The sequence below is a fragment of the Tiliqua scincoides genome, chromosome 8 (assembly GCF_035046505.1).
Source record: "Tiliqua scincoides isolate rTilSci1 chromosome 8, rTilSci1.hap2, whole genome shotgun sequence".
Classification (NCBI taxonomy): Eukaryota; Metazoa; Chordata; class Lepidosauria; order Squamata; family Scincidae; genus Tiliqua; species Tiliqua scincoides.
In genome coordinates, this window is record NC_089828.1 from 43400017 (window position 1) to 43456478 (window position 56462).

Genomic DNA, 56462 nt, shown 5'->3' on the forward strand with positions numbered 1-56462 from the left:
ACCCACAAATTGGCTTCTGTGTCGTGGGGCAGTATTGAGGCTCGCAACCCACCCTGTTGGCCCTGGTGCGCACCTGAATGCACCACGGAAGCACTTCCCAGACTGTGCAAAATGTTTCTGCTAGGCAGTTAGATGTGCGCCAGGGTCAATGGAGCAGCTTGTGGGAGCACCCAATACCACCCCACAGTGCTTTCCCGACAAGCGGGAAATATTTTTGAAAGAACATAAGAACAGCCCCACTGGATCAGGCCATAGGCCCATCTAGTCCAGCTTCCTGTATCTCACAGCAGCCCACCAAATGCCCCAGGGAGCACACCAGATAACAAGAGACCTCATCCTGGTGCCCTCCCTTGCATCTGGCATTCTGACATAACCCATTTCTAAAATCAGGAGGTTGCGCATACACATCATGGCTTGTACCCCATAATGGATTTTTCCTCCAGAAACTTGTCCAATCCCCTTTTAAAGGCGTCCAGGCTAGACGCCATCACCACATCCTGTGGCAAGGAGTTCCACAGACCAACCACACGCTGAGTAAAGAAATATTTTCTTTTGTCTGTTCTAATAGACAGGGGACTGTCTTTTGTCTGTTCTTTTGTCTAACAGAAAGGGGACTTAAGCATCCATGGATTTTGGCATCTGCAGGAGGTAACGGAACCACACTCCTGAGGATGCAGTGGGTCCACTGTACATCATTATGAAAACTACAGGCCGAAGGCAGCATCTCAGAAGAGGTATTCCCTCTTGTGCGTGAGAAAAGGGGAGAAGCACCAGCTTTGCATACAGAAGAAGCTCCCTTGCTCAGTCACCACCGTCTCTGCTTAGCAAAGATGAGAAGTCTCTTTCTGCTCCGGATCTTGGAGAACTGCTGCCAGTCAAAGAAGGTGGTCAACCACTGGGGCACAGCAGCTTCACAATTCCAAGAACTCTACTCTGCCACTTTTAGCCAGTGGGAGGGCCATTGCTCAGTGAGTGGCACCCCTGCTTGGCAGACAGAAGGTTCCAGGCTCAGTCCCCATCATCCCTAGTTCGAACAATGTGATGGGAGAGCCCTCTCTCTCCCTGAGATGCTGGGGGAACTGCTGCCAGTCAGGGCAGGCTACTGAGCAAGCTGGACCTGAGGGTCTGTTTCGGTAGAATGCTGTTGCATGCATCAATGAGTCCAGATTGTACCTCAGCCATCACATGGCGCTTGGCACACAGAGCTTGATGGAAAGAGATTCTACCTAGCCAGGGGGCAGAGGCATAACAAGGGCAGAACCTGAGAGGCACCTGCCCTGGGCAATTCGCCAAGAGGGGATGCAGGCCTGCCTTTCATTGCTTATGGTTCTCTCAGAGGAGGGGGTACTAGCTGAGGCAGCTTTGCACCCGCATTCTTCCTGCTCAGTGGTGCCCCTTTCAAAGGAGAGTCTCCATAGAAGAAATGGGGGACGTGAAGCCACCAGTGTCTCCTCCTCTGGGGAGAACTCTGAAGTGATGTCCTGATGTCATGTGATGTCACTGCCCCAGACGCTGGGGCTTCTAGGTACGCCTGTCCCAGGAAGCTCAACCAGACTTGCGTCCAGCTACGCAATCCTAATACGGTAACTTGTTTTCAACAGCTCCAATCCCTATATGCTCCACCCCACCCCCTATCAGACTCGCCAACATAATATGGCTAAACTGGTTTGGGGCTCTCCAGGGGGGCAGACACACGATAGGAACTGGACCGATTTTGCAAAGGCCATCAAAGGAGGACACAACACCAGCTCCACATTCCACAAATACCCTGGCAAAAAGGGGATGGGAGCAGAAAGAAGGACAAGGTGAAGCCTATTTGATTGAAGACAAAAGAGTTTGTGCAAATATTAGGAATGGCCAGGAGCCACAGGGGATGAAACTGGTGTGTGTGTCCCCCCAGACATTTAGCCTCTGTGTGCACAGAAAAGGTGCAATGACATGCCCTGAAGAAAAGTTTACAACCTCTGCAGCAGAAGTTAATCCTCTTCAATTTGTATATGTACACACACACACACAGCTTTAATAAACTGGTTTGAAAATAGAATGCCCCCTAAAATAAACCCTGCCGTCTCCCCTCCTTTTGGCACACCCACCAGAGATCTGGTTTCTGCAAACAAAAGGGCAACAGGCAAACCCAGACGGCTGGTGCAACAGTGCAACAACACTTGGTGCTGCTACAAACAACCCCACACTGCCCCCTGAAGGACAGAAGCTAGCATGGCAGGCCACAATACTATTATATTGCAGGTGAAGGGCAAGAGAAGCCACACATTCACGCACAGTCTTCTGGCACCGTAGCTGATTTTCTTGAGGCCAAAGTGAACTTGACTCTGCTTCACTGGAGGCATCTGATTGCAGGAAAGCTTCAGCCAGAAGACATCTGTTCATCTTGATGGTGAGAATTAGCCAACGGGCAAAAGATCCCCAAACTCAACAGCACAAAGAAACGCAACAAGTGGAGCTGAGAGGCACAAGCCCTCCACACAAAAGGGATCGTTAGGAAAGGGATGGAAAATAAAACTGCTCACAGCATGGCAATACTTTTTAGACCAGTGCTTCCCAAACTTTTTAGCACCAAGACCCATTTTAAAAAACAACAGTGTATCACGACACACTTGATAAAAAAAGAGATCTAGAAAAACTAATATATTAATAATAAATAATTTATTAATAATTGGGGCCCTGTTCCCCCAAGGCTGATAGAGACCTTACATATAGTATGTGTGTCGACACTTGCTAGACTCTCCCCAGAAATGGAGTTCATGGACAGTACCCAAAAGGCTGGAGAGCAAGATGTGCAGTAAAGGACTTTCAGGCCAGACAAAAGACTGACACTGGGTTCGCATGTGATCTATGGCATTTCAATTACAACTAGAGAAAAACGGAAAATACGGTATTTTAATTTGGGGGTATGAAGATTACCTCATACACAGGTTAGCATTCCAGCTAACAATTTTCTTTTGCAAACCAGGCAAGGGTACTTGCAAAGTTGTTCTTTTCTAAGTGTTTCAAAAACTTTTCGTGACCTACCAAAAATCAGCTCATGGCCCACTGGTAGGTCCTGTCCCATAGCTTGGGAAACACTGTTTTAGACCAGTGTTTCCCAAACCTTTTAGCACCGGAACCCATTTTTCAAAACAACACTCTATTGAGACCTATCTAGCTTTATGAGACTAAAAATGTTTCACTACCTACAGTTCAAGCCCAATTATCTTTTTTACTATGGGAGGAGGAGGGAAACCATCTCCTGGGGCATTGTGGAGCTCCACATTGGATCTGGACCATTCTGGTGGCTTTGCATTCCCCTTTGCAGTGGACCAAGGCAAAGTTGCCTACTCATAAGTAAACATGCACATGGTTCTCCATTTTGGTTTCCATAGGGTTCAATACATTTTCCTAGTCAGCTTTCAGCTTGTCAGTTTCGTGACCCACCAAAAATTGGGTCCAACCCACAGTCTGCTTTAGACAAATGTATGATGAAGCATTTGGAAGACCGTTGTGGTTGCATAGTTTGAAAAAATGTAACTTAATATGGTTGTCTAAAGCCTCTAGTTTATATAACCTAAACCTCCAGTATTTTCAACTCTGACCCAGCTGTGAATCCTGGTTGTCTGAATGGACATCAGAAACAACAGCTGATAAGACTTAGGCCCAAATCCTAACTAACTTTCCAGCACTGGCATAGCTGTGCCAATGGGGCATGTGCTGCATCCTGCAGTTGGGGGGTACTCATGGAGGACTCCTCAAAGTAAGGCAATGTTTGTTCCCTTACCTCGGAGCTGCATTGCCCTTGTGTCAGTGCTGGAGTTAGGACAGCGCCATCAAGCAGCTACTTCAGACCTATTAACTGTTCTTTATGTCAAAGATCAAAGGATGGGTACATGGAACCTAATTTGTAAAGCCTGGATCATATATGAGATTACACAAGATCATTACTGCTTGCATGGTGCAAGATTTAAGGTGACCATTTTAAATTCCAGTTTCCGTGCTTTTGGGAGCATAAGTGAAAATTGAAAGCACCTTAAAAGTAACAGTAGGCCAATGGTTTTTTTAAATGTTTGAATCATTGAACTACTTCTGGCTTTTAGCAAGGCTGGTCAGTCACTCGGCAGTTGAAACAATATTGTTTCAGTCAACTGAAAACGTTGCAAACAACTGATGATGGAAAGTCAATAACAAACTGACATGAGATGCAGGTTAGTGCATTTTTCTCCTCAAAGAATTTGCGCATATACATGCGTACTCCTGTCTAATTCACCCCTGGAAAGCAGTTTTCAAACCAGACCAACCAGAGCCTCATCCCTACAGCTCAAGGCCAACAACACCCTTCCTTGTCTCTCCATCATGTGTTGCACACAAAGGTAACAACATCCAGCTGGCTGTGGAGCTCACCAACCCCACTTCAACCCAGATGAGAACACAGGAGGCAACATCCATTTCCCAAACTCGGTTTTTAAAGCTTTATTGGAAGGTGTTCATCATCCACTCTAAAATCCAGTCATTGGAACAAAGAGCAGGTTGTGTGTACAAAAACAGAAGGTACACTCTGAACTTTGAAACCACAATCCATTAATATGAAATGGGGCAGAAGTAGCAATGGTGGGTGCAGCTTGCAGACTGTCAGTGTATCAAGCCCCTAGAAAACACATAATTTCTAATTTTCTGTCATAACTCTCCTGCCCAGAGTCTCCACAAAACACAGTTTAGGAACAAACAAAAACTCAGTTGCAGGCCTAAAATGCCTCCGATATGAATGTTGTGGAGCTGTCATCAAGAGGTGAGATTCTCTTGCTGCCCTGGCCCTCATGCAAATTCACCCCTCCAAAAGTAATTCCAGTTTGTTCTGTACACCAAACAGACCCAGAAAGAGGCAAGAGCCCAAAGACTAAAATCAAGAATGGTCAAAGATGGAACGTTATACCCACACAAACTACAGTGAAACCCCAAAGAGGAAACATTTACATGATCTGATGTCCAGTGAACACCCCAGGCTACAGATGTATGTGGCTAGAACAGCACAGAAGGCGGCTTGTGACGGAAGCCCCATACCAGGTAGAACCTTCTGTTAGCTGAATCACCCAGGCTGTTTTACCCCATCAGAACTTCAGAGATGGCTCAGTCAGAGTTGTTATCCTGAGATAAGTTCCAACTGGGGGTGCAACCCAATGCACAGCTGCTTGAGAGTAAATCCCTTGAACACAGTGGGACACTCACACAGCGTTGTACAGAACGCAAATGAAGCATTCCAGACCCTGCTGGGCTCTTTTCAATCATCCACAGGCACTGCAATTCTGAGGGCTGGGACAGCCAACGGATTTCAACCCTTTCACACCATCAGTTCTTGTGCATGGGCCATGTGGCTGGTTCTGACCTAGCAGGATGTTTCCCTCATTTCCATGCAAAATAGTAAATGGCCCAGTACTCTGCTTGCCCACTTCCTTTTTGCTGTCCAAATCAACTTCCTGCATGCTGTTGAGTGTGGGTGTGTGAGACTGAACTCTCTCCAACCGATCTGCATGGATGTCAGAGCTGGGGTGGGGAAATCTGGCTTGGCCAGAACCTGGCCCCCTAGGCTTAAGCAGTTGGCTGCCTCCTGCTCTAGGGGAACAGTCCAACCAACAGAGGCAGCAACCTTAATAACCGTATATGTGGCAAACGGACCCCACATGACCCAGTGTAGGTGGAGGTTGTCAAGTGGACTGCATTGCTTCAGACTGCAGGGTGTGGGGCCATTTTTGAATGCCCCAACTTAAAAAAACAAAAAAAAAACCTCCCCTCATGCACACTGGGGAAAAAGGTTCTTAGTCTAGCCTGCTCTCTGTGGTGCTACTTTTCTGCTTGCATGATGTTTGTCAGTAAGGGTGCTGTCCATCTTCCCACCCAGGGCCCTCTCACCTTGTTCTGTTGCATGTGTCGTCTAGGCCTCAGGCGAGGCTGATTTTGCCCTGCAGTGATCACTCTCAGTTCACTCCAACCTCCAATTTGCTCTGGACCGAGTTCCAGGATTGTTGCCCCAGAATAACCTCATCATGTTAAGAAGCCACCTTAGCAGACTCTGTGCAGCTGAATCGTTAAGCAGAGCCTGCTTGTTAATATAATTAACAGGATTAGGGGAGTGGACCCAATTGTCTCACACCAAATGGAAAAACTGAAGCTTACCTCAAAACCCCCACATAACCCAGAAAAAGTCAAACACTAAAATTATGTCAAAAAAAATTATGCCTTTTAAAAACCAAGAGACCCTTGTTTGATCTAATAAATAAAAGGACTGTCGGTGCCCCTGGCCAGTCTGAGAAGTATCCAGAGATCATCCAGCCCAACATCAAAAGCCGTTTTGTGCTGGATGTCAGAGTGATGTAAACAAAGGTGATGCTGCTGCAGAATGGAGTCACAGCAGGGGGTTGAGATGGGATGGAGAAGGTGGGCCATGGAGTGCAAAAGCCATCCCCTCACCGAGACTGCCGCTTACCTTGAAGCCTGTCAGCACAACTCACAGTCAGCTTTCTTTGAAATGTTAGCTGTGCAACCAGGAGAGCAAATACCCTCAGATCAGAGAGACCCAGGCTAGGCTCCCTTTGCAAATCCCAGGGGATCCCCCTTCCAAGTGAGAGTGGCCCAGCTGCTGATATGGCAAAGGCCAACGGTCCAGGTTGCAAACAAAGATGGGATTGACCACTCCTCTCTTTTTCCCCCATTCCCCCTCTCTGATTTCCCACCCGTAGAGATGGAAATAATTATTTCAAGTCTGAGAAATTTCCTCTGTTTGTAAAGAAGCAGGCAGCTTTTAATGAGAACAACCATCAACCTACTCTAATTATTGCTCTTTTGGAAATATTCTTCCTTCTGTCTACCCAACATTATTAGTGACATTATTTTTGGCCTCACTAAGCCTGGGTTTGAGAGGAGGTGCATGGAGGGGGCATAACCCCCCCTTCCAGACCTCCTGTCCCCCATGCTGGAGCAAGATAGACCCCTCCCACCCACCCACCCGTTTCCACACTTGGTGCTAAGTTAGTTCTACAACAGGATCTGTCAACCACCAGCCAGGGCTTCTGGCCCTAGGAAAAAAACAGGAAACGTGAGCAGACACCTCTGAGCACACACAGAACTAGACAAGGGAGATTTCCTCAGGCCAGGAAAGGAGCAGCAACTGCTCAGCAAGCCAAGGGGTGGGCGCTGGGCCCCACATCCAGCCCTTTGCTAGCTAGGAAGGCATCCTGCTTGGGGTCTCTGCCGAGGAATTTATGCAACATGTCAGAGGCGTCCACCGAGCCCCCTGGGCGGAGAATGCAGTTCCGGTAGTCCATCCCCACCTGCAGAGGAGAAGACAAGAGCCCCACTCAGACACTGTGCTGCAACATTCTGTCTGTGCAGAGAAAAATGGGACTTATGGTTTGAGTTTCCAAAATGCAGAACAGATTTGGGAGTGTCTTGTCTGCATTGGCTTGGCATTCTTTGTACTCAACTTCATAAACTCGCTGCTGTCTTGAGGTGCAGAGGTCCTGGACGAGGAGCAACTGCCATCATTCATTCACACAACCCATGAAACCAGGGAGTCATACTGACACCTGAACCCAAAAACTAGTTAAGAGACACTTTTTCAGTGAACCAAACCTCAAATGTCTTGGCTGCTTTGAACCTAAAACTAAGCTCTTAACCACAAGGGGTGTCTAGTCCAAAGTAAGTGTGACACTCAGCTTCCAACTATGTGATTGTTTCGTTTTCCTGCTTCTTGTTAATCCTTTTGTATGCATTTTATTTTAAATTCAAAAATAATTTATTTCTTTTAAAAAAACACTTTATATAGGTGACAGAGCTATCCTTGTATTCACTGTATATTGCAAGAAAAAGTGGATAACTATTCTGCAACTGTTCTTGGAACAAAATCCAAATGCTTCATTGGTTGACTCCTTGTGCCAAACCAGTCAGCACATACTACGATTGGCAGACTGACTTTAGATCACAGGTTCTGAACCAGATCACCTCCCTAGCAGGTGCCATTTGCCGATGTTTAAAGAGATGGACATTCCAATCAAAGCCGCCTGGTCCCAGATTATAGCCGGCTGGCTAAGATCCTGACAGCTGCTGAATGGCTCCTGATGAATCTAAGGGTGGATTCTGCAGAGGTCACTGTGGAGCCGAGTTACATGAAGAGGCCTTCAGAGCAGTGTGTCAGTTCCAGTCAACAAAGAGCAGGACAGAGTTTTGCAGAATAACAAATGAGGAACATTGATATGCTTTTGCCTCCCTGACTGGCCCTGGTGATGGGCACGTGTTCCCTTTCCGTACCTTACTATTCATGATTCCTTCCTGCTTGAAGCGGGTGCTAAACATGTCCATGGAATACACCTCACTCCAAAGGTAACCGTAGTACTGGGCATCATAGCCTCCCGCCAGGTGGCCAAATGTGGCTGGCATGTTCGTACCTTTCAGAGGGCAATACAAGGAAAGATGAGTTCAAGGGCCTGGGAGAAAAACCACACTCTTCTCTGCCCCTCCCTCCCTCCCTCCCTCCCTCCAGCACCCTACTTCCCCATCACCTGGTGTCGCAGGAACGCCCAGGATCTTGTCACACAGCCGGGCATACTCCTCTGCAGGATCAGCTTTTGTCTGTGTGTGCAACGCCTGGTCAACCTTGGCCAAGACAATCTGCCGCAAGTTGAAGAGACCTGTGAGGAAAGAAAGAAGGCCTATGGATTCCAATAAGAAGTGGGATCGTGGTTTGTGCAACAGGCTACTGTCCAAGTGGGGGAATGGCAGTGTAGGTTAACCACTCTCTAAGGTTAGGCCTGCTTCCCCACATCTTTTCAGTAGAGGCATTAGTCAACCTCCATGTCGGCAATTTCTGCACATTCCATCACAGTACATAAAACTCTCTCATAGGTGCATCAGCACACATTCAATTCCTTTCTACCGAGTCATACCACAGGCCCATCTAACCCAGAATAGTCTCCTCTGACCTCTGGCTGAGAGGGGCCTGTCCCATCACCTGCTACACAAGATATTAGGGATTAAACCCAAGACCTTCTACATGCACATCATATACTGCTTGTATGTTCATGACCTCTGGCACCTCTGACTAAAAGCAGAACATGGTTAACACCAGTTTCTGGGAGGACAAAGCAGGGAAAGGCAGCTATCTTCATGCCCTGTTTGTGGGTGTTTGCAGGAAGCAGGACCAAGTGACCCAGCAGGGCAATTCTTAGGTAGCTGTTTTACTCATGAACATATTAAGCTGCCTCAGTGGCATAGTTGGCCCCTCTGGCAACCAGTGTTCCACCACTGAGCTGTGAGTTCAATGCCTCAAGGAACTACCCACCAAACACCTGGGCGCACAAGCACTGTGGTGCAGAGAATCACTTCAAACCTGTGTTGGCCTGACGAGACTTGATGAGCTTCTCCAGAAGGTCATCTGGGATGGGGCTGCCCGTCTTGAAGTGTTTGGACATGCGTAGCAATGGCTCCTTCTCCCACACCCAGTTCTCCAGCATCTGAGATGGGGCCTCCACAAAGTCCCGCTCAACGTGGGTCCCACTAAACATGGCAAATTCGGCCTGGTGGAAAGGCAAGAAAGAAGAAGCGGCATGTGAACTGGAATGCTAAGGAACAAATAGGACCAGAAGCTTAAGAAAGACTGGCAAACATCCCAGAAGGAACTCTGAGGGAAAACACACCAGCCATTCCCCAAGCTAAGCCCAACAGGGGCAGTTTGTCACAACCTAAGTGCTTTCCCCAAAAGCGGCTCACCCAGAGCAGAAGCTACACTGTGGTACTTGTAATGTTCCTGATCTGGGAGTCCAAGATACCTCATGCCAACTTGTTCGGTCATTCTTCCACTGCCACCAGTTCCTACATGCTAGGGCCTCACTCTCCCCCAGGCCTTGCAGGACTAGAGACACTTTTGGGTTCTAAATTCCCAAGTCCCTCTGGTAACCTGACATTCTGTCAGAAACAGTGGTGTAGCTAAGGGGGTACCACATCTTCACAGGGTGTCTTAGAGGCCTACAAAAAGCACTTCCAGTTTTCGACAAAAACCAGAAGTACCCTTTGAAAAGTGACTAAGACACAGTCTCAGAGGGTGTGGTATTCTGGGCCTCAGAAGGTACCCAGTACCTCCCGGGCCTCAGAAGGTTTTCTGGAGACCTTCAAAAGGTACATCCAATCAGTGGTGTTCCTGGGGGTCCCCGCGCCCGGGGCAACCCCCAGTATTCTGCCCCCCTTCTCCACCCCCCCACGCACCTGACCCAGAAGTAATTGTGGTGACGTCATTGTCACCACAATTACTTCTGTGCAGCTGCCTCCTTCTTTCCCCCTTTGAAAACAAGGGGGAACGGAGGAGGCAGCCAAGGTCCCCACAGAGTCTTCCGTGTCATGGGAATCTCTGTGGCAGCGGTCTGGGGCTGCTTCAAGTGGCCCCAGACTGCTGCAGTGGAGACATTCACGAAGCTTGTAAGCTATGCGGAAGGCTCCATGGGAGCCGGGAAGCGGCACGCATCTCCTCAGAAGTTGGAGGGGGCACGGGCCGCTTCCTCTCCGCCTCTGAGGGACACCCTCCCTGAGGTGGAGCAGGGGCAACCCGGGCCAAGAAGCTTCCCCCCCACCTCTGAGGGATGCCCTCAGAGGCAGAGCAGGGGCGCCCAGGAGTGCTCCTGGGAGACAGCGGGAAGCTGCCTCTCAGGCAGCATCTTGGCCCCGAATGGGTGGCCCCCCTCCCCCCTCCTTAATAGGAGGAGACGAGATGGGTGCCCTAGAGCGTCAGTGCCTCTCTAGGGTGCCTGTCTCCTATCCTCCTATAAAGGAGGAGGGGAGGGGGGCAGCTCAGTTGGCGCTGAGGCACTGACGGAGCAAGCTGTCTCTCCGCAGCGCTCCTGGGCGCTCCTCCTGGGGGGACGGGGGTCCAGAGGTGCCCCTGGAGGGTCGGCACTTGGGGCATTTGCCCCATTTGCTCCCCTCTAGGTCCGCCAGGGCATCCAATTTTCACCAAAAACCAGAAGTGCCTTACAGAAGTCTCTAAAAAGTTGTGTTGGGGGGGGGGGGGTTGTTAAAAGATTTTTAACAGCTGCGGTCTGGGGCTAAAACTTTGTTAAAAACTTTGGGGGAGTGTTATTGGGATATGAGATGTTAAAAAATTTTGTGTCCCTGGGTGCCAGGTGCCTTAGCTACGCTACTGGTCAGAATTTAGGGCAAGACTGAAATGGGGACAATGCAGTTTTTTAAACAACTGTGGGTGTATTTATGAAGGACACAGGTGTCCTGTCTGTCCAGGAATGCGATTCAGCAGTGAAACAGCTTAGTGATTTTCACTCCAGCTTCCCACACTGAAGAGCTAAGAGCTTGCCCTTATATATACACACTATGGGGTGCTTAGGACTTCTCCTTTTCAGTTGGTTATTTGAGAGAGAATTTCAAAGTGAACAGCCCTTCCTGCTCTGCTCAGGACACAGGCACTGGAGCAATCCTTCCCCTTTTCCCCACATAGAGTTTCATGGGGATTATTCCCCAGTCCTTAAACAATCGAGTCCCAGTGTTATGCAAAGCAAGTGAATGGCCACTTTGGGAAACAGGATGTTGGATTAGATGGGCCTCCTTCATCTGATCCAGCAGAGCACTTCTTATGTCCTTAATAAAGCCATAAAAAAAGCCCTGGAAGATAATTCCCAGGTGGGCCCACCTAGTCCAATACCCTCTTGTAGTGTTTCTCAAACTGTGGGTCGTGAGTCAATTTCAGGTGGGTCCCCATTCATTTCAATATTTTATTTTTAACATATCAGACTTCAAGCTACCATGGTATGTGACTGCATTTGGGGAAATGTTACAGATCTGTACTTTGAACAGGCTACTATGTATATGCTTCTGGCAGTAAATGGAACTTACTCCCGGGTAAGTGTGGGTAAGATTGCAGCCTAGGATTGCTAAAAATGTTCCTGCTTGATGATGTCACTTGCAGTCATGACATCACTTCCAGCGGGTCCTGACAGATTCTTATTCTAAAAAGTGGGTCCCGGTGCTAAAAGTTTGAGAATCACTGATGACAGCATCGACATACTTAATTTAACATAGCAGGTGGGCAACAAGCATCATTTCCTCTCCGGTGCGCTGCCAAGTGGCCATTCAGTAATAGTGTTATCACCAAACGGCCAGAGGTGAAGTCACAATGACATACAGCTTTTGAAGGAGTCCACACACCAGATCCATTGGGAATGCTGGTCACAAGATCATCTTCCAGCAGGTTTGCAGCTCAGCTGAGATCTGCACTGGGGCCACCCTTTGCCACTGCATAACTTCAGTGCTCATTTGCTCCTTCCAGTCCCTACTACAGTTTGCCTAAGAGATCACATTTCTGTGATCATACCCAGTGAAATGTGCTTAGCCTCCAACAAGGAGTCTGTGACACTCAGACCAAAGTGGAGGAGACAAAGGGCCCAATCCTATCCAACTTTCCAGCACTGGTGCAGCCGCAATGCAGCCCCGAGGTAAGGGAACAAATGTTCCCATACCTTGAGGAGGCCTCCAAGACTGCCTCCCCAACACAGGAAGCAGTACATACTCCACTGGCACAGCAGCACCGGCACTGGAAAACTGGATAGGATTGGGCCCAAAATCTCTCAGACAGTTAAGATTCCACATTCTCCATCAGCCTCTGGAATTCAAGTTCTGACATTGCCTGACTGGCTGGTTCTCCTGCAGCCCACCCTGCTCCTTGCCCATCCACCTGGGTTCGTTCCTTCCAGGCCCCTCACCTGGGAGCACAGCTGGTGCATCACATGTCCAAATTCATGGAAGTAGGTCTCCACCTCATCATGCTGGAGCAAGGAAGGGGAGTCTGGGGTGGGTTTGGTAAAGTTGGCCACCATGGCAGCCACAGATATCTGGCGGCTCCCATTCGCCAGCAGGCACCCGGGTTGCAATCCAAAGCAAGCTGCGTGGCCGTATTTTCCCTCCCTGGTATAGGAAGGGGAGACACTGTCAAAAACCCACCAGCCATGACTGTATGTCATTAAACTTAATGAGTTAAACACATTTAGCATCACACAAGATGTGAAGTGAGAATTCTATGATTGAAAAAATCCCAACGTTTTTTTCTTTTTTGAAAAACAAGCTTTGCTTAACACCTAGTATGCTGAAGGGCGCAATCCTAACCCCTTATGTCAGTGCTTTCCAGCACTGGCATAGCAGTGCCAATGGACGTGTGACGCATCCTGCAGTTGGACGTCACTCACGGAGGCCTCCTCAAAGTAAGGAAATGTTTGTTCCCTTTTCTCGGAGCTGCATTGCCCTTATGTGCTGGAAAGTGCTGGAAAGCACTGACATAAGGGGTTAGGATTGCGCCCAAAGAGTTCTTGATAACCTGAAAGCTTGTTCTGTGGGATTTTGCGTGTCAGGTTGATCCTAATAAATGCACTGCTTAAAAAAAACAACTGACATTTTCATTGTTGCTGTTAATTTTAATTTCATTTCTTTTATTACCACAGGCTGCCCTAGTAGCCCAGAATACAAGCCAAAGAGCAGCTTGGGACATAATTCACATTATAATTTTCAGCAACATTCACAACTTTCAGCAATTTCTTAGAAGGTGTTAAAAGCTTAACTCATCATTTCACAATAACAATTAGTGTTCTAATTAGTATCGAACTTGCTGATAAAGTCATTTTTTTGCTGTACTTTTAAAATTTTTTTCAAGGGATCATTATCTACAGCATATATTAGAAAAAGAATTTTTCTAAAATACGTTTTTGAAAATACAGCATCTTCCCTGTATCCGTGGCTCACAAATTCTCCCCCCAATCATGCAAAGAACTTTGATTGCAGCCCTCCGTTCGCAGTCTCCTCCGTCTCTGTGCTGTCTGCAAACATCTAACAGGAAGCAGGAAGAGCTAACAAGAAGCACTGCATTGTTTTCAGCCCTCCAACCCGCTTCCTGGTAGCTCTTCCTGAGAGTGTTTGCAGGCAGCACAGAGACAAAGAGATAGAGGTGACAGGGAAAGGAGGGCTGCAATCAAACAAACAAGTCTTTGCATGATGGGGGAGGGATTTGTGAACCACCTTGTAGGGTTTGCTGCTATTCGCAGTTTTCGATATGCACAGTAGCAGCAGGAACCTATTTTCCATGGATATGGGGGGGAGAAACGCCTGCATATTGAACTTTGGGGTGGCATAAAACTAGAAGAAAAGAAGGTTCAATAATTAAATTAATACCTCAAAATTACCTGTCCATTATCTGACCAGTCACTTTGCCTGGCCAGTCACTTAATCCACCTGCAGCCTGGCACGTCCTCCCCACCACTCTGATTTTTCTGGCCATAGGTCACTCACAAGACTCACCGTGGGTAAAGGTCCAGGTAGAACTTGCCTATGGTCTCTCCTGAAGCGACGTCCTTGACTGAATAGAGCTGCACATCCTCATGCCACACCTGGGCATCCTCCTCTAGCTGGAAGGTGAGACCCAGCAGTTCCTGGTAGATCTGCAGCAGCCCGGCTGTCACCACTTGCATGGGGAAGTACTCCTTCAGCAAGTTCTGGTCCACGCTATACTGCGTCTCCTCTACCTGGTTCATGTAGTAGCGCATGTCCCAGGCATTGATGCGGCCATCAAAGGGAAGACCCCGCTTCTTGCACTCTGCCTGCTTCATCTCAAGGATGACTGCTCGCTCCTTCTCCCCCAGGGGCCTCAGTTTCTCAGAAAGCTCTTCTGCAGGAAACAGAGATGAATGAGTAATTAGCAGCATGGCTCACCAACAGCCATGGAAAAGGAACTTGACTATCCTTCCTCTGGCTTCCTTCTCCAGGGCTAACTACATAGACATCCCCTCCTCTCCATGGAGTAGGGCGAGACTCCTCACAGGTCTAGACTATCAGGCACAAGCAGACAGGACAGCTCTTTTAGTAGTGCTGAACTACAGAAATTGGATTTTAAAGAATACAGGCATCCTCTCTCACCCATGGGGGATAGGTTCCAGCTCCCACCATGGATAACAGAAACCATGGATAGCAACGAACCTTACAAGAAGTGGTTCACAAATCCCCTCCCCACATTGCACAAATGACTTACGTAGTCTCCGATTGCAGCCCTCGTGTCTGACTGTTTCTGTGCTGTCTGCAAATGCTAACAGGAAGCAAGAGGCTCTGTGAACTCTATGTTAAGCATTGGGTTGTTTTCAACCTGCTTCCTGTTAGTGCTTCCTGCTTCCTGTTAGCATCTGCAGACGGCACAGAAACATCCAGACACAACAGGGAGTGACAGGAGAGCTGCAATCAGAGACCAGATAAGTCATTTGCATGGGGGGGGGGGGTTGTGAACAGCAGATAAGTAAAACAGCAGATATGGGATCCAAAGATAAGGGGAGGGAATGCCTGTAATCACGGTATAAAGGCACATGCTGGATCAACTCTTCAAAGTGGGCCCATCTGGTCCTGCATCCCTTTCCAACCATGGCCATCCAGATGCCCCTATGCGAGGAACAAAGGCAGCAGCCCCCTGTTGCTTGCCCTCAGCAACTGGTCTCATGCAGCAGGGCTCTGTTTATTTTCTAAGAAAGGAGGGGATGGCAGAAACCTCTCACTGACCTTCAAGAGACGTTACCTAGAAAAGTAGAAACCGTTTTGCAGTTCTTAGCCATGTTCATCTCCAGCACGAAGTCAGCATGCGTGCTGAACCCGAGGAGAGCAGACTTCTGGGCCCTCAGATCAACCAGCTCCTTGAGGATCAGGCAATTATCCTGCAGCATTCAGATCACACAATGAGTCTGGCGAACAGGCATGGAGCCCTAGAGAGCAGGTTAAGAGCAGAAACAGAATCAAGGCCCACTTACCTCCTTGCACCGGCAGTTGAACATCTCCTCCATCTTCCTCCTGGTCTCTGGCACATGGCATTTCTTCATCAAGGGGAAATAGTGGGGGTACTTCAAGGTGACCTTGAGTTTGCCATCATCTGTCTTCTCCAGAGAGCTTAAAAAGTCCTCAGGGAGCCCTCCTGGAAGTGAATAAAGACAAAGAGAGACCCATCATGCAACGCTTTGTATGGCGTTCTTTTCACCAGATCCTGCTTCTAGGTTTGTAGGTTCACTCTTCCCCACCCACGTTTACAAGCATGCACGCATGCTTCATCAAGGAAGGAAGGAAGGAAGGAAGGAAGGAAGGAAGGAAGATAGATCCACAAGCACAAAACCAGCAACTGCACCCTGAACATAGCCTGCCACTAGGAAAATACTGTGTTTTGCTTCCACACTAACCCTTTTGTCTGGAATTGCCATTCTTTGTTCACTTTCTTTTTAAAATGCATCCAAATCATTTGCTATGTTCCAGTGTTTTCTATGTTTCTTACCCATGACTGAGAGCTGATTTGTGATTTCTTTTTTGATGGGAAAATGCAGTTGCAGAACCAGCTGGTCCAGCATGTGTCTTTTCAATGAAAGATTTACCTTCACATCTGTTTTACTGCTTCCTGTTCAGTGTGCGGTTGGGGGAGGAATGCTGAAATGCCTTCCAATTCTGTTCGGTGGGAACACTTGAATTACCGTTCCCTTATCTTTTTCTTCTTCTAATGGCGGCTGCACAACTCAGAATGCCACCTGATGTAGATTGGGGTCCACTGCCTCTGTGCTACACAAAAAACCTCACAACCCAAAATGTTTATCGTGCTCTGCAAGTGCTGCTGGCATCTAACCCAGAAGTACAGGACTTCTGGTTTTATTTCATAGGGACTGTGTGAATTACCTCCTTCATTTATGTTATCCCTGTAAATAAAAATCGGAAGTCTCACTCTGCTTGCTTTGATGACAGCACACGTGGAAGCACAGTAAGGAGGGAGGTGGTCTGCTTTTTGCAGGAGGCAGATTACTGTGGCTTGCATTGATGGCAGGCTAGAGGGAGGCAGTAGCAGCAGTGGCAGACTTCTTGCAATCCACTGCTAATGCAACTTGCATCGCCTGGCCTCACAGATGAGCCAGCCCTGCTCCCATAGTGGAATAGCACTACAGGTGAATGTCTACCTGCAGCCTCTGCAGGATTCAGAATGGCTAAAAAAAACCCACACAACTTCCGGTTTCTGGAGGGAAACTGGAAGTAGGGCTGGCCTTAGGAGCTGCATGGTCCAATTGGAAATATTTTTGTGGGGGCCCCTCTAATTTTGCAGGGCCCCCTCTACTAATTTTTTTAGCTCTTAGCTTGAATAGAGCCAAACTAAAAAAAAAAAATGTGTTACTTCTGTGCAGGTGGATAGGACTCCTGTACCTTTAGTGGCTGTGCAGAACAGGCACCTGGGAGATCAAAGGGAGGCAGGGAGGGAGTGTGTGCCCAGCCTGCAGTGCTCCCCAACTCTCACCTGTCAGCACCCTACATAAGAACAGCCCCACTGGATCAGGCCATAGGCCCATCTAGTCCAGCTTCCTGTATCTCACAGCGGCCCACCAAATGCCCCAGGGAGCACACCTGATAACAAGAGACCTGCATCCTGGTGCCCTCCCTTGCATCTGGCATTCTGACATAACCCATTTCTAAAATCAGGAGGTTGCACATACACATCATGGCTTGTAACCCATAATGTATTTTTCCTCCAGAAACTTGTCCAATCCCCTTTTAAAGGCATCCAGGTCAGACGCCATCACCACATCCTGTGGCAAGGAGTTCCACAGACCAACCACACCCTATCTGCAGCAGCCCGCTCCAGAGCAAGGGGGTAGAGGGTGGTGCTGGGAGATGCGAGAGCAGGGAAAGAGCGAGGCGTGCATGCACATGGCACCAATTTTGGGCCAGTCGGAAGCAGTAGTGGGTGGGAGCTGCTTCCAAAGTGATTCAATTTCAGGCCAATTGGAAGCAGCAGTGGGCGGAAGGGGAAATGTGGGGCCCCCGCCATGCGTGGAGCCCAATTGGGCAAAACTGCAAAATTGCCCAAAGGCTTCCCCAGTCTCAGAATGCCTTATAAGGCATAAAAATGTCACTTCCACTATTCCTCCAGAAATTGGAAGTTGCTTTTTTTTTTTTTTTTGCAAAATCAGCCATTCTGAGCCCTGCTGATGCTGAAGGCAGATGCAAGTGGCCTCTTAGGGGCTCAGAAAAGCCTCTGGAGGCGAGGGAAGCATAGCTCCCCTCGACTACGGAGGCCTTAAAAAGGTGATGACATTTAAAGATGGCATCACTTAATGATGGGGACTGGGGAACACATCCCTGTTGTTAAGCGATGCTCATCTGTATATCACTACAACAGGAGAAACAATAGTGCAAGGAAACCAGTAAACTAAAGCTCCTGCCATCCCATAATTAACAGAAACTAGTTAAAGGACAATTCAGCAATCACCCTTCAGTTGTGGAGAACAGGAAGCAATAAAACACACTAGAACCAGTAAAGAAGGAAGAAAATATTAACTAACATTGCAGGGGAGTGTTGCTGAACAGGACTTAATTGTGAGTCAACACTATAGAAAGACCTTGACCATGGAGAAGGGCACTGCTGGGTAACCCAGCACTTGGTCAAGCGCTATGTGAAACCTCCATTTTTCTTTCACTTCCAAATAATTATGGAAAAGCAATGCCTCAGCAGCACTAGAGTGTGTGGAAACAACCCCAGAGGCTTTTCCTTCATTCACTCCTTCAGAGTCTTACCCAGTTCTTCCTTGGTAAAAGGAAGGAAGGTTGTGTCTTCGTTGAGGTTTTTGTTAAAGTCGATGCAGAGCACACTCAGCTTTTTCTTAATGCTCTTGATTTTCTTGTTTTAAAAGACAGAGAGAAAGAAATTGAGCCAAGGAAGAAGACACATCTGTGTTTTCAGCTGAGATAGCTTCATCTTCTACCACCACATTCTGAACCCCCATCCCTCCGCTCCAGGAGGGTGTCCTTTGGCTTGCCACCATAAAATAATAATACGTTTGATAATACCTAGGATCCATTCCCAAAAAGCTGAGCACTACCTGAAACAGCACTATATGAGACATCACCGATGGAAGTTACCAATTGGCCGAAACTGCTGATTGGCACTGTATTCACTGGCTACAACAGCTATTAATCAACCAGAACAAACAGTGTTCTAACCAAGGAGTGCTAAAAAGCAGTAGCATTATTGGACATATTACTGTCTACTTATTTCCATGGTTCACATTTAATTATTTATTAAGGGACCTCTATCCAGCCTCTTTCTCTTACACCCAAGGCAGTTCATAGAATGAGAAATACAAGATGATTACATACCTAGGAAAAAGATCATCAAAAATAAAAGGCACAGCAGCAGAAAAAGTAGCCACAGAGCCCTTTGCCAGCAATCAGGGGAATCCCCCACTTTTGGGAGCAGTCACTGAAAAGCAGGTAAGGAATTTTGCCAATCACAGCTTTGAGGAAATGGGAAAGGAGTCTACAATCCTGGGTGGCAATTACAGGGGTCAGCCTGTGAAGGGGCAACTTCATCCAGTTTTACATAATGGTGGGGTGTCCTACCCACCTTGTGAATCTGCAGAACCCAGTCCCAGCTTCCCCAGTGAGAGTTCTCTGATCAGTTGATGGACTCTCACCTCCTGGGTTGCATCAGGAAGATGGAGGCCACTCCTCCTCCCCAGCTTGATCAGCCTTTCCAGATACCTTTTTGCTTCCGGCTTCACAGAAACACTATCCAGCTTTTGCTGTAAGAGAAAAGATCATCGTGTTGCCCACTGTCTAGTGCAAGGGTTCCCAAATTGTGCATCACAACATCTTAGGGTGTTGCAGTACACTCAGAGGGGTGCCACAGGATGTCCCCAGTGGTGCCTCCTACCCATCCCCCTAGGTACTGCCAACCGGGATCTCACAAAATCTTGGGAGATTTGGGCACAGCCATTTTGGATCTCCAGAGAACCAAAATGGTGGCACCTGGCTGAGCTGGAATAAAGAGGCTGTGGGGGCATCGTAACTCAGGTAAATTTGGAAACCACTGGTCTAGTGCTATCCCCACCATCCACCTGGAGCCAGATGATCCTTTGGTAGACATCCTGTCTCATGCTCATCTCCACATCGAATTCTGAGAGCTTCTTGTCAGCCTCGGTGCTTGCTGTGCGAATATCTTTGATAGGTGAGACATGCTGAGGGAAGTCCAGCATGTTCCTCTGCACTGAAAGGACAAAAGCCAGTAGATCATCCTACACATCCTAAGTATGTGCCAGTGCCCTCCAGAAAGCCCTCCCCAAAGCCCACCCTATTTCAGCCAATTAGGACTCTGCAACGCCCACCAGCCAAGATTAAAGGCCGTTCCAAAGTTACAGCCATGACATAAAAACCATTTTAAAATCACTCCAAGTGGCAGCTGTTGTCAAGTGGAGACTATCTGGGTTAAAAAAATGCCCGTTCTGAGGTGGTATGAGGGGCCAGCTGACGCAGATCCTGGTCTCCCAAGGCAACAACTAGTACATCTGGGGTGGTCCAACCCTGCTAAAGCTTTGCTAGGGCTGGACAAGATCCAACCAGGAGGGGCCGCAGGATTAGGTGATGCCAAGCTCTCCACTTAAGTGGGCATACCTGAGCCCAACTGAGATCCAACAGGCCAAGGAAGTGGCAGGAGAAGATTTAAACCCAAGCCAAGCAGATGGCGAAGGGAGACAGCAGATAGATACTGTACCCACCCCTGTATCTGGTGAAGGACCTGAGATTCTGTAGCCAACAATGACGTGGGACACCATATTGTGGTGACCAGGAAAGGCATTTGGGCCTGAGTGCATCTTGGGCCTGCTGCTGAAGACCAGGTTGTTCAACCACAGCCAGGGCCAGGCTAGAGATAGGAGGCAGTCACTGGTATTGACCTCAAGGCAGGGCAGAGTGTACTGGAGGTTCAACGCTATACACCGGTATTCTGTGTAAAGGCGGATCCATGGCGAACTTGGCAAGAAGTACTGCCTGAGCAGCATTCTCTTGGGAGAAGTATCCACATGGGACCAAGGCATCTGAATTGTTATCAGACAAATAATAAAGAATGCCTTGTTACACTGCAAAACACAGAGTAAGCATGGTTTTTCCTTTACAGAGGAGGGACCTCTGTGGGCAGCATGAACATCTCATACCCTATGACATAGAGAAATTCCCCGATGTGGGATGAACCCGGGCCCGTGGGTGCCCTGACAGGTGCTATGGAGAAAAATCACCCAATTCAGTCACAGTATGTTTATTTTAGGGCTGCCACCTGATTTAAGAAAAAAAACAAAAACAAATACCCTCAGTCAGCCTTAACATTCCCTTTGTGTTAAATAAGAAAACAGATAGTGGATTCACACCCTACAACCTGATCTTGTACATTTGGCCCTCAGTATCTGCAAAGGATCTGTTACCAGACCCTCCACAGATAATCAAATCTGCAGGATGGGACCCTCAGAGGACCTCCGGATGCAACTGTCTTCAGGTTGTGTCCATAGGTGCTCAGAGATGTGGGGAGGCTGTGCATGGATTCCCACACCTCAGAAGGCCTGCCAGAGCCTTCTAAGACACACTTCTAATTTAGTGAAAAACTGGAAATGTGTTTTAAAAGGCTCTGGCAGGCCTTCCGAGGTGTGGGGAGGTTGCACGCGGCTGTATTGGAATCGTGGACGATCTGGCGAGGAGGTAGATGTGGTGTCAGCAGTGGCCCCTTTAAGGGTAAGGCCTGGGCATCCAGCAGCGTGTGCTGCACAGCTGCAGTCACTTGAAGGCAATAGGGCCCTCAGGGATATAAGGAGCACCTGAGGCAGGAAGGGAGTGTGGGTTGTAGGAGGAGTGCAGGTTGGAGAGGAAACTGGCTTGGCTTATTGACTTTGGAATCTGACCTTGGACTGTGACTTGCCTTATTGACTTTGCCCTGGATACTCTGACTGGCTTGGTGACTAACTGAGTACTTGACCAGGCTGTGGAGGGCTGAGGTGTGCTGCTATACCAGGAAGGACTGCTGCCTTAGGAACTGGGTCCCTGCAGTTTAAACAGGCAAGCTGCCCTGGTGGTGGAGTCTAGCAGTGCTGCTGTAGAGAACTGGGGCCATTGTTAGGAAATGAAAGGGGAGCTACTTAGCTTAGAGTGGGCATAAGTTCCCTAAGTGAGGCATGGAGTGGGAATCTGGCAGAACAGTGGCCTCCCTGTGCCTTAGATGGCCTCCCTCCTGACTTGTCCAGGAGGTACAGTGTGGCCCTCCTGATCTGGATCAAATCTGCAGGTCCTGAATCCATAGATAAGGAGAGCTGATTTGTACGTGTTTACTTAAAGAAAGCTCATCAGAAGTGAATGAATCTTACTTTCAGGGTTCATATGACTGCAGCCTTCAAGTGATAAAGCTTAGGTTTAACAAGCAGCTTGGATTTACAGGTAACTTAATGATCCTCCAGATGCTTATTTTTAAGACTGGGAGAGTAGGGGGTAGAGAAAGACAATGGGAAAAACAGGCTAGATTCTAAATTTTTGGTCAAGTTGAAATCTCTTAAGGGACACAACTAGACATAAAAGCCACTTCTAAGATATGCATCCACTGAGCAATTTAGGATGAGCAACACCCCAAGTATATTTCATTTTGCCTGGAAGGCTATAAGACACTAGCACAGAGAACTGCAGCAACAGGTTGTTGCCACCTCATAAGAGATGAGCCAGTGTGCTTGACGCCAGGCGCAGCTTCCTCACAAATGCAAGAACATAGAGCATGGAGCCTCACCAGGCCTGTTTTTCTCCACTAACCTGTATACTCCACCTCCACATTAGCCAAGGCCTTGAGGGTGTTTTCGTAAGATACCTCCTGCTGCTCCAGGGCACCCACCACATCGTATACATGCTTGGTCCTCTCAATGAGCTCTGTCGTCATGCTCTCAATCTGCTGAGCCGTCAGATCCCATCGAAGACGGTTGGCGGAAGGCTTGCAAGTCTGGGCATCCATCATGCTGACTGCACAGGTAAGGTAAGATCAGAAGTGGGGCAACATGACACTTCAGTAAGGCATCATTAACTCCAGAAGGGGAAAGAGAGACAAGGAAGAAAGCATGGCACAAGTTGCCAATGCGTCTTCACTAAGTCGGCGCCAGAGCATGTACATAGTCTCCATATTTTGAACGCATAAATGGAGGCCTGCAATCATTTTGATCTGGTTCATCTTTGAGAAAGCACAAGTTATTTTTGAAAGTATGCTGGTTATAGATTTTCTGGACTGACACCACATTCTACACCACATCTAGCTTCTGAACTAGGCAGCCTTGATTTCCACTTGCTTCCAGATATTTATTTAAAGTGCAATTCCTAAGGCATATCCTCAGCTATTACTCAGCTACCCTACAGAACAAAAACAGTTATAACTACCCTGTGGAAATGCGAGAAGGGCATTCCAGACTGATAGTTATTCACATTATTTTTGGCAATCCTTGAGTTGCATATGGGGGGCAATCCTTGTATACGTACAAGAGAAAGTTATGAAATGGTTCAATGCAAGAACATGGGCATTTGCATAAGGAGTAACCTCTCTACAACTCTTACAGACAGAGTGACTCCAGCAAACTCTGCACCACTTGGGGGAGGTGCTTAATCTTTAATAGAGGTGTGCTCTGCAGAAATCAGCTAGTAAAGCTTTCTCACAGCACAGTGCTAAACTCAAACACTAAACCAGCTTGCTGCTGCTGACTACCCAAAGAACAACTACAGACAGGGCTACCACTCTCTGGTGCAAAAAGTGGCAGCTTGTTCCAGCCCCTCCCCATCCCAGCAACACAAGGCTGACACCCCCCCCCCCCCAAGATCTAGAGTGTCTTTTAATGGGCAGAAGCTCAGGTGGCAGAAGCCTGTTCTTTTTCCTACCTAACACGCACATTGAACAGATCGGGGGAAAGCTTCCCTGGTTGAGCTGCAGCCTGTTGGCCACAGATCAGAGGAGCAGCGCCAGTAAGTTAAAATGTGGGAACCTGCCTATACCCCACCTCTTGAATGTCTCTTTCCACAACGCTTTCCTGCATCCCCGCAGATTACCTTTGGGAGGTGCCATCCTTTCTATGCTGCTGCTGAGTCCAAGCAGTGATCACTCACATGGAGCCTGCAGAACCAGGAGAGAGCAAGGCATTGTGGGAGAAGGGAGGATGAAGCCACAGTAGCCCTGCCCTTCATGGGTGGGCAGGACGAACCATCCCTGGCCTGGGGAGGAGGAGGAGGAGGAGCTCCCCGACTCGGTGGCAATACATGGAGACTCTCTCCCTTTGCATGCAAACCATCTCCCATCACTGCATGTTCAGGCTAGGGGAAAGCTGCACCTGTTGCATATCTGCCTGCTATGAAAAGGATATACATTGTTTCTGCAAGTGGCAGTGCTTGGGCTTAGGCTGTCTCCTCCTCCTTCCACCCTGAGTTGGGAAGAGGGGGCTGAACCCAGGGAAAGGCTTGGCTGCAGAGCCTCCCATGCGCTCTTGGCGCACAGGCTCCGTGGGAGGGGACAGTGAGCGCTGGAATCACCTGTGGTAAGCAGGCAAGTGTGGATTCCCACCTCCAGCTGTGAGCAGCACACACTCACTCCAAGGCGCCCGCACATGGGACCATGCACCGCCCAGGCGTCACTGCACAGCTGACTCTGGGGCGCACGTGGTCTGGGCGCACTGGCTGCAACTTGGATGCTTAGGACTGGTGGAAGCACCTGCACAGGCGGAGCCTCCAGGCTGATAGCTCAGGTGCGCCCCCACAGGTGAAGGCGGGAGCATGGCAAGTGTGTACAGTACACTATCCCGGTGGCGTAGCCAGAGGGGGTGCAAAGCCACCCACCTATATGCAGAGATTACTCCTCCCCCCAACACACACACCAGCAGGGTTCAACATAAAGAAACCCAGCAGATGCAGCCACCCCCAAAGATCAGGAATCTTTGCCCCTCAAGAAGAAAAAAGAATTGGCAACCTGACAGCACAATCCTAGGCATGTCTACTCAGAAATCAGACCTATTACATAATGGAAATTACTCCCAAGTAAGTGTGTAGGATTGTGCCTTAGTTTAACCAAATATGTGTGCAGCAGTGGCATAGCTAGATGGGGGTGCAAAGCACTAAGCTTTGCAGGGAGCCTCACTGCAATATGCAAGGGGCCCCTTCCCTTTGGTGTATGAATGAATGGGTCTTATTCCAGTGTGCCTTTTAATGGCTAAAATTCATTTGGTGAAAACTATCCTGTTCTTTTTATTTTCTAATATGTAAATCTGGGGAAAGCTTCATGGCTGAATTACATACTGCCTGTTGGTTATAGATCTCAGGGACAGGCAAAGAAAGAAGCACGCCCATACTAATGGAACATGCAGAGCAAGAAAAAGGAACAAGAAGCCACAGGAGCCCTGCTTTTCCTGGGTGGGCAGGAAAAGCCATCGTGGCTGTGAGGAGGGAGAAGCCCCATAGCTCCACAGCACTGCACAGACTTCACATACAGGTTCCCTCCCCAATATTTTCCATGCAAAGGATCTTCCATCTGCATGTTCAGGCTACACTTGTTGCATTTCTGCCTGTCATACTGCTATTAAAAGGACTTCTTCTAATTCAAATGGCAGTGTTTGGGCTTAGGTGGCTTTTTGCTCCGAAATGTGACAAAAGGGCAGGAAATAGAGGCCTGTTGCTCAGAGTATGTGCTTTACATGCAGTGGTTCCCAATACCAGATAGCATTTCCATCTTGAAAAGGATCTCAAGCATCCAGGTTGCAAGAGAAACTTCTCTTTTCTGAGACAATGGAAAGCTATGGTCAGTAGGCAGCACAGTAGACAACCTTGGCCTGGATGGACCATACAAGGCTTCCCCATATGTACTGGGGGCAATCATAACTCAACATATGCTTGTGCACATAATATTCCAGGGGATCAAATCTGGCTTCATGGGTGGAAAGACCACTTTTTCCACCTGAGTGCACCTTAGAGAGCTACTGTCAATTGACACAGACCATGTAAAAGGAAGCCCCACAAGTAATTCTCCAAAAGCAATATGTGTGGGTCATCTCCCATGCTGTGTATGATCATACAGGGCAGAAGAAAAAATGAAATACTCTACACATGCCCAGAAACCCTCCTGATTGTTATCTTGTCTTTCACAAGGGCCGATGTTCTGGAGGTTGTCACATTCTGTTCTTGGCCTTTTCTCTTGCCAATACTGAGAGGACTCCCTGCAAAAGTAAAAAAGAAATCAAAGTCTTATTTGAGATCATTTTAGCTCATTGGCCCCTGGACTAAAGATGGAAGGGAGAACAGGGCAGTTTCTGATCTGCCACTCACCTCCTCCATACTGGCAACTCACAGTACAATCCTATGGATGTCCACTCAGAAGTAAGTCCCATTATGTTCAATGGGACTTACTCCCAGGAAACTGTGCATAGGATTGCAACTTCAGGCCACTATCCTAGGCATATTTACCTGGGAGTAAACCCGACTGACTATACAGACTTACTTATACTTACTTATACAGACAGACTTACTCCTGAGTAAACATGCCTAGAATTGGCCTGTCACTCTGTTCCTCGCCCTTGGTTGGTGGGAGAGTGACAATGGACCCAGGGAAAGCTCTGCTGTGGCTTCATGGAGCATTAGAGCTTGATCCTATGCATGTTTACTTAGAGGTAAGTCCCATGATAGTCAATGGGGCTTATTCTCAGGAAAGTGTGACTGGGATTGCAGCCTGAGAGCCCTATCCTAGGCACATCTACTCAGAAATAAGCCCCATTTTAGTCTATGGGACTTACTCCCAAGTAAGTGTGGAGAGGATGGCAGCCTCAGAGCCCAACGCTGCGCCTGTCTACTCAGAAGTAAGTCCCATGAGAGTCAATGGGGCTTCCTCCCAAGTAAGTGTGTAGCCTCAGAGCCCAAGCCTATGCCTGTCTACTCAGAAGTAAGTCCCATGATAGTCAATGGGGCTTCCTCCCAGGAAAGTGTGGCTGGGATTGCTGCTTGAGGCACGTCGTGGGAGGGAGAAGGTCAGCTGGAGGAGTCACAAAAGGCCTCTGACGTCAGAGAGTGACGCACGTTCTGCGTGCACAAAGGCTTCTGGGCGCGCGGTGATGGCGACAGAGGGGCTGTCAGATGGGCTGAGAACTGAGTTCTGGTGCGCGTATGACTGGCGGAATCGCCTTTCCCCCACCCCCTTCGCTGCGCAGGCGCAGTGGCGTTCGCGGAGCTGCTGGCGAGGCGGCCCAGGTGGCGCCTGCGCAGTTGAAGGAGGCCCCTTAGAACCCAGACAAGGGAGAGGCGACTGCGCGTGCGTGTTGGGGGAGGCTGCTGGCTTGGAGCTGGAGGAGGGTGACTGAGGGCTGGTGAGTGGGGGGGAGGAGCCCCTCCATGCTTGGGGGCTCCCCCTGAGAGGGCCCTCTGTGGGAGTGAGGCATGTGTACAGTGCAGCAGGCGGGGTCCAGCCCTCAGCCCTTTCCATGGGGGGAGTGCCTGTTAAGTTCCCCCAGCCTCCTCCAGGCCCTTCCTCCCCTCAGCCCCACTTCTCCCCTCAGGGCTGAGGTCTCTGGGAGGCAAGAGAGGAGGAGGAGGTGGGGTTGCCCTGCCACCCACCCACCCACGCACCCATGCCTGGTTATCTGGGGTGGGGACCTTTTTTTGCTCCAGAAGCAGTGGGGGGGGGCAACTGTTTGCCTCACAGGCAAGAATCCAGCAGGTGTAGCCTGTCACGGCTGCCTCTCCATGTGGAGCAGGTACTATACCTGTTAGGTTTGTGCCTGCCCCACAAATGCTTTACCTGCCTGTCACAGAGTGGAGAGATACCCTCCCCCCCTTCAGATTGTTGCATGGTCCTAGGAGGGAGTGGGTTGTGCCTGGGGGGTGGGTTGCTTTGCACGAGCTGGGGTCAGAGTTGGTTTTAGAAGGATCTACACCAGTGTTTCTCAGCCAGTGCTACGGGTACCATTAGTGGTAATTGAGGTAGTACCTGATGGTACTCTCAGGACCCTGGGACCCCTGCCACCTGGCAATGAGACCCCTATAACAGTGTTTCTCAACCAGTGGTACAGGTACCACCAGTGGTACTTGAAGTGGTGTCTGGGGTTATGTGCAGGAGCCCTGCCACCCAGCAACAAGAAAGGTGACACAACAAGCAGTGGTGGGAAGCCCAATTCAGTGGGCAGAGCTCCAAAGCATGCTTTTCCATGCTCGAAAAAGCCCTCCCATCCCCAAACACTTACTGGTGTTTATCACATCATGTCTGGCCTCCTAGCTCAGAAGTAATTGGCAATGATGCCATCACCAGTTACTTCTGCTGGTGCTTTGAATAGGTGGACCATGTGAAGTGGTATGGTGGAGGACAAATGTTGAGAAACTCTGATCTACTCAGATCCTCTTGAATTTGCACATTTTTTATGCGGAAACCACAAAAAAAAAATCTACAATTAGTGTTTATGTACTCTTTCATAATATCTCTGATGCTCTTGCTCAATAAAATCTCTAATCCCCAGTAGGCTATAAGGTGACATTAAGATGTTCCCTAGACCTGTTATTAATAAAATGCCTACCTGTGTTAGATGCCAATGAAAAATAAGCAATGAAATGAAACCTCACAGGATAGATAGTACGGACATGGGAGCTCTTTTGTTGAACAATATCATCTTGGAGCTCATAAAATTCCTGCCTGGAAAATTCTAAGAAGGTTGTGTTCTGAAAGTTCTTCATGTGAACATTCTTGCACCTTGGTTCAACTCTGTAGTTACGCTCCGCTTGGCATCTGTTGTGTGCGATGCCTGACTAAGATTGCCCTCTGTCCATTTCTTGAGCATTGCTGCTAATTTATTCATAAAAGACCATCTGTATGTGTTTGCATGTTTTGGAGGGTGATTTTTTTAATATAAACCAACTGGCAGGTTGGTAATATAAACCAACTGTGCCCCAGAGAGTTCACAAAGCAGAGAACTGGTGGAAAGGGATGAACAAAAAACAGATTTATAGTGTAATCCTATAACTTTTACTCAGAAGTAAGTCTCTCTGTATCCAGTGGGGCTTATATCCTGGTAAGTGTCTTTAGGACTGCAGCCTTCATTTTCTGTTGGGGATGAAACCTGGGGACTGAGTCATTGTTTACTCCTGACTTTACAGGAATGTTACTTCAGATGCTGTCACTTTATAATTGTCCACCTACTTTCATCATACGCATATTACAAAAATCCAGGTTGTTCTTTATTGTCCTTTCTGTTTTAACCCTTCAACCATGCTTCTTACTTAAAAGTATATCTCTCTTTAGTGAAATGTATTCTCAAATTATATTGGGTTTAAGATTGGCATTTTAATACATCTTCAAAGGGGAATCTCTTTAAGTCTAGTTGTCAGTGAGGTGGTTGCTGTGTGTGTGGGCTGTGCTACTTTGGACTGTGGGTGGAGGCTTGCTTGACTAAGTGCAATTCTGTGCATGTGTACTAAGATATGAATAGACAGTGCATGGGTTCTCAGGCAATGGGAATACAATAAATCCCATTGTATTCAATGGGGCTTGCTCCCATGAAAGATTCTACCTAAATAATCCTCTATGCAGGAAAAAAACTACCCTGAATATAGAAAACTAATATATCTGGGAGTAGATTAGCCTAGAACACTTCATCCTGATGTGGTTGTTTTCTAGGTGCAGGGCTTTTCTTTGTGTGCATGGTTATCCTTTTGCCAGCAAATAGGAAATGGCAGTGTTTCAGTTTGTATACCAACAGCTGTGGCTGCAACACTGAACAAATATTTCTTCTGGAGGTCACCTTGATCTTTGAAACCGCAGCTGTGACTGGAGATCCCCTTGGACTTCTGTGTCTGGTTTTGGCCTAGATTATGTGCGTTAATTGTGTGAAGGACGCTGTCTTGAGCCAGAGGGCTAGCTTGGATGACCACCTTGAGATTCTGGTGACGACATGTGATGTCTAAGCAAGCATAACACCTAGAAGAGCATTTTTACAGCTGTGAAGGTGGTTGCTGTTGAGAACTTGCCTACTGTGTCTCCCATCTCCATCAGGGTTCCGTTTTGGACTATGTAGTTGAAATTGTGGATGCAGATAGTATATTGGGGCAGCTCTTGACTAAGTTTTTTGTGGTTCAGCCTTTGAGGAAACAGGCATATAAAGATACTTGCAAGCAGTGATGAGAATCCTTCACACCTAAGGTGCACAGTGGTAGTTCAGAAGACCAGAGGATTTGTCAGAAAGTAAAGGAGGAACCAAGGAGCACAGATCATAGTGACAGGATACTGAGAAGGAAAGGCATATTGTAGTTCCAAATTCTCCCTCTTTGTATGCTGACAGGGGACACTGCTGTGTATTACATGTCCTAAAGCTAGTCTGCTTTTCAAGACATGTCAGAAGTGTCTCTTTCTGTGGACGTTACAGGGAATCATCCTGCTGAGAGTTATGTGGCATTGTGCATGCATCTGGTGATTAACGCACATTCTTGCATGTCATGGCATTAACCAAAAAGTTTTGCCTCTTAGACACAGATGGTCAGGCAAGACCTTCAGCAAAATGATCTTAATCCTGGTCCATATGGTACTCATGTGAAGTGTAAGTCTCTCCTGGGCTGGTAACCATCGCCACTTCTAGCAGTAGTGAGTTCTACAAAATAATAGTGCATTGTCTGTGAAGAAGTATTTCTTCTATCTGTCTCAAACCTATTGCCACTCAATTTCCTTTGATGACTTAGTGTTCTAGTTCTTAAATGATTTGAATGAAGGAATAGAGGAGATTCTCATTGGATTTGCAGACCCCACTAAACTGGGTTGGGTAGCAAATACCCTTGAGCAGTGATTCTTGAACTTTTTCGCACTGGGACCCACTTTTTATGACAGTCTGCCGCGACCCACCAGAAGTGATGATATTAATCTGAAAGTGCAGTCATGGCTGGAAGTGACATCATCAAGCAGGAAAATTTTTAACACCCCCAAATACTACAAAATCAAATCCAATCAATTAAGTAAATTAAAAGTTTACAATAAGTTTAAAAGTTTATTTAAAATAAAGAAGAACCCTCTTAAGCAGTTGCCAATCTGTTTTAAAACATACTAAAAGCTGCAGTCCTTTCCACGCTTACCCGGGAGTAAGCCCCATTGACTGTCATTATGAAAAGCATATACATAGCAAAAGTACAGATCAGTACTATTTCCCCAAAATCAGTCGCATACCATGGTAGCATCAAATCAATGTATTAAAAATAAAATTCAAATTGAAATGAATGGGAATCCACCTAAAATTGGCTTGCGATCCACCTAGTGGGTCTCAACTCACAGTTTGAGCAATGCTGCCCTAGAAGACAGGAACAGGATCTGAGATTATCTTGACAGGTTGAAAAACTGGGCAAATGCGACCAAAATGATATTCAACGGAGATAAACATAAAGGTTTGTATTGGGGTATAAGAAACCAGAATTGCACATACGAGATTGGGGATATTTGTCTGAGCAGTAGCACATGTGAAAAAGACTGTGGGCATTTTAATAGATGACAAGCCTGCAGTGCGATACAGCAGCAAAGAAGGCAAATGCAATTCTGGACTGCATCAACAGAAGTATAGTATCCAAATTACAAGAAGTAATGATACCATTGTATTCTGCTTTAGTCAGACACCACCTGGAATTGTATCTGAACCCCTTGGTATAAGAGGGATATTAGCAAACTGGAGATGGTCCAGAGGAGAGTGGCTAGGGTTGGGGAGGAGGCTGGAGATCAAGTCCTGTGATGATAACTTGAAGGACGGGACATATTTAGTTTGGAGACTAGTCCAATGATAACTTGATAACAAGTCCTATGATAACTACTTGAAGGATGTTTATTTTGGAGAAGGGATGGTTAAGGGGTGACACGATAACTATCTATAAATATCCATGGGGCTGTCATGTGGAAGAGGGAGGAGATTTATTCTTGGTTGCTCTGGAGGAATAGGACCAGAACAAATAGGTTTAAATTGCAACAAGGGATTTTGTGATTAAACCTTTGGAAGAACTTCCTGATAGTACAAGCTGTTTGGTAGTGGAACAGTCTGCCTTAGAAGGGGGTAGACTCTCCTTTGTTGTAGGTCTTTCAGCAAAGGCAGGGTAGCCATCCACCTGGGGATGCTGTAGCTGTGGACAGTCTGAATTGGCAGGGGTTGGGCTCAGTGATCTTATAGGTCTCTTCTAGCTGTATGATAATAGTGTTCAAAGAGAGGTAGAAAATCCTCTCTTGTGTTCTGTTTTCTCCACCTCATGTATTTCTGAGCAGCTGCACACCTCTGGAATTCAAGAGGAAGACTTTTTGGTCAGAGAGCATGACCCCCACTCGGGGCACAGTCTGGAGGCTTTGTGAGACAGCACCTTAGCTGATGCTGAACTGGGTGTGGTCAGTGCTTCAATGGGAGAACTTGGTGTGACACTGTGGGGGCTTCTATAGACTGAAAATCAAAACTGTCTAGGCCAGGGGTGTCAAACATAAGGCCTGGGGGCTGGATGCGGCCTGCGGAAGCTTTTTATCTGGCCCTCAGGCTCTCAGCTGCTGAGCAGTGCTGAGGTGTTACTGCTTGAAAGGGCAGCCCACATGAAAATTGGGCCCTCCCATATCTTGAAATATGATAAAGATTTGCGTGTTTTCTCTTCTGTCATTTGCAGCTAATGAATTTCTGAGTGAGAAGAAGCACTTACTTTTGGTTATGACCTGTTTAATGACATTACTTCCTGCCTAATGACATCACTTCCAGCCCTCAGCAGGCATCATGAATGCCATTCGGCCCTCAGTAGGAAACGAGTTTGACACCCCTGGTCTAGGCAGATGTGAGTTTCATCACTGCTCTTTAAAAATGAACAACTGCCTCTTGCACCTGGTTTCACAAACAAGAGTGACAAAGCAACAAAGCTTAAATGCTGATGAGGATTGTGGGAAGAAACTGGAATTTTGGAACTGAGTGGTAGGGAATAAGTGTTGCAAATTTAGGCAGAGTCATTGATTGATTAATTGCATGTCAAGCCTGCCTTTCAGCTGCAGGCCCCAAGGAAGCTTATGGTGTTAAAATACAATGAAACATGTGTTACAAGTCATGATGACTGTATGCAACCTCCGGGTTTTAGAGGGAGCCTATCTCTGAACGCCAGATGCAAGGGAGTGGCAACAGGATACAGGTATCTTGGTGCCTCTGTGCATTGGTGGGCCATTGCTGAGATATGGGAAACTGGACTAGATGGGCCCCAGGCTTCTTATGTAAACATAATTTAAAAATCAGTAGAATTTACTGCAAGAAACAATTCCAAAATAGAAGAATATTCAGAGAAGACAATAGCAAAGCCTGATAGAGCAAGTGAATCTTTAAAGCCGTCATGAACAACGAGTAGGTACTGTATTTTGAATCCCCTATGGGAGGAAATTCCAGAGCCTCTGGATTATTACAGAGAATACTGTGTCCCAGTGTCAGTTTACTTGCCTTTCTCAACCTAATTAATGGAACTGATATTGTATTTTGTTCCCCTCTTTTTTCTGAAATTTTAGTCAAGGAAGGTTGCACGAAGGAATAATCCAGAATGGCGGACAAGAAGCGTCTTGCTTATTCTATCATACAGTTTCTCCAGGACCAGTTACAGAATGGAGGACTCTCTCCAGATGCACAAGAGAGCTTGGAAGGTAGGCAGCTGCAGTGGGGGGGAGGGGGGAGAGAGAGAGAGTGTGTGTACATGTGTATGTACATGTGTATGTGCTGCACTGGACATAATCTGGGATGTTTCTGCAGATCTTCAGGATTTAACTAATGCAGTGCTTCCCAACTTCTTAGCACTGGTACCCACTTTTTAAAACAACAATCTGCCGTGACCCACTAGACCAGGGGCGCCCAAACCCCGGCCCAGGGGCCACTTGCGGCCCTCTGGGGCTCGCAATCCGGCCTGTAGGGAGCACCCAGTCTCCAATGAACCTCTGCCCTCTAGAGACTTGCTGGATCCCATGCTGGCCCGACACAACTGCTCTCAGTGTGAGGACAACTGTTCGACCTCTCACCTGAGCTGTAGGATGAGGGCTCCCTCCACGACTTGCTGTTTCACGTCTGTGATGCAGCAGTGGCAGTGAAGGAAAGGCTGGCCTTGCTTTGTGCAAGGCCTTTTATAGGCCTTGAGCTACTGCAAGACTTTCATTCATTCATATAAGTTCCATCTCAAATATATTCACTTATGTAAATTTATTCACATTTTAAATGTAAATTCTTTTTTTCCCAGCTCCCGACACAATGTCAATGAGATGATGTGGCCCTCCTGCCAAAATGTTTGGATACGCCTGCACTAGACCCCCCTAAAAGAGATCTAGAAATATTTTTATTAACAATAATTGGGGTCCTGTGCTCCTGAAGCTGTTAGCGATATTACATATGGTATATGTGTAGAAATTTGCTAGACTCTCCCTAGAAATGGAGTTAAAGGATTGTTCATCGACACCTTTATAGTTGTTCCAGGGTACCCAGAAGATTGAACTGGAGAGCAAGATGTGCAGTTAGGGACTTCCAGGCCAGACAAAAGGCTGAAACAGCATTCACATGTTATTTATGGCATGCTAATTACTAGAGAAAATATGAAAATGTTACATTTTTATTTGGGGAGTATGAAGATTACCTCATTCAGGTTAGCATTCCAACGAATGATTTTCTTCTGCAAACTGAGAAAAGGCACTTGCAAAGTTGATTTTTTTTTGTTTCAAAAACTTTTCATGACCCACCAAAAATTGGCTCACAACCCACTGGTGGGTACCAACTCACAGTTTGGGAAACACTGAACTAATGAAAGTAAACCTAGACTGGGACCAGGATTCTTCAAGGACCACCGCCTCCCATCAGAGCCTGCCTACATAATATTGGAAGGGGAGACCCTCCTGTGTGTCCCACCAATATCTGACATCCATTTGGCTGGTTCCCAAAAGAGATCCTTCCCTGCAAACATGCCCACACCTTGGAACTCCCTAGAGAGCTTAGTTTTGTTCTTTTGAAGGTCATAATATTTTTATTTCAACAGGTTTTAATCTGTGATGGGTGACTTGCTGTTTGGTTCCTGTCAGTTATGTCTTTTTTTATATACTACTTTATTATCTGATTTTGGTGTATATTGTGTTAATTGTCATGAACTGTAAATTTCTAAAAACAGCACTGTGAGATTTTTAATCTGAAGGGCAGGATGTACATAATCTTTTAAATAAATAAGGAACCCCTTAGAGTGGCTTACAGCCTTATTGTGACTGACACTTATGTAGATTGGAGCCCACATTGCCAGATGCATTGAGTGGATGTCTCAGTAGGTAGATAGACACTGAGAATAGAAAAAGGAAGGGGAGAAACTTGAGTTATTCACAAAGGAAGGACAAAAATCTCAGCAGTGCAAGAGAAAAGAATAGTTATGACCCAATGCTATGCAGCGCACAAATGAAAGACTCAAGCAAATAAGTACAAGATCCAATCAGATGCAGTGTAGGTATGACCCACTTCTGATGAGAAGCTGCTGGCAATCAATAGGCATAGCAAGATCACTATCTAAATAAATAGCTAAAGAAATGCCTTGGCTTTCTGCACTGAGCTAGAAATGTCAGGATTTGTTGAGGTACAGAGTTGGGTTTGCTCATTATTTTTAGTTTTGGAGCTTTTCTTTCAACGTTCCTTTCTTGGAGTTTGCAGTGATAATGAAAGGCTGGTACAGAATATTCTGGGAAAGAGTGATGACACGCTGCTGCCTCAGTAAATGAATTAGAGCCCAATCCTGGCTCGGTGGCACGGGACCATGCCACCAAGCACTGTCACAAACGTGCCATAAGGCACATTGGCAGCCTCACCGCTGGTGCTTGTCCAGCTCGGCCAGTGCTGGGCTAGCGTGTGGCAGTCGCCCAGCTTCTGCAGCTTGGTGGTCTCCCAGACCGCAGAGCTGCAGAACAGTAGACGGGACAGGGGTGGGGAGGAGGCATTCTGGGGAGGGGGGAAGCTAGAGAGGGTGGGGAGGAGGCATGACGGGAGGGGGCGGGCTGGAGACGTGCCTGGGGGAGGGATGGGAGGTGGGTCCACAGAGCTCTGCACCGCAGGATCCAAGGCACTTGTGTAGGGTGTGGAGCCCTAAACAAGTGCCTTTACCTTATGATAAAGTGAGTAGCCCCATTGTGGGGCTGCTTACCTTACCCAGGAGAAGGGGACGAAAGTCCCCTTCTCCTGAGGCACTTCCTGCGGTAGCCCGGGGTGCGCAGGATCTGGCGGCAGCAGTTCTCAAGATTGGGCTACCTGGCTGCAGTCCTATACAGTCTTATACACACTTTCCTGAGGGTAAACCCCATTGAACACAGTGGAACTTCCTTCTGAGTAGATGTGCATAGGCTTGTGCTGTTAGTATTCCAAGTGCCCCTGGTCTCTTTGGATGTGGAGTCTCTGATTCACTCTGAACAGTGAACTAGGAATGTTGAAAAAGCAATGTCACTGAAGAAAACTGTCTATCTTGGGAGATTTGGGGCAGTATCATCATGAGAAGCAGCTTGCAAAGGATTAATGTTTAAACAAACTCATCAAGAGAGAGCTGGGCATTGGAATTGAGATGGAAGCGAGCTTGTTCCTCCTCGTGCTCCATTAATCCTCCTGCACCCAGTTCTTCCATTCATTTTGATCTAAGTTTCTTTCTTTAAAACAATTGTCTGCTTTTCCAGTTTATGTTCCCAAAGGGCTCACAATGACAGAGAAAAATGAATAAAACAACAATTGTATCAAATCAGTGAAATCAAAATTTAAAAAAATAGCAATATGTTGATCAGTCAGAAAAAATCCCGTGGACCAAAGGCAAGGGTAGATTTTACAATCCTTCTGAAGGGCAGATAAGAAGAATGATCCTCCATTTGAGAAGATAGTACCAATTGCATGCAGAAGTGGGTGCAATAATGTAGAGAAAGACAGTCTCTTAAGTAAGGGGTCCAGTCCTCTATATCTCAACATACATCAGGTGATGTGGGGCAGAAAGCGTTTTGCTGCTATATTTTTCCACTGAACAATTTCTATTTCCTAAAATGCATTGTTTTGTAAAATTAGTACTGTACAGAATGAATACAGTTCAGTCAAACTGACATGTTAATTTTCGTAAAGAGTAAGAGTGCATTATATAAGTATATCTGCTTCCTGGAGAGAAATTAAAACTCACAGCACTTTGGGTGTGCTGTACTAAAATTAGTATGTTAATTTTTTATGCCTTTTTAAATAATTGAAATAATATAAAGAACTTCATGCTATTGAATTGTCATATATTAGAACAGTGGTTCTCAAACTTTTTAGAAGTTTGCAGCTTAGAGGCTGTGGCCTGGTTTATAAATGCCAAGGGGTGTGGCTACAATTGTGGTTGGGCAGCAGTGCTTTCCTCCATGCCGTAGCAGCTTGTTTAGCAGGAATGCGTTAGTGCAACAGTTTTTAATACATGGGATTTTAAAAAATTGGCCTCAGTAAAAGACCTGAAATTTGCACTATGAACAGTGTAAGGATAGACCTTTTCAGGGCTAAAGTTGTTTTGACTGTCCATCCTTGTCATTATGTAAGAAAAAGGGGCAGAAGTTTGTGTTTTGGGGGGTTTCTGGCACTGTAATTTTGTTCATTCATAGCCCCTCCTTCAAATTGAAATGAAAGTTACAATTTTAGCTTCTTAGGCCAGGAGCTAACCTTTGTCCATGAGTTAAATTTAAAGCTTTCAATACAAATAAGCACCTTTAACTATTTTTTGAAGAAATCTGAAGAGACAGTTGCGCAAACCATTGTTTTTTTTTGAGATCTTCTGGGTTGAGTTCAGCTTTTTTGCATGATTCTATACTTAATCGTCAGCACCCTGGGCAGTGTCTGGGGGGGTGTGTGTGTGCGCAAACTACCATAGGTTACCAAATGCAACAGTTGTTTTCAGGTATGTGGAAACACCTTGAAATTTTTCCGAAGACGTATTTCTCAGTTTGAGGGTTCCCTGAACATGTTGCTAAAACACACCATTGACAGTGTTGGCCAACACATCTGCAGTAGAAAATGAATTGATGCACAGAGCCTCATCTGTCCTATCAGTTTTGCGACCTAACAAAAACTGGGTCACAATCTACTGTTGGTTCCCGGACCCACAGTTTGAGAACTGTTGCATTAGAGTGTTTGTAAGTCTGACAAAAATGTCTAAGTATAGCTTTAAATTTGTTTGCATATGATATTATAATCACATCAAGTGCACTTTATTGAACATTCTTCCTAATCCTTTTGGCTATTGGAAAAGTTTTTGCAAGACTTATACAATATGCAAAATTATCATGGCCTACTTAGAAAAAGAACAGTTTATTTTTTATTTGAAGTTTTTTCCATTTTTTGTTTAGCAGATAACGGCTTTTTTAAAAGTATTGTTTAGTAAGTACATGTCAAAATTGATAAATAAGCTCCAGCTGATGTAGGGCATTAGAAAATGTTTGAGGAAAAGATGCTAGAAAACCTGGATCCTGAGAATACATGAGCGGGAAGGAGTATGAAAGCAGAATGGGTTCAATGCTTGAGGTGAGGGGGTCTCTAGTACATGCTGTACGTGTGTCCATGCAAGTGCACACACCTAGTGGGAAGGACCGCTCCTGTCCAGTTAGCAGAAGAAAAAGAAGGAACAGCAGAAACAGTTTGATGATGGGAAAAGGGGCAATGATACAATTTACTTCCCTTCTTTTCAAAAAAGAATAATGTGTGTAAGATGCCGGAAAGGAAATGCTGTGGGTTCTTTGCCTCCTTGGAAACACAAAGGAAATAATGTTAACTGCCCTCCTTCTTTCTCAGTCGCCATCCAGTGCCTAGAGACGGCGTTTGGGGTGTCCATGGATGACAGACAACTGGCCTTGTCCCAAACTCTTCCGAAAATATTTGAAGCTGCTGCAGCACAAGTAGGTATATCTGCAAGGGTGGAGAGGTACTGCCAGAGTAACAGAGCAAAACTTACAGAAGTGCAAGCCGTGTTGTCAGAAGACTAGTATCTCCTGAGCAGTAGTGTAGCAGAGGGGGGCTATGGGGTAAGTATTGCAGATGTCACAATGCACCTTGTAAGTGGCCCTCCCACTTGCTATTGGAGCAGCAACAGCAAATGTGCAGCCACTCACCAAACAGTGAGCACCTACATGTTACCATTGTTGCCCCAGTGGCTCCCACAGCAAGGTGAATAGTGACGCCTGCAATACTTACCTGCCACCCCCCTCCCTCTATCTACTGCTCCCAAGGGCAGGGAGGGCAACAGTTTTTCCGCACTGCCCAGCAGGTTGAAGTGGAAGCTAGAAGCTGTTAGATCTGGTGCTTAGGTAGTGATGGAGATGAGGGAGAACCCAGGCAATGGGCCTGGAGGTGGAGATGAGAGCAAGGGGTTTCTTGTATGTGTGAGCTGTTGGCAGGATAATGTGTAGAGATTATAAACCCTGACTGTTTTTTCAATTTGTTTTCTTTTGTCAGCCCCATTTTTTTAAACAGAAGTTGTAAGCCACCTTGGGCATTTCTGTTGGCAAAGGAATGGCGGGATATAAATTTCTTTAAAAGTATTTACATTTTTGTTTTAAAGACCAAATAATTGGAGATAGTTTTTAGTAGAGAAAAACGTTTTAAAATCAAATTAAGGGCTGGTTCAAGCAATCAAAACAACTGTAGTTTGTTGAATTGTGGCTGAGTGGACACAGTACCCCCCCCCCCACATTGCGTTCCTGGCTAAATGCAAGAGGTCCTGGTTTCATAGACCACAACTCCAGTGGGAATCTGTCAGTGAAGTGAAGCCAACAAACCAGGATATTTAATCACAGATGCTCAATTTGCATGAAATATAGGACACTGGATTAGGAAATCAAGATTCTCCCCTTTTTGCTGGGGCACAGAAAGGGAAAATGTACAAGTGCGGTGTGACTCTTTTATGAGCCATCCAACCATAGGGCCAGAATGTTGCTTTACTTGTATCTGCATATATTTAATCAAGGTGCTTGCTGGGGTTTATCACCTGGGGAAGAAAATGCAAACTTTTTCAGCTGCCCAGGTTGACTGCTGTTGTATCTATTCATTATATTACTGGCCCACTTTATGAAGCATTGTATATAGAAAGTGGAAAATTTTCTCCAGAAGGAATATGGTTGTGGCAAGCTTCTGCCCTCTGCACAGAGAAGAACAAAGGGGCCTGGATGACCATTTCCACTGGGAGCAGGCAGTCATAAGAACATAGAACATAAGAACATAAGAACATAAGAACAGCCCCACTGGATCAGGCCATAGGCCCATCTAGTCCAGCTTCCTGTATCTCACAGCGGCCCACCAAATGCCCCAGGGAGCACACCAGATAACAAGAGACCTCATCCTGGTGCCCTCCCCTACATCTGGCATTCTGACTTAACCCATTTCTAAAATCAGGAGGTTGCGCATACACATCATGGCTTGTACCCCATAATGGATTTTTCCTCCAGAAACTCGTCCAATCCCCTTTTAAAGGCATCTAGGCTAGACGCCAGCACCACATCCTGTGGCAAGGAGTTCCACAGACCGACCACGCGCTGAGTAAAGAAATATTTTCTTTTGTCTGTCCTAACCCGCCCAACACTCAATTTTAGTGGATGTCCCCTGGTTCTGGTATTATGTGAGAGTGTAAAGAGCATCTCCCTATCCACTCTGTCCATCCCCTGCATAATTTTGTATGTCTCAATCATGTCCCCCCTCAAGCGTCTCTTTTCTAGGCTGAAGAGGCCCAAACGCCGTAGCCTTTCCTCATAAGGAAGGTGCCCCAGCCCCGTAATCATCTTAGTCGCTCTCTTTTGCACCTTTTCCATTTCCACTATGTCTTTCTTGAGATGCGGCGACCAGAACTGGACACAATACTCCAGGTGTGGCCTTACCATAGATTTGTACAACGGCATTATAATACTAACCGTTTTGTTCTCAATACCCTTCCTAATGATCCCAAGCATAGTCTTTGGGGCCCAGACCTTGGCTCTTTTCAGTCTGTCTCAGCAAAGTCCAAGAATGGTGATTTAGCTGCTAGAGAATTCTGAGAGGAGCTTATTCCTTTGTTTGTCAACTCGTGGAATCTATAGGCCTCTGATTGCACTTTTGTGTTTTCTCTGTTCATGTCATAACCCACAATGGCTAATGTCAGGAGCCAGAGCAGAGTACTACAAATTCTGAGCCAGTCACCCCCTCTGAAGAAGATGCCGCTGAAGCTGAAAGACTGAAAGCTGAAGGTAAGTTGAAGAAAAAGGTAATCTTCCAACTGGCCTTTGGAGAAGCTTTTCTGACTGCCTCTTCCCCTCTGACCAAATTGTCCCCCTCCATGGCAACTGATTCCAAGGTGGTGGATGGTGCAGTGGGACGAGGTGGCCTTCCCCACAGTTTGTGCTTTGTTGCTTTTCTTGATTGTGTTACTGAGGAGGCCCAGAGGTATTAGCTGCTCTACCAAAAGAAATGCCTGGTCCTGCTAGGCTGGACCACTTCAGTCTGCAAGGCATCTTTGGGCTTTTCCCCATGATGGAAAAATCCCTGTGGACAGAAAACTAGTCTGTTGGGTAGAAGACTTGAGATTCTTTTTGTCCTTTTGTCTTCCTTGAAATGCTAGGTTTCTATAGACAGGAAGTTGTGGTTTTTGTTTTCCTTCCCATATGGAAGCATTCAGTTGCACACCTGAGGTGGTGTGTATCTATGTTGATTTCCACTCTGTGTTAACCAACTGGGGGGGGGGGGGAAGAGGACCTTCTTGGTGGTAGGTCCCTGTCTATGGTGCTGGCTTGATGCCTTTTCAGTGCCAGGCACTGAAACAATTTTTTACAATCCCAGGCTTTTAAACTTTAGAGTGCAGTATAATATTTTGATGCTTCTTTCTCTTACGTTAAATAGTTGGCCCTCCTTATCCAGGGTTTGGTACCTGCAGACTTGACTCAACACAAGTCCTGACCCTACATGTGGAGGCCTCCAGGAGGTGTCCAGAAGGCACCTCTTGCAGTTTTCACAGGCCCATGGAAATCGAACTTCTGAGGCCCAAGGAGATTGTACACGAACTCTCTGCACCTCAAAACACTACCTGAATGCTATCAGAAGACACTTCCAGTTGCGCCCGGGAGGTCCTGGAGGCCCTTCCCATGGATTTGATTACACAGGCCAACACACATTTTGCTTCCTTAAACGTTACACCAATTCCTGGGTATATTTGGGGTGCTGATTCCAAAAATGGCATCTGTTTTGCCGTATCATGTCTAACCTCTAACCGTATCACGTCTAACCGTATCACGTCTAACCTTGGAGACACGGCATAACCTCTTTAGTGAGTGAGTGAATGAATGAATGAATGAATAAACCTTTATTAGGCATAGATAGAGAAATCATAAAAGCAAACATAATTAGTCCTAATCCCGTTTATCAAAAACGGAGTTAAGATACTAAATTACTAATAAAACATTTACAGTTCAACATAAAATATCAACATTTTTGACAAATTACATTAAGAAGGCTTGGAAATCACCAAAAGTAAAAATTTAGAAATTCCCTCTAGCACATCTGGTGAGCAGTCATTTAGGAGACACTTCAGTTTTGCCTCATCTGAAAGCCCATTCATTTTGCCAAGAAGTGGAGTCATGTAAGTGTGGCGGGATCTATTAGTGAATGGTTCAAGCAGCTTCCTTATGAGGAAGCCTACACCATGGCTTCCTCATGAGGAAGCTGCTTGAACCATTCACTAATGAGGCTATGCCATGTCTCCAAAACTAGACGTGATAGGGCAAAACGGATGCCATTTTTGGAATCAGCACCCCAAATTCATATCAAACCACCATAAAGTTTTGGAAAAACTTTTCTGACCCTCAATTTTGTAGGCCTGTGTTATCTGTGGAATTTGGTATCCGTGGGGGGGGGGGTCTGGGAGCAGATCCCCCATGGTTGTCAAGGGCCCACTGTAGTATGTTCACAGTGGTTTGTACAGCAAAAGAAACTTAAAAGATAGTTTATTTAGGCATTTTATATCCTTCCCTTTTCTGTGCACTCAAAGCAGCTTATAAAATATAGAATACCCCTATTATACAGATAAAAATCTGCAGAAATAAATAGCAAATAAGATCAGCAGTGCCAGGAACAGCAGTCACCTGTCCTAAAGAGGCTCACAATCTGCAAAAAGGCAGAAGGGAGACACTAGCAAGTTGCCATTGGGAGAAGCGCTATGCTGGGTCAACAGGGTTAGTTGTTGTTCCTCTGCTAAATGGAAGAGACCCCCCCCCCAATAAAAGGGGCCTCTTTGCCCAGTGTGCAGGACTTTGGGAGATAATGCATGTATTTTTAAAAATAATCTTTTGTTGACTATCCTACAGGTATTGTACATTGAAGTGTAATTATAACACAATGGAAGGTATGAATTGAGGAGCCAACCAGTGATTTCCACACTTTTTTGATAGGCGGCTCCCTTGAACTACAGGATCATTTGCCGCAGTTTCCCATTAAGGCTACAATGCTATACATTGTATAGAGTGGCAGGTTTTTGTGAGGGTTCTGTGGCTCCAAGGAAGCTGCAGTTCACAGTTTGGGAACCACTGCACTAGACCGTATGGGTTCTTCAATTAGAGGGTGGTCATAGAAGTGGATTACACCCCTGGCCTTACCGTAGTTGTTTTCTTTACGTTTTTTTAAAGAGAGATGGAGCAGATGCAGAGGAGGCTAGAGCTCTTTTGCCTTTAATGGCTAGTTACAGAACATACTGATTTTATTATGTGGAAGGTGGATTTTGGGCAACTGAGACTTAGTCAAGCAAAGTGAGAAAAGCAACAGCGTTTGTCTTGCTCTTTTTAATCTTTATAAAGCAGGGTCTAGAGGTGGTTCTAGGGGCCACCCAGGTTGGGCACTAGCCAAAGGCCCATGTCCATCAGATGGGGTGCCTGGCTGGACCTTGACCAACCTCTCACTACCAGTGGCAGTGCTTATGCCTAGTGTGCCATCAGGACAAGCAGGAGTTGCCCTGGGAGGGATCTCAGTGCAGGACTTTGCCCCAAGCCCCCCAGCAACCTGGGGGGTATTGGAGGCAGAATGCCCAAAAGGCAGCCCAGCTAGTTTTCAGCCTAAGCAAGATTTGATGGAAGTATTCCTTGTTCTTTCTCTTTAGGAAACGAGCAGATGAAGGCAGAGAACTTTGAAAGTGCCATATCGTACTATGGAAAAGCTATAGAACTGAACCCCTCCAATGCTGTGTACTATTGCAACAGGTGATAAGTCATTGTTTGTTTCTCTCTCTGTTGGGTGTCTGCCTTTTGGGTCTTCTCCATTTTCTGTGACTAACAAGAAGAGAATTTAAGGGGCTGTTTCTTGGATCTCAGAGGAAATAAAAGAAAGTCTTTCTTTATTACTCAGTAATTCTGAAGCAATTTGGCAAGAGTGCCGAGTCCATCCTCTCACGCTGAACTTGTTCCAAGGGGTTACTTTTACAAATCTCCCTCTCTTGCTTCCCTCCAGGGCTGCTGCTTACAGCAAACTTGGGAACTATGCTGGAGCTGTTAGGGATTGTGAAAGGGCTATCAACATTGATCCCAAGTACAGCAAAGCCTATGGAAGAATGGGGTAAGGCCTTTCATTTTTGTTCTTGTCTTTCTAACCTGTCAGCTACCAAACACCACTCCTTGTGCAGCCTCTAAGGCAGAAGTCAAAGAATGTATCTTTCTGCTACAAGATAAAAGAACAGCTAGACCTGGTGGTTTTGCAAAGAAATCTGATCAGAGCTTATTAAAGAATTCTAGCTAAATTCCAAATATGGCTCCAACTCTCACATCCAGAAGGCAGGGAAATATGCTCGTGTCCTATAAGTTTTTCTCCTTCTCCCATGCACACAGCCCCCAGGGATTCTCCAACTGGTTCAGATGGTGAGAATCCAGCAATGTTCTTCTCTTTCTCTCCTCCTCTTCAGGCTCTGTGTAGGAGCAAAGCAGACAGTTCTGACATTCTGGGTTTTGAAATCTTCACAGGCTGATTGAGAACCCGGTTGGAGTTTCTTCACCGGCTTTCTGTCCCCTGTTTGTGTTGTTTGCTTGATATACAAGGGGCCCTTACTTGGCTTCCCCAGACCCTGCAGAAAATGGAGCACGTCAAATGTTTTCATTTTCCTTCTCCTCCTGGTTTGGGAAACTGTCTTTCTCATGTCTATTTCAGAGTGGCAGAAGCCAATGAACAGTCCCGTGTCCCTCATTTTTATCACTTCTTTTCTGCAGCTTAGCATTGTCCAGCCTAAACAAACTTTCGGATGCCGTTGTATACTACAGAAAAGCCTTGGAGCTCGATCCAGACAATGAAACCTACAAGTCAAACCTGAAAGTAACAGAGCAGAAAATGAAAGAAGCACCGAGTCCGGTGGGTTCTTGAGATACAGCGGAAAAGAAACTCAGAGATCTGCCCTAAATACATACAAAGTATGTTGCTGTGCCTGAATCAGCCTCTGTTTGTTTTTCCCTTGCAGACAGGAGGCACCGGAGGATTCGATTTAGCTGGCTTGCTCAACAACCCTGGCTTCATGAGCATGGTGAGGAAAGTGCCTTGTGGGTTGGCTTGTAGTTGAATCCTCAGACATGAAGAGAGCAAGAGCACAAAAGCCTCTCTTGCTTTGGTGTTACGTTGTGAGGACAGGAATGCAAGCTGGGGGTGGGGAGAGAGGGAGAGAGACTCGAAACTGAATGTACTAATTTTAGCACTGCCAGGGTTGTGCGTGATGATTATATAAATGCTTCCTGGGAATAGTCATTTGAAAAAAGTGATTTTAATTCACCATTGAATCTGACTTGGTTTGTAGAAATTAGGAGTTTTGCACGTTCAAAGAGCAGTTTATTCTGTCAAAGGCTGTTCAGCCAGCTTTGCTGAACCTGCTAGAAACTCTTGCCTACGCTTTTCAGCCTATTGAAACATTATTGAGCAATGAATGTTTGTGATTATTATTCATGCTTGTGCTTATTATTAACATTGACTCCATCACTTTACAGCAGGGCTCTTCAGACTCTGGACTGCAGGCTGAATTCGACACCCTGCCTAATCTCTCCCTCGCATGAAAAAAGCTTACCGTTCTGCAGGGGAGCCTCCTTTTTGCGGCACCGGTCTCCCCCGAACTGTGCTCCAGCCAGCTGCTTCCAGGTTCTGTCACCCCATTAGCCATTACACCCAGGTGTCCTGGCAGACGTGGCAAGCTGGGACACAGTTTGGGGGAGATCAGCGCTATGAGCAGAAGGCTCTCTGGCGGAACAATAAAATGCTGTTTGTGCTGGGGACACTCCAGTTTGGAGACCGCTGCTGTACAGGCTGGCAACATTCTTCTTATGATGATGATACTAAGCATTTGTATATTGCTCTCTGAGTGTGCAGAATGCTTACATGTACTACCTTGATATGGTCCTTGCAACAACCCTGCAAATAAAGTACCGTATATACTTGTGTAGAAGTCAAAATTTCTGCCTTTAAAAATTACCCTGAAAACATGGGTTGACTTATAAACAGGTCAATATGGTCAAAAAAGCTTCTAAGAGTAAAGCTGCTTGGTGAGGTGGGGGGAGGACCAGGCAGAGAAGGAGGCAGTTTACTTTCCAGTAATTGTTCTAAGGTAGCAACAGAATGCAAAGAAAAAAATGGGAGACATTTTACATTCTTCTGCAAACAGGAAAAGAATTAAAGAATGTGAATTGTAGTCTTTATGAGAGCTGCTGCTGTGGAAGTACTGTACTGTATTCCTGACAAAGCCTCCCATAAATGCCTTCATCTCCCTGTTTTGGAGAAGGTAAAATGGCTCTTTTTTTTTGGCTTTCCCTTGGTTGCCTCAGAACAATTACTGGTAAGTTGTTTTCAAAGAATTAAAAGAATTTCATATACCTCTAAGTTTTGTCCTTGACTTATCTACAGATCTTAGCAAATTCTATTTTTTTTGGCTTGTCCTTGATTTATCCATGAGATAGAATTTATACACGAGTATATATATGGTTGTATTATCTCAATTTTGCAGCTGGGGAGCTGAGGCTGCAAGGGCATGGTTTGTTGAAGGCAGTAGTGTAGTGTTTCATCTGAACCTAGCCAATGTGTGCTCTCTTTCTTTCTCTCTAACCCTGACACAATTTTTTTTAACATTAAAATAGGCATCTAACCTGATGAACAATCCACAAGTACAGCAGTTGTAAGTATGGAAAAGTCTTGGCCTTCTAATTCTGTATTTTTTTTTTAATAATTTCTTTTGGGGGTGTTTGGAATCAATGACATCCGAAATTCTGGGGGAATTCCTTGCTAGGGGAATGGCTCATTTTTGCAGACACCTCAGACAAGAGGAGGATCAGAGGAAACACTTAATGGAGCAGTTTCTGAGTATGCAGTTTGAAAAGAGAGAGAAGGGCAATAATATGTTCATTAACATGCTGAGATTACAGAGGCGGAAAGAGATACTGGCAGTCCTGGCCATGATGCTGCCTTGAGGCAAAGTGCTGCACTCTGAACCGGAAGTAATTGCAGTGACTTCATTGTGGTGATGAGTAATTGTGGTGACTTCTGAAATCCTGCCAATAGTGACTGCGAGATTGCACTGCTCTGGGCTGCCCCCTCCTTCTTTCCCTTTTTTTAAAGGGGAAGAAGGAGCTGATATCCCAGAATAGTGCAGAACTTGCAATGTCAGTCTGCATTCCTGGGAGTAAGCCTTACTGAACACAGTGGGGCTAACTTTGGAGTAGCCATGCATAGGATTGTGCTGTAAGAGATCTTACTCTATTTCTGTCCTGCAGTATTACATGACTTCGATGTAGTTTGCAGCATTTTTCTGCATATTGGTAGTCCTGCCCCCAAGGTGCAAAAAATAGTTTGGGGTAATGAAAGAGGACATATGAATATGAAATGACATTACAGCGGTTCCTTCTTAGCTGCAGTCTCTATCCACGGATTCAACCATCCACAGATCCTGAGACCTCAGACCACGGGGCAGTCTTTGGCGCTCCTAGAAGTAACTCCCAGGTCACGTTGAGACCAGCAACCACCTCCCTTGGCTCTGGCACACCCATTAGAAGTGTTTGGAAGCACAATGCATTCTGGGGTGTACCAACACCAAGGGAGGGGGTCACAGGTCTTGGCACGACCTGGAAGTGGCTTCAGGGAGTTCCAGAGACTGCCCTACAACCAGTAGGTTTGCGGTGCCACAGTACATAACACATTTTTTTATTTTTTTAAAGCAGACTTGATCATCCATTTAAAGTGATTTTGGCATTCATGAGTGGTCCAGGAACAGAACCTCTATAGATACCAAAGGCCCACTGTAAACATGAAATCTATTTGGAAAGAAAAGGAAAAAGACCCTGAATCCTAAGTGCAGCAGTAATTGTGCTAGATAGAGCTCTAGATGCACTTAGGTAGGACTTGGAGCCTATGAGTCCTACCTGTGAGTAGCAGGTGCTGGAATGCTTCTTCTTTTCAGCAGCAACAGTGGAGCACCAACTGCCAGTGGCACCTTGGCTACCCCAATTTGATCAATGCCCAAGTATTGGGAGAGGTGCTGCAGAGTGGGCTGGGTTGGGCAGGAAGCAGAGCTCTGTCCTTAGGTGTGATGCTCAAATAGTTTTACCATGCCTTGCTCTTCACTCTCAGACAGCATAATCCTGTGCCCCGATGTGCCAGTCCCACTGTGTTCAGTGGGATTTACTCTTGGGTAAGTGTGCAACCAAAACACTTTAAAAAGTCTGATCCATCAATCCAAGCCTGCTCCTGTGAGGTGTCTGAGAAGGGACACCTGCTATTTTGAATCCAATAATTTTCATTTTTGTGGGCAAATGCTTTTATCTTGTGTGACAAATGCTCCTTTCTTTTTATAGAATGTCGGGGATGATCTCAGGCGGCCACAATCCCATGGCGACTCCAGGAACCAGTCCTTCCACAAATGACCTTGCCAGCCTTATCCAAGCGTGAGTAATGGGGGGTGGGGAGTCTTTCTTTCCCACTTCAGTTCTCGAGCTGCCTGCTTTTGGCCTATTGTTGCACAAGAAGCAATACTCTTCAATTCGTTACATTTCCATCTTTGCTTTTTAGGTTCTTTAAATTTAAATCCTCCAATCACTTGGCCCATGTGAAACCTTTCTTTGGAGTTCTTCACTGCCCTCCTGTCCCTGTCTGCCTCCAGTAGACGTCCTGCCCTTGAAGCTCCCCATGGCCTTCCCCCGCCAACTTTTCTCTTGTCCCTAGCTTCTTGTTACATCCCCACTTGTAATCTTGGCACTGCTAACAGAAGATCTCTTGGTCCCAATCACCCTTGCTGCCCCTTGCATGTGACATTTCCTCCCTTGACCTATATGTGATGCTGCCTCTCCTGCCCATCATTCAAATCCCTCCTCAAAACTCATTTTTTCCGCATTGCTTCTGGCTTATCTCTTCCATTCTTATTCCCACCATAACCAAACTTCGCACAGCTATAATGGCATTTGCCCTCGCCCCACCTGTCTCCAAACTGGAGACAGCTGCACAACGGGAAAGGCGTCCCTGGCGCAATTGGCTCTTACTGTTCCACAGGGGAGCCGTCCTTCCTTCTGCCGATCTCCCCCAAATTGTGCTTCAGCCTGCCAGGCACAGTGGCTGCTGGGGTGACACAATCTGGAAGTGGCCAGCCAGAGCACAGTTTGGGAGATCAGCAGTGGGGAAGGACAGCTCCCCCATGGAACGGTAAGCACCATTCATGCGAGGGAAGGGAAAAGATAGAGTGCCTGATCTGGACTGCAGGCCAGAATCTGGAGAGCCCTGCTCTAATTCATTGGCAGTGTGCCACTGAGTGCTTGTTGAGGAGGGTATGTGGGTGTCCCAGAAGTGTTTGACTGGCTGCTGTTGGAAACAGGTTGCTGACCAGACTGAATCTTCTGTCTGATCCAGCAAGGATGCACTTGTGTTTCCCCCATTTGTCATCTTGTATTGTCAGCTCTTTTGGAGCAGGGAGCTGACTATAGTATACTGTAAATAAGAAGTAATTGTGTTTGTGGTTTATTTTACTTCCCTTCCTCGGCAACAGAGGCCAGCAATTTGCCCAGCAGATGCAGCAACAGAATCCAGAGCTAATAGAACAGTTACGCAGCCAAATCCGTAGTCGAACCCCCAGTGCCAGCAACGAAGAGCAACAGGAGTGAAAGTGACTTGGCAGGTGAGTTTGCAAAGCCATCAACGTCCCACCCCACCCCCTGGTTTTTATTTAGAGGATTTCAACTAAAAATTTCCCAAAGTGATATTTATTGAAGTACTTATATACCGCCTTGCTTAAAGACTTGAAGATGTGAGTCACATAGACTTGAGGTGGTTTACATAGGCAGACTGACCACAAACCATTTTTTTCAAATAGGTTTTTTAGAAGTTTTTATTCTATGAGAGAAACTCATAGGATCATCTACCTCTTAAGATGTTTCCCCTTGTTGTCCTGGCTGCATAGTTCTTATGCTTTCCAAGCTTCCATAGGCAGCTGCAAAACACAACTCGGGCAGGCTCTCAGGATGTTACCCATTTCTTACCAGTCCACTGTCTCTAGCCAGAGGCTTCTGGTTTCCCATCCAAGACGAAACCCAAGCTGATCCTGCTTAGCTTTTTCAGGCAAGGCCACAGCCTGACCTCCAGATGCAATATGTTGCTATATCTGTTCATTTCTTGCACGACCTTGAAATTTAAATCTTTATTTTGAATATTTATGTTCAGTTTTCTTTATCTGTTCTTTTCTCTTATTCCTTAATTTATATGAATACAGGTTGAGCCTCATTATTCGCATAGGTTCCATTCCCAGAACTCACGTAGATGGCAAAAAACGCACTATAGCAAATCAATTTAAAAAGTTTCTTTGCTCTGGTGATTTAAAAACAGCCTTGCTGACCTTTGTGATGTAAGCTAAGAGTCATTAAGAAAGTCCATCAATCAGTCGTCCTCCAAGCGCTTAGAAAGGCGCTTTGCTCAGTCCTTCCCTTCACCAATGCAAAGTGATCACCTTTCTTTCACATGCTCAGGGGGAAGGGAGGAGTCACCTGGAGAGAGAAGGATTGATGGATTGTCAGCCAGCTGCCCTCTCTCTCTCTCATTAACAAGGCTATTGTTAAAGGACTGTTCAGTTTTCTAAACTGATTTTAAAGGGATGCATTTTTCCCCTTCTCCAGGGATCAGCATATTCCATTTGCAGTGGCCATTCGTGTTGAGTCAAATCCATGTATAAAAAATTCGTGTATAACAAGGCTGGACCTGTACATTGCATTTATTAAGAAAAAGGCCTCAGCAGTAAGCTTTGAATGGGTCCCACATACTGCTCCATTATTACTTTTCAAAGCATTTTGTCATTCAGTAATTTAACATATCTGGGTGAAAAGACCATTGTGCAAAATCCATGTTATTAAAAAGTTCAACATTTCATTCTGTTACTTTTTCAGAACTTCATCAGAGAAATGATCCTAGGCAGGACATGTTGCAGCTAGAGAAAGCCAGAAATGATAGTTAAAGACAGCAGCCTCCAGGTGTTTAACTGTAGAGTTCCATTTAACTGACTGCCTTCTTAAAGCAAACTCAACCTAATCACAGTATCCATCTCTGCTGGAAACCTCTTCCTTGTAAAACTCTTTTATGTCTGTTCTTTTTAGGACTGGAAGCCAGGTATTGCTCATATGTAGAGCCTTTTCTTTTCTGTTGATACTTTGGGGATTAGGTTGAGTTTGCTTTAAGAAGGCATTCAGTTAAATGGAACTCTACAGTTAAACACCTGGAGGCTGCTGTCTTTAACTGCTGTTTTTGGCTCTCTCTAGCAACATGTCCTGCCTAGGCTCATTCCCTTGACAAAGTTCTGAAAAAGTTACAGAATGAAACATTGGACTTTTTAACATGGATTTTGCACAGTGGTCTTTTCACCCAGATACGTTAAATTGTTGGATTGTTGCTGGCCATGAAAACCTACAAACATGCATTCTATCATGGAACGTCTCAATGTTATAATAATGTCTAGCACTTTCAAGTACAGAATAGTTGTTACTAGCCTCTAGATAGCATAAGAACATAAGAAGAGCCCTACTGAATCAGGCCGTAGGCCCCTCTAGTCCAGCTTCCTGTATCTCACAGTGGCCCACCAAATGCCCTTAGGGAGCACACAAGACAACAAGAGACCCGCATCCTGGTGCCCTCCCTCGCATATGGCATTCTTACATAGCAGTTAAGGAAGGGGCCATAATAACCTCACAGAGGAGGGAAGGACCATAACCTGAGCATGGCTGCAGGAAGGCTGTGATCCAAGTCTCCATCAGCCTCCACCTCTGAGGGTGGAGCAAGAACAGTTATCTCTGGTTGGTAGAAATGAACCTGCCTGATTTTGGTTCAGGGCATTGGTCAACCTAGTCTGGCATTATATGTTCCTACTGGGCTGCAGTTCTCCAGGGCCTTGGGAGCGAGAGAAGCTTTTCCCATCTCTACTACCTCCAGAGATCCTTTGAACTGGATTTGAACCTAGGACCTTCTGCACCCAAAGCAAAAGTCCACCACTGAGCTGCAGCTTTTCCCATTTAAAAAAATGTACAGGCTCCTTATTTCCAGTTGTAAGGGATTGTCAGGATTTGTGTTCTCATGGATGTATATATGTGTGTTAAACCTACAAGTGTGTGTGTGTGTGTGTGTTTTTTTTAATTTCAGGACTACTCTTCGTTGCAAATGCTTCCTTCACAAAAGGGGGGAAAACAAAGAACTGGAAAGCCATGTCTGCATCGCCATTTTTTCTCCAGCTGGAAGAACCCAAGAGGGACAAGGGTGGGGGTGGGGGACCCAATCTTGATATGACCTGCATGTTAGAGACAGTTTTTCTTGTAGCCTCTTCTTCCTTCCTTCCTTCTGTCCTCCACACTCTGTTCCCACGTGGGTTTCTCCAAGAAGAGCCAGCAAGCTGTTGACCACAGACCAGCACTTTTCCAAGATGCCTGAGAAACAGCCACACGTGTTTGGCGATTTTTAAAATCCATTTTCCCCAGTGAGATACTGTTGCTCCGAAGAACGCTCCGCTTGGACGCATGCTCCTTTTCTTCTACGGGGTATGTGGTCAATGGTTTTTTTCACTCCTTTCAAGCTTTCCCACTGAAGTCAAAAGGAATTTCTGTTTTTAACCTCCGTCTTGTACCCTTTGCTGACCCTTTCTGGCACCCATGAGTCGGAGTGTGTGTGCAAGTGCGTGCTAGAGCGCCACGCCGTTCACCAAATCTTTCTTCAGATGCATAAGCAGCAATAGCTGGTACGACATGATGTGGAACAGCAACTGGGGGGACCCGAGAGAAGGGTTTTGTGATCATGTGTGTTGAGGGGAGGGGCAGACAACTGTATAGCGGGCGATTAGTAAAGACCGATTTTCTGTGACTTTGCAAATTGGAGCATTTTCTAAAATTAGAACTCTTAGTTTGTTTGAGTTTTTAAATCATGGTAATAGTGATGGGAACCTGTTCTTCTCCAAATTAGTTGGAGTGAGGAGAAGGTTGACTGCTCCTGTTTTGGGTATTGCAAAGGGTTTTTTTTTGTTAATTTTGGAACTTCTCCATGGTTGTGAGAACCGGGGAGGAGGGCTCTCACAAAAGCCCAGGCCTGAATGTCCTGCCTCAGTTTCAGTACAGAAGGTGAAAATTAACCTTCTGTTTTGACATTCAGCTGGGGCCCCACTCGTTCACTTAGCATTCAGCCTGGCCTGTTGCAGAGAAGGGAAGCCAAATAACAGATAATTATTCCCGCTCTGGGAATCCCAAAACTTTGGGGAAACTGGTCCCAAGCCTAGTGGTTGGGGAATGGTGCAAACCCTGCCCAGTTCCGTTCCTAAAGAATTGCTATGAGCTAATTCTGGTCTTCAAAATAAGTTGTTTGGTGTGCTTCCTTGCTGAGCCATGTGCTCTCCCTGAATGAGTGCCAGGTGTGATCCTGCAGCTGTTGAGTGTGAGGGTGACTATTTCCAAAAGCCACTGGATTGGCTCAGAATAAGCCTGTGTTTGGCCTCTTTTTCTCCCTCAGCTTACCTAGCTATGTGGCTTGGGGCCTATGCTGTTGGTTCCAGTTCCACAGCTAACCAGGTCCTTTCTTGCTGCATATGAGCTTTCCTGCTGCCCGGACTGAGGCTAAGCAGAGTTATGTAAATGCTACATCCACTCACCATCTCTGGCTACTGGGTAAAACTTGCCTCCCCTTTACAGCAGATCTGTTGGCCAGCTCTCTACCAAGCAAGCTCAAGCTTGACTTCTTTCTCACCACCAGCACCTCTCCCCATGATTAAAGCTGCAGCACTGCTGTAGGATGCAGCCTTTGGTATCTGTAACTGACATCCCATCTCCTTGGTAGGCAAGGCATGCTGAGATCTGCATTGCAACAAAGCATCCCCCAAGCATGGGTGCTTTCAATGAAATGTTGACAGGCAGGGAATGGGGTGGAATGAGGAGAACATTTTTTGGTATGACAAACCTACCTATTTAGGAATAGTTGAATGATCCCAAGAGGGGCACGGTGCTGCCTTGATGCCCCAGCAAGGCAAGGCTCATAACCAGAGGAAAGAGTAGGGGGCCCAGTGGAAAGTCGCCTTCTGTTTTTAAATCTGATCTGTTTAAAGCATTTGACACTTTTTTCTTTTCATTTTTTAATGTGGATAATAAAACTCTTTGACACTGTTCTTGTTCTGATGTCTCCCTCTTGATGAGCTGCAGGCTGGGCCCTGGAGCTCTTTCTGCAGTCTTACTTGGGGCTGTCCAGATCATTTTTGGAATCACCTGCAGCTGTAGGATTGGGTCCCAGCTGAGGCACAAATGTGACCAGGAGAGAAGTATCACTTAAGAACAGCCCTGCTGAATCAGGCCAAAAGCCCATCTAGTCCAGCTTCCTGGATCTTACAGTAGCCCCTGAGAGGCCTCAGGGAGCACACAAGACAACAAGAGACCTGCATCCTGTTGTCACTTCCTTGCATTGGGCCTTTGAAATAGCCTATTTTCTAAAACCAGGAGGTTGTGTATACCCAGCACAGCTTGTAACCTGTGATGGACTTTTATTCTACAAATCTGTCCAATCCCCTCTTCAAGGTATCCTTGCCAGATCCTATGGCAAGGAGGTTCACAGACCAATTATACACTGGGTAAAGAAATACTTTCTTTTCTCTGTTCTTCCCAACATCTCCCTTAGTGGATGTCCCCTGGCTCTGGTGTTGTGTGAGAAGGAAAAGAACATCCCTCTGTTCATTCTATCCATCCCCTGCATGTATGTCTCAAAATCTCAATCTCATTTACATGAGATATCATTAAAAATTTCATTTATATGGGATTGCTTAATTTGTAAAAAGATTGCAGAATGGGGATTTGGAAGGGAGGGGGGGCTGGTCTTTTGCTTCCTGAGCTGTGCCCATTGAGATAAATGGCACAGCTCTCTAGAGATTATCTAGATGCCACAAGTGAACAGACCCCAGCAACTAGTATAGTGGTACATTGTCTCTGCGTATAGAGGTGCCATTCCTTATTCTCATAGCTTGGGGGTGCTGTTAGCCTGGTCTACCATGAATTTATTTCCTTTAATAAGAAATTAAGACAAGCCCTGCTGCATCAGACTGGGGCTCCATCTAATCTTGCAAAATTCAAAAGCCTCAACTTGCTTCCCAGCATCAGTAATATTTAGATAGACTGAAAGTGGATGTTTTATTTAGCTATCATGCAAATACCGGTACTTATCCTTCATGACTGTATGATATTTTAGAAGACCAAAAGACGTTCCCTACTGTCCAGTCCAGCAGCTTGTTTTCAGCAGTGGCCAATCTGTTGCCTCAAAAGAGAGTCTCCATACATGGTATGAAAACAGGCATTGTTTATTCCTCCCTGAAACTTGTAGCCTGAGGTACACTGTCTTTGTGCATGGAGGTTCCACATACCCATCACAGATGATGGTGATTGATAGATCTCCATCTATTTGTCTAATCCAGTGGTTCTTAAATATTTTAGCACTGGGACCCATTTTCAAATTGCCACTCTTTCAGGACTCACCTTGATCTACAAGACTTTTAAAAAAAAGTGATCTAGAAAGAAATATTTTATTTGGTTTTTTACAAGTAATATTTTATTTATTTGCAAACAAAAGTCCATCCATTTCTCGTAATGAGGCAGCCCTAGTGGCTTGAGGGGCTTAGTTATGTTACCCAGCCTTCACCTATCCCCAGTACCTGTTATTGACAGACTTGGAAAAAACACACCAGAAAAAAGACTCAAACATGTATCTCCCTATATTATTAAAAGCTTGCAAACTGCAGGAGTGCAGCTCTTGGCAGGGCAGTTAGCAGCTATCTGATTTTTTACTAGCCTCAGCATTATCTGATTTTCCCATCACCCTTCATTGGAGGTTCTGTGGGATCCATCAGATATTGGGTTGTGACCCATCAAGTGGGTCCCAACACTGGTCTAATCATTTAATAAGAGCATGGGTTGGCATCCTGTTTCCAACAGCAACTAACCAAATGTTCCAACAACCTGTGTGCTTTTTTTTTTGTCATAAAGAGTCATAAGCTCTTGGGCCTTGTATAGACACCAGTTAGAAACAGCAATGACAGCCTGTGTCCCATGTGAAACACACATCTCTGTTTAAATAGGAGACCTCCTGCTGGGGATTCCTCAATGGCCTAAAGATTGCAAA

At 46.2% G+C, this 56462-nt stretch overlaps 2 protein-coding genes across 4 annotated transcripts; one reads left to right on the forward strand and one right to left on the reverse strand.

Moving 5' to 3' along the window:
• Positions 1 to 6967: 6967 nt before the first annotated feature.
• Positions 6968 to 23999, reverse strand: THOP1 (thimet oligopeptidase 1). Its single transcript, XM_066636203.1, has 13 exons — positions 23911 to 23999; positions 22639 to 22842; positions 19920 to 20068; positions 19497 to 19604; positions 18598 to 18700; positions 15810 to 15970; positions 15581 to 15716; positions 14323 to 14689; positions 12741 to 12942; positions 9368 to 9554; positions 8541 to 8669; positions 8290 to 8426; positions 6968 to 7313 (listed from the first exon to the last, which is right to left on the reverse strand). Exons 1-13 carry the CDS (start codon positions 23924 to 23926, stop codon positions 7155 to 7157), a joined length of 2058 nt encoding a protein of 685 aa, XP_066492300.1. The 5' UTR covers positions 23927 to 23999; the 3' UTR covers positions 6968 to 7154.
• Positions 24000 to 27092: 3093 nt separating this feature from the next.
• SGTA (small glutamine rich tetratricopeptide repeat co-chaperone alpha) lies at positions 27093 to 54466 on the forward strand. Of its 3 annotated transcripts, none has more exons than XM_066635962.1 (12): positions 27093 to 27200; positions 33359 to 33490; positions 38640 to 38743; positions 40975 to 41059; positions 43954 to 44053; positions 44301 to 44405; positions 45050 to 45188; positions 45295 to 45357; positions 46949 to 46986; positions 48659 to 48748; positions 49840 to 49968; positions 52470 to 54466. In XM_066635962.1, exons 2-11 carry the CDS (start codon positions 33391 to 33393, stop codon positions 49952 to 49954), a joined length of 939 nt encoding a protein of 312 aa, XP_066492059.1. In that variant the 5' UTR covers positions 27093 to 27200; positions 33359 to 33390; the 3' UTR covers positions 49955 to 49968; positions 52470 to 54466. The 3 variants fall into 3 exon arrangements, with proteins under 3 accessions (XP_066492059.1, XP_066492061.1, XP_066492060.1); XM_066635964.1 differs by having other exon boundaries at positions 27127 to 27145; XM_066635963.1 differs by lacking the exon at positions 27093 to 27200 and adding an exon at positions 32559 to 32649.
• The last annotated feature ends 1996 nt before the right edge of the window (positions 54467 to 56462 follow it).

Bases quoted from the DNA above. Each gene is read 5' to 3' on its own strand.
- THOP1 (XM_066636203.1), bottom strand. The intron at 9,555-12,740 runs GTGAGGGGCCTG...CCTTTCCACCAG, and splicing joins TGCACCAGCTGTGCTCCCAG to GCCGAATTTGCCATGTTTAG. The intron at 7,314-8,289 runs GTACGGAAAGGG...TCTCCTCTGCAG, and splicing joins AAGGAATCATGAATAGTAAG to GTGGGGATGGACTACCGGAA.
- SGTA (XM_066635962.1), top strand. From the start codon at position 33,391: ATGGCGGACAAGAAGCGTCTTGCTTATTCTATCATACAGTTTCTCCAG. The intron at 45,358-46,948 runs GTGAGGAAAGTG...ACATTAAAATAG, and splicing joins ACCCTGGCTTCATGAGCATG to GCATCTAACCTGATGAACAA. The intron at 48,749-49,839 runs GTGAGTAATGGG...CCTCGGCAACAG, and splicing joins CTTGCCAGCCTTATCCAAGC to AGGCCAGCAATTTGCCCAGC.